A 71570-nucleotide genomic window follows, 5' to 3' on the forward strand; every position below is an offset into this window, starting at 1 on the left:
ATATATGTATAATTGAAGGAAGAAATATGTTTAAAAGCGTGCTAATGTTTATCTGTGTTGCTCATTGGGGTCCTGGGAGAAATAATGCAAAAATTGGGACACCCAAAATCAGACCACACTTGAAAACTTTGGCTTAAACAATTAGCCCAAGGGCTCAGCCTCTGTGGATGAGGCAGGAAAAGAGCTTAAATCTCAGTCTTGAGTCTAGTGCCTTAACTACAAGCAAGCCTATCTCTTTTGGCAGCCCCTTACCTCAGTCCATTCACATCATCTGGCTTCTGCAATGAATGAAGCAGGTGTGCTATGGGTTCCAGCCTCATCCACGGTTCATCCTGCACACCAAATGAAGCAGTGTGGTCCGCTGAAAAAAATAGGTTGTGATTCTGCCTGTCAGTAGACTGTATCATAATGCATACCCACTAACGGGCAGTATTAAGTATACAAGAGACCCATCTTCAGCACTGCAACTCTATTCTGTAAGTTGAAAGAGCAGCCCTGCTAGCTCTGCCATGTGGGGATATGTGCGCTGGTACAGGGAATGAACTGGCATTCCATTCTCTGAGTTTCTGGGTGCTGCTGTCTAGACCTACCACCACATTCTCTGTTAGCCTGAGGTCCTTGATGCTGTTGTCTAGAGGCCCAGTGCTGCATTATGCAGGCACACACATGTAAAAATAGCTTCTGAAAGCAAGCCTGTCATGTGAAACATCTGGTGCTCAGTGGAACCACTGGAGCGGGAGAAATACCTGGGCAAGGGCAGACATTCTGGCCTGTGAGCTATGTGTGCATTTGAGCTCTGCAGTGAATTATGGCTCACAATTTACAAGCTGTCCAGGCTTTCAATTCCACAGAAGATCAAGGGGCAGAATTTCCCTGCTTCTTGAGCTGCTCTTTGCACCTTTGTGGATGCTGCTAAACCAACCCTGCTGGGGCAGCTTTTAGTTCTGGTTCATAAAGCTTCTGCTGAAGAGCAATATGTTGCCTTTTGAATGCATCAGACTGCACCCAATGACTTGCATTTGTATTTTCAAAACATTGCAGCAGAAGGGAGGGGCTGGAGGTGGGAGGAGAGTAGAGTGATCAGCTGTCCTGATTTTATAGGGACAGTGCCAATATTTGGGGCTTTGTCCTATATAGGCATCTATTACCCCCCATCTTGCTGTCTGGTCACCCTAGAGGAGAGACTCCCTAGCTTCCTACTAGGACATCTCTGCCCCTCCTCTTTAATGTCTCAGTTCAGACACTGCAACCACAAGAGAGTCATGCTACATAACACACATTAGAAAAACTCCAGATTTCCACTGTAAGAGCCCCTGGTGATGCTGAGTGATGGGGATAGTCTGGAGGAAATCAGGGCAGGCATTACTGTGAGTGTGATGGTAACTTTGAGGTGGGGAGTGTCCCACCCCATAGAAAAAAGGAACTTCAAACTATCTCAATAGCGACATGTCCTGGAACCAAGACTAGCTTTAAAAAGAGGCTTTTAAATCTGTTCATTAATGTATTTATAGGATGGGAAGTGTCACTGGGCAAGCATGTCAAAGTGGCTTGTCTTTAGCATCATCTAGTGACAAGGGATGGAATTATGGTTCCATTTGGTGAAGAATGATAGGGTTGTAGCACCACCTGGTGGGAGTTGCAGGGCTAGCTCCCACAAAGTAATGGGATTACAAACAAATCCTTAATTCAAATACCTGAAGAACATCCTGTACCTTAGGGCTTATTTTCAAAGGGAATGAATGGGTGAGTGGTAGAAAGAATAAGCACTTGCATCAATTGCTGCTTATTCAAGAATTATAGCTACTTAAAATCTAACAACTTACAGGCAATACAGAGCTGCTGAATTTAAAACTAAAATTAGAACAGATATATTGGTGTAACCACTGTGCTCTTGACATTTCATTTGTTTCATTTTGCCAGTGTGGTACCTACTAAAGCCGTGGCATATTTTCTCTAAGAGGTGCATGGGTCTCTTTGCCGATTTAATGTTTGGTATTGCAAACCCATAAGGCTTTAGCCATGTACACTATATTTGTTTAAGTGTAGTGTACATAGGAGGACGCTTGGGTAAATTGGTGCTATATAAATAAAATGTTACGATTACTAATCATCTTTGTTAATGGGATCCATTATCCCTTCGGTTTGTGCAGTGTTTCTTAGCTGTTCATTATTCTTTAAGATAGGGGTACTTGCTATATAGCCAATTCTCAGTCTGACGGCTGTGTCTGATTTTTGCCATGTACATTTCAAAAATCTTTTAATGTTTTAGAAGGGAATAGCTGATGCCAAATCCTTTGAAACCTCACTATCATGATTCTTGAATATGTCACTATACAACCTTTATTCCTCTGTCAAAGATAGCCATCCTAGCTAATTAAAATAATACTCTGTGCAACCAACTTAAATTGCAATGAGACAGTGTGGATGAGATACTATCTTTTATTGGATCAACTTTTGTTGGTGAAAGAGACACACTTTTGAGCTTACACTGAGCTCTTCTTCAGGTGTGGCACAGCTAAATATATGGTGGAACAGACTGAACTGCAATGGGCAATCCTAAGTGAAATGAGTTTAGATACATGAGTAAGTCAAGTAAAGCGCCTACTTCTACAATAAGGGCCATACGTTGCCCTCACTTACACCCATGTAACTCCACTGATTGAAGGAAGAACAGAGCTATAGATGGTGGCACAACGTGGGAACAGCCTAAAGTGTGAGACAGTGAATGTCAGAGATAGATATGTCCATAAATCAGGAATAATCTCATTGAGAGGAAATAGAAAGATATGTCCATAAATCAGGAATAATCTCATTGAGAGGAAATAGAAAGAAACTCATTGTGATTGGCTAAAAGATCATGTAATGCCATCAAACGTCAATCACTTTCAATTTAATTCTTCAATGTAACGTCAACAAGCCAATCCATAGTTACTTAAGTCATTGATTTCTCTCATAGTAAAGTGAATTCTCCATATCCCTGTACAGATAACTGACATTTAATGCACCCTGGGTTTGGGGGCTCTATTGATCTGAAAAAAGAAATCCAGTAAATGTTTCTTTTATAGGAATGGGGGAAAGGAGAAGCAGATTAAAATTCTTGTTGCCTGGATTTGTGTCTTGTGCTAAAATATTACAGTGCACTCAAAATTCTTTTTCTTGGTGTGGATATGCCAGATAAGATCAGTCTTGGTCTAAGGCTAAGGCATCTCTGCTACAATAGACAGCCACCTCGTAACACCAACTGGGGTCCGCTGTTTGAAACAAACATTACTTTACTCCCTCTCAGTTCACCCCAAGGCAAGGCAGTGGTGCACGTGCACACACACACACAGGAATCAGACACACAAGAAGAGGCTGTGCTCTGTGTTTAGAGAAATATCCATAAATGTTGGTGTTAGGAAGAATATGCACCAGTGCTATCTACAATAGTCTGCTGTGCCTGTGTCTGTCAGTTCTCCCACGCTCCACCAATATCCAGTGCTAGATGAAAATCAGACCTGCTAACATGTTTGCAATCATGTCACCTACTAGTGGCTGGTAGTTCACAGAGGGTAAACTCAATACACCACACAAGCAACAGCATTTCAAAGATTATTGCTTGTCATCTAGTAACCAATGTTCATCCTCCATAAAAGATTCAGAGTGAAATTTACTCATGTGCACAGGTCCGATGCACCACTTAAGCCCTGAGATAGTGTTTCTAGAACACTGCATGAATGAGTGCTAACACTAAGAATTAAAACAGCAGGGGATTTTCCCCTGTGGTTAGAAATGGGAAAGACTTGATGACATAAAATGTGTCTGCATCTGGGAAATGGTTGTTTCAGTAATGGGAGATGGCTTGAAACACTCAGGGCTAAAAGGTTTCAGAGTAAAAGCCATGTTAGTCTGTATTTGCAAAAAGAAAAGGAGTACTTGTGGCACCTTAGAGACTAACCAATTTATTTGAGCATAAGCTTTCGTGAGCTACACAGCTCAGAGTAACATCCATGGGAGTTCTGTGCTTATCACTTTTGCCATTGTTCTTCCAAACAGAATAAATATGCATTATTAATTATCCCACATATATCTGCAAACAGCTCTGACATACATACATCTGCAAACAGCTCTGAGACCATTTGTTCAGCCATTATGGATACAACTTTGAGATATCATTTCTGAATTGCAAGCAGTGAGGAGAGAGGATTTGTGGGAGGAGTAAGAAATAAGCAAGCCAAGGTCCTAAAAGAGATGCCATGACGCAGATGAGATTCAGCAGTGAGGAAAGGGGTTACAGCAACTCTATGAAAAAGAGCTCCCTGCTCCACAAAAATGTTCCATCCTTGGTTCTCTCTTCTCCTCCCTTTCTCTCACACACCCAAAAAAGAAAAGAAAAACAACCAACTTTTTGGGGGGGTTAAGATTTGTAGATTTTATTTACTTGGGGGATTTCTACAGTAACACCAGGGGAAACCACTGCTTACATTGAGCGCTTTCTACACCAGCTGTGAGGTGCCCAGAGGTGTATTCTCAGTGCAGATTTAAACCACGACAGCAATGAGACAATGTTTAGACTTGCAGAATAAAAGATCTCAAATGGGTAACCCAAGTTCACAGCCTAGCCCCATCCAGCTGCTTGAAGTTCTGCAGTTTAATCTGTTTGGTGGCAAAGTCTCATTTTTCAGGTTCTCTCTCCCCTTGCCTCCAGTAGAAGCAGAGCCTAAATCCTGTGCTGCAGAAGATATCAATACTGTCCATTCACACTCTTGGTGTTGCTATTCACAAATTCAATATCGGTTTTGTTCAATATCTTCATAAATGATCTGGAGGATGGTGTGGATTGCACTCTCAGCAAATTTGCGGACGATACTAAACTGGGAGGAGTGGTAGATACGCTGGAGGGGAGGGATAGGATACAGAAGGACCTAGACAAATTGGAGGATTGGGCCAAAAGAAATCTGATGAGGTTCAATAAGGATAAGTGCAGGGTCCTGCACTTAGGATGGAAGAATCCAATGCACCGCTACAGACTAGGGACCGAATGGCTAGGCAGCAGTTCTGCGGAAAAGGACCTAGGGGTGACAGTGGACGAGAAGCTGGATATGAGTCAGCAGTGTGCCCTTGTTGCCAAGAAGGCCAATGGCATTTTGGGATGTATAAGTAGGGGCATAGCGAGCAGATCGAGGGACGTGATCGTTCCCCTCTATTCGACATTGGTGAGGCCTCATCTGGAGTACTGTGTCCAGTTTTGGGCCCCACACTACAAGAAGGATGTGGATAAATTGGAGAGAGTCCAGCAAAGGGCAACAAAAATGATTAGGGGTCTAGAACACATGACTTATGAGGAGAGGCTGAGGGAGCTGGGATTGTTTAGCCTGCAGAAGAGAAGAATGAGGGGGGATTTGATAGCTGCTTTCAACTACCTGAAAGGGGGTTCCAAAGAGGATGGCTCTAGACTGTTCTCAATGGTAGCAGATGACAGAACGAGGAGTAATGGTCTCAAGTTGCAGTGGGGGAGGTTTAGATTGGATATTAGGAAAAACTTTTTCACTAAGAGGGTGGTGAAACACTGGAATGCGTTACCTAGGGAGGTGGTAGAATCTCCTTCCTTAGAGGTTTTTAAGGTCAGGCTTGACAAAGCCCTGGCTGGGATGATTTAACTGCGAATTGGTCCTGCTTCGAGCAGGGGGTTGGACTAGATGACCTTCAGGGGTCCCTTCCAACCCTGATATTCTATGATTCTATGATTCTATGATAAGTCTTAATAAGCTATGTGCAAACACTCAGCTGCCAGCACACATGCCCACTTAAAGATGCATGGCCTACTCTTCTGAGATTAAGGGTGCTCAGTATTTTTATGAACTCAGTGGCAGTGGAGGTGCTCAGCACCTCTGAAAATCAGCTCACTGCAATTCAGCTCTCAAAAATCCATATCTGCTCTGATATATTTTTTCACCTTTGATTCTTTTTAAGTGGTAGTTACAGCACATAATGTAACAAGTACGACTTGGAAAGCTTTGTTTGTGGCCAGCATCTGAGATGGAAGAAAGGGACTGGTGCACCACAGAAAAGGGGGCAGAGTCCCCTTTTCATGAAATTATAAACATCTTAGCTGTGCCTAAAAACTGACTTTGTGTTTAATAAAGTAGAAAATTGTTCAGTGTTTTGAAAATGTAAGCTACAATCAATGTGGATTTGGGTAATTAACTTGCAAACCTTTAATTGCAATTGACAGGTGCTGACATCTTATAGCAATTGGCATAATTTGAGACACTAGCTGGACACACTAAGCTCAGTCCCAAATGCTGCAGCTTTTCAGCAATGTGGGAGGCTTGTGATGAAATTTTAAAAAGTCTTATTTTTGAACAGTTGATTCCTGGAAAGAACATTTCTGCCCAGACTGCAACAACGGAAAGTGGAGGGAGCTTTAACAGAACTGCCAAATCAGGGCTGTTCCAGCATTTCCAAAATGAGCTACTTTTTTGATTAATAAACACATTTTCATTTTGCGTTTAGGACAGATCCTCCCCTTTTCTGCCCTTTTGCATTTTTACAGAATGTGCCAATAAGTAGCGTGTGTACAGAACCCAGGTGATTATGCAAGTTGTTTGAGTATTCTCTTAATGTCCATAGAAATCATATTCTACTGAGAACCTCTCTTCAGGTGTGAGGCAGCTCTTCTGATTTGCTGTAATTATGGCCATCTGTGACATTCCCCTTGAGGACTGCTGCAATTCCATGCAAATTACACCGTAATGTTCATCATGCCAACTGCACCATACAGACTTTATTGCACATTGCTCAAACATATTTGGGGTTGGTGTTTGTTTTGTTTTTTTTTTTGCAAAACACCACAACACACTGTACAGAACAAACAATTTAACTCTGGTAATTTATTTTGTCACATCACAAAACATGAGCATTGTACATTTGATTTTTCTAATTGGAGTGATCCCCACATAATGGAATAAAACTCCTCTTACTGAACACCAGGAGCTCCAACCAAGATAGAGGAAAAGAACCTGCTCGCTACATAACTTTGTGCCCTGTACATTTTCCTCTCTAGTACCCTGTACAGAAAGCTGTTTTCCAACTCCAGTAGTACAGGAGCCTTAAAGTGTACATGAAAGGAGATAAGAATGGCTCGTTGACAAACCTGTACAATTGCTAATCCCACTGGATGGAAACAGAGAGCTGAGATATTCAACAGAAAGCCAGTGCAGGTTCTGTTTGTATAGATCAGTACCATTTAGCTAGATCTATCGGTATAGATCAGGATTTTTTTTTACAAGTTTGTGGGTGGTACTAACAGCTTCAAAGTTACATTTTAGACTTTCAATTCCAAATTCCCATAGAAAACACCGTAGGGCAGAAGCTGCCCATTTATGTTTAGGGTTGGGATATCACAGAACACGAGGTTTCCAATTTCCAATAATAAACGCATGGAAGTTACCACCTAGGTCTGTTCTATTTTCAGTTTTACACATTGGCAGAGCCCATGACATGGATGCATGAACAACATTATTTTACCGCAGTCAAACTAGTAATACTAATTTTAATGAAACTGGAGAAAGTAAAATTCCGGCTGTTTGTACTCACGCCTGCATCAGGGATTTTAACTGGCCCTGACCAAGAGAGAGTTCATTGTAAATATTTAAATGACTATAAAGCATTGCCACTCTCACACCTATTGTAATGATTCCTTCTTGTCAGAAGGAACATACATGTGACAGAAGATTTTCAAGTCAAAGAATGCATAATAATCAGCATTTATATAGTGCTTTTAATCTTCAAAGTACTTTCTAACCATTAATTAATCTTCAACATCCCTGCGAGGTAGGTAAGTATTGTTTCCATTTTATAGGAGAAAGGTGACCAGCCCAGTGTCATACGAGTCCAAATGGAATTGGAACACAGTAGTTACTGGCTACTAGTCCTCCATTCAGAGCCTACCTCTCAAATTCTGAACTAGTTTTGCAAAATGTTTGCCATTTACAGGAAACCACTTGTTCACCGTACACAGTTGCAACGGCACCCATTCATGAACTAATTTCTGGCTGTACTACGTGTTGCTGTAGTGTAACATGCAGAACTGTTGCAGTTCTGTTGTAAACAGCTGTGTCTTAGTTGCATGGCCCAAGGATGACGACAACAAAAAAGTACAAAAAGGTTTCTGACTAATGAAGTCCCACACCTCATACTCTTCTCTAAATTATAAACCCTTCCCCTGTAGTAGTGAAATGGCTAGGACATTTTTGGTTCAGTCTAAAGCATGAGAACAGTCTTTGCAAACAACGATAATATTTTAGAGGACTCAGTACTTATTGGAGTTGCTTTTTTAGTAAACAACCAAACAAACCCAAAACATTCCTGCAAAGCAAAAAGCAATTGCTTTTGTTCTTGTTATTTTGGATCTGGCATGGCAGATTTACTTGCTCTGTGACAGGTTTGTATCCTGAAGAGACATCCTCCCTTCTCCAAAGTTCTAACTCTATCTACTCTGACAAAAAGCAAAGTGCTGTTATTTAGAGATAAAACTTTTATCAACAAATCCAGAAGAGGCATTCTTAGTTACAGCTAAAAGAGTTTTATCACTGGTACTGCACCATGTTACTACTTACCTACTCTTCTGTGCTTAAAAATATCTTTCTCAATGGTCACGCCAGTAAGGAACACACAGCAGCAGCTGGCAGCTCCACTCCAGTTTCAGTAAAAAGGCACAGTATTTTTTTTGGTACTTTGTCAATTTCATCTTATGATGGAGGAAATCTCTATTTTTTCCCTTTTAATAAGATCTGGCACCTACAGTCAAAGAGATGCACTACGAAGCGTAACATGATTATGGAATTAAATTTAGAACTAAGAGCTCTTCTCAGACAGCTGCAATCTGCAGAATACTATGCAACATTAAAGGGCTTAAACTGGAAGAACAGATGAAAGACTGGAGGAGCACATGTGACATCACAAGTTATACTCTTAACTATACTTTTCAAGTGGCAAAGAGTCCTGCGGCACCTTATAGACTAATAGACGTATTGGAGACGTATTCACCCATGAAAGCTTATGCTCCAATACGTCTGTTAGTCTATAAGGTGCCACAGGACTCTTTGCCACTGTTACAGATCCAGACCAACACGGCTACCCTTTTTACACTTTTCAAGAGTATGAGCAGAACAAGAAACAAGGAATCAGTTTTATGTATGAATCAAAGTACTCAGTAACTCACTATAGGATATAATGTTTCAGAGCTTGCTTTTGGGTTAATTCATTTCCCACAGGCATCTGTCATTCATCCTCAACAGGTACCACATCTGCCAAGTTTGAACACTGAAGACCTGGTTCTGATCTCATTTACACTGGGGTAAATCAGATGTTATGCCACTGAAATTAGTGATATTACACCACTGCAAATGAACTCTGAAAAGGTCCTATAAAAGAAGAAAAATATGGAGATATTTTTCATATCTTTCTTGATTTCCAGTTCATTTTAGTCATATGCCAACAGCAAGCAGCAATCTCTCCACCTGCTTTTAGGTGGTTCATTAAGACAATACAGAGCTGTGCAAATCCTATCATCACCACAAAGCAGATGGACTCTACTATTCCAACAAAAAATACTGAGATCCTTCCTGGATGTTTCTGATCACACTCCCACTAACTAAACAGATCAATCCAGGAGCATCTGTGGAATAAAAAAAATCTAATACCTAATAATAATTTCTTTTTAGATCACTCACTGGGTTGGAGCCCTAGCTTCTAAATACCAAATCAAAGCCAAAGAGACAGAGAGAGAGTGTTTTCTATATTATTTGGATTCATATTTGCAATACACTGATGTAGGTAAAGAGATAAAAGCTCTATTCCATCAAGTAGAAAAACAGCTTTATCTGTAAACAAGATTGTAGTATACAAAATGGAGAATGAGTAATGTAGAAAAGATAAGGTAGGTGCTCCTATTCACCAGCTTTCATAATACCAGAAAAATGGGCAACCAAGGAAATTAAAAGGCAATACATTTAAAAATTTGATCAACAGGAAAGACTTTTACACAAACATAATTAACATGTGGAACTCACTACCACAATACATGGAAGTCAAGGTTTTTTAAAAAATCAGACATTTATATTGATAGTGAAAAGTATCCCCAAATGCATTAGATATGACAAAATTCTATAAAGGATGTAATTCAGGGCAAATGCCGAATCACTAAATGCACAGGATTCAGTAGATGGAATTCAGTACATACTTACCCTATGTGCTGATTGTTCCATAATCATCCATTATGAGGCCATTTTTCTGTGGAAGCATCTGGAACTAGCTGCTGACAGAGACACAGTATGGTGCTAGCTGGACTACTTGTTTGGCTATACCTATCCTATGCAAAGAAACTGAAGCAAGCCCTGTTTTTGACTAGAGAAGTCACATGTGGAGTTATAGGCCAAGAGACCCAACCCACAACTTTCTTGAAACCAAACAGTGTAAAAATATTAAAATAAAAATAGATCAGGAAATAACACACGGTTAAAAAAACTGAATACATAAAAAGAACAACCTAGTGCTGGGCACTCTGTGCATCAATAATACAAGAGGTTTTCTTGTTAATACATAAAAACACACAGAAAAACTGAACAAGTATGTGCAGGGTTCTGATAGCATTACCAACAACTCTGTGGGTGCACCGGTGCGGCCCTGAGTACATGTACAGCACTGTGCTAGTCTTTAAAGTTATGTTTGCACACTCAGCCAACATACACATGGTAAACGAAGCAGTTGCCTCTCCAGATACTGCAGTGACTCAATGAGGCAGTGTCTAAGAGAGGCCAAAGATATCAACCACTTGGAAGTAAACGTTTGCCATGCCCATGTGATGGACAACAGGGCTCATTTCTGTTTAAACACAAACAGTGCAATCCTACTTCAAGCCAGAATGTGCTATCCCTTACAATGGGCAACTTACAATAAGCAATCAGCATGTGTGCTTCTTGAAGGGAAAACATTTCAGTGAGGAGAAAGATTTCAGGTTCAAGCTTTCCAGGGGCAATATAAATAATAGTGAGGTTAAAAAAAAAAAAAAAAAAAAAAGAACCCGAAATTCACCTAAATCCCTCATGAGCAGCCAATTCATATTGTGTGTGTCTTCTGTTCAGGTTCTTATACCACACCAAGTATCAATATACCTAAGCACTCCCATTCTCTGCTCCTCACTTTCAATTCTGTCCTTTGATACTGGCTCTCTATATTTTACTTTTCCTTCTGAATTTTAAGATGAAAAAATACAGCATTTTTGTTTCTACTTAATAATAAACACAAATAACAGATATACAAACTCTATTTACAAGGGTACTTGTATTAACATCAGACTCTGGATGGCTTTACTGCCACACTCAAGCCCTGTATGTATACTGTATTGTATATATCCATACCACACACAAAGCTATACACACTAATAGGGGAGAGTGCAGACTTTAGGCACCTGTGAGTGTGTGAAATACACTTTTAAAAATACAGTACTTCAATTAAAAGCAAGTGAAGGGAGGTGCGTTTCTGCTCTTGGGCACCCATGTGGCTGAGCTGCATGGATGGGATTCAAGAACATGAAGCTTAAATAAATGACATCCAAAGTCAATGCGAAGCACATTATGTCATGGGACTTCCAGTGGGCTCTGAAACAAACACATGTGATGACAGCTGATACATTGTTGGAGTTATCCCTCTAAAGAGCTTTCTTTAGTGCAACAACTCCTAGGAGTGATGGAGCTTTGTGCTATTTTAAAGGACAGACCCAGACATGTGGGAGATACTTTCACTAGACAAGGAGAAGGGACTCTGCCTCCCTCACACCACATGACCTAGCCTAGCCGTTTGATTTTGGGTATCTAAAGCACCTAACGTGCACCCTTTGACAGTTTGGAGAGCCCTTCTGAGAAAATGCAGCTCCTCAGTTTAGGGCTTCAGTTTGCCCTCCTTCACTAATCTCTCATTGAGCTGGCAGAGCTGTTTCAGGAAGCCATCATTGGGCCCAATCTCCCGCTTCTGCCGGACAGCGCTCACAGCGGACTTGACCTCCATGTTCTGGCGAAGCATCAGATAAGCAATGACCAGTGTCGGGGAGCGGCTGTAGCCTTCACGGCAATGCACAAATACCCGGCCTGTACAGGGAGAACATACAGAAAACAACAAATTATAACTCGGAAGCACTACAGAAACACCTTTGATGGAAAGATGAATGAACAGAGTAACACTGGTCCTTCAGCAACCCAATGACTGAATTTTGAATGGTCTCAGCTAGAAGACAGGTACTGTGTCTCTGTTAGCAGCCACGTTACCATCCAGCAGACTGCAAAACAATTACACATTATAAACACCTGTACAAATTAAAGCAGAAAATACCATATTTGTTTCCAAAGAGAGAGGAATTGGACTCCTTCCATTTGCTAAGTTCCTGCAATCTTTCAGTCTAGAATAAGGGTAGCAGCCTGCAGGACTCCCTAACTTCATCTTCTGCAGAAGAACCAATGTGGTAGCGAAATTAAAAACACAGAATTAAAAGTATGCAAGGCTGCAGATGCATGGTATAAACAGAGACTCAGTTGTTGTTTGGATATAACATTTCACAAAACAAGATACACATCCTTTACGCTGCAATCCTAGCACTTCCTATGTCTCTACCTCAGTTACACCTTCCCCTGCTACTGCCACATCTCTGCTTCTGAAGTCACATTAGCATGTATCAGAGTAGCAGCCCTATTAGTCTGTATTCGCAAAAAGGAGGACTTGTGGCACCTTAGAGACTAACAAATTTATTTCATGCATCCAATGAAGTGAGCTGTAGCTCACGAAAGCTTATGCTCAAATAAATTGGTTAGTCTCTAAGGTGCCACAAGTCCTCCTTTTCTATGAGCATGAAAGCACTCTCATTTTAGAGAAGCTGCCTGTTCAGCATACAGGATACAAATGAAGGTGCTGACTATGCAGCACCAATAGCCAGCAGAACCCAGTTACAAAACATACCTGCACCAAGAGCACACAGAATGCAGCCAGCTGACTGATACAGGATTCTGAATGCTATTACTCCAGCTATTTGTGGGGAATGTGCTGTAGATAAATAACCAAAAAGAAATTAAATAAAATATCACCTCCCTTCTCCCTGTTTGAAATCTGGCCCAAGCTGGTTTGCTCTCAGGTGGCTTCTCACTGGCCCATGTTTCTAAAGACAGACCCTCTCCCTAAACACAGGGGAGATGGGAGATGCTGACCCAAACAAACCCATTGCAGAAGCAAGAGGACAGAGGAATCACACATTTCTCTCATAAAGAAAAGGAGGACTTGTGGCACTTTAGAGACCAAGAAATTTATTTGAGCATAAGCTTTTGTGAGCTACAGCTCACTTCATCGGATGCATGAAAGCCAGTTTACTTTGAACTGCAGCAGAGAAAAGACTCTTAGCATATTTGCCTTGGGCTATTGAGATCCTTGAGGGAATTTTTTAGGAACATCAGCATTGCAACCTTTGTGTTAATTTAAAGGCTGATCTCCTAACCACTCTCCTTTATGTCTATAATATTTATTATTGGAACTCGGTGCCACTTCCCTTTCCATCGTTGCTCATCATTGCAGTATTGGAGAAAAGTTATCACTATCCCTCCAGGAACCAAAGAGAGGATAGGTTTCAGAGTAGCAGCCGTGTTAGTCTGTATTCGCAAAAAGAAAAGGAGTACTTGTGGCACCTTAGAGACTACAATCCTGTCCTGATAGTGCCTATCACCTCCAGAGAAAGGGAAGTGCCTAGAAAATGTAAAAGGAAACTTAGTTTGATAGCATCCTGTCTGGCAAGAACTCACTTATCAATAGCTGGGATGTGAAATCCTCACTTCTGTATTGTTTTGTCATTATAGTTCCCACTTTGCTATTGCTTGTCTGTATAATCTCTGTCTGGTTCTGTGATTGTTTCTGTCTGCTGTATAATTAATTTTGCTGGGTGTAAACTAATTAAGGTAGTGGGATAGAATTGGTTAAATAATCATGTTACACTATGTTAGGATTGGTTAGTTAAATTTCAGGAAAATGATTGGTTAAGGTATAGCTAAGCAGAACTTAAGTTTTACTATATAGTCTGCAGTCAATCAGGAAGTGGGTGTGGGTGTGTGTGGGGAAAATGGGAACAGGGAATGGGGGTGGGGAAATTGGAATCATGTTTTGCCAAAGGGGGAAATGGGAACAGGGAATGGGGGTAAGGAAATTGGAATCATCTTTGGCTAAGGGCAGGACGGGAACAGGGACACAGGTGTAAGATCTGTGGTGTGGATAGTAACTTGTCTGAAAAAGGAAGGGGGGTGAAGCCAATTAACTCCCTGCCCTACCATACAATACAAATAATTTTAATAATGGATTCATTTAATAACTGGAATGGACCTTTAACCTAGTTAAAAATCTATTAGTTTTTGGATAATAACTAGACTGGTAGGTCAGAAGTTGCTTAACAGCACCTGAGACTTAAGGAGTCCCATCAGAATTAACAAAGGCACTGACAAATGACTGAACATTCAGAGTCATTTTGTCACTGGTATTCACATTTCTGTGAGCACTATCCAAATTGACCAGGTGCAGCAGGACTTCCGTGCCTCTATTACAGTTCACCCCAATTGCCTGAACCTGCTAAACTCTCCTTGCTGGTGCAGGCCTGTTTCTCTGGCTCACAAAGCTACTAGGAAGAGGTAAATTCTTGCTTTTGGAATTCATCAGATTGACCAAACTGTAAACTGTCAATCCCTTAACCCCCTACCAAAAAATAAAAATATGCCAAAGGCAGATCCCCCTGGACTCCCTAGAAAGAGTTCTCTCTCCCCCTCTGCAAAAGACTCTTCAGCTGTTCAGATGTGGGCTGAGAAAGTCATTGGGAGCATGTGAAGAAATATGAAGTAAGTAGAAATAATGAGTTGATGAGAAGCACAAGCTGACCTACTGCACTCTGTACTTCTAAGCTTTCAGTATAGAGGAGGCCCATGTTACAAGCTTTTGCTTTGCAGCATCGCTAAGCTTATCTCAAGTTTTCCTGGGACTCTGGGGAGCAGCAAGGTATCTAATATTATACCAGAACTTCCATTTGAAAATGTTTAAGATAATTTGGTGCAGCAGAAATTCCAGGGGGCACATACCATAACCAGATAATCCATCTGAAGTGAGAGTTCTCAGAGCTAAAAATCTCATGACTCAGGGATTGTTTCTTTTAACCAAGCAGCAGTCTGTTTATTCAAACCAGACATCTTTTATCTATGTTCTGATCCTCTGACCAGTGACAGTGTTTGGAACCAGCACGGAAAAGTGTCACCCTTTCCCTCTCTCTTTAATAAAGTCCCAAAGAAGTGTTTAATCTGAGAAGCTGCTACACCAATTCCCAGTTACCATTTCTTCTTGCTCAGAAACACTCTGGCGTTACTACAATACCTTCTGCAGACTCTTTTGGATTACTCAGCACTCAACTTGCTTTATACCTTCAAAGCACTGAACAAACATTAATTAATGCCCTTACAATTTCACTCATACTAAGGACTGTCACATTCAACTCTAGAGTAGATTAACCCTGCCCTCTGTACAAGCACTGGGGCCTTGGTAAAGTCTATAATCTTCTCCTGATGAGGAAATTGTACAGATGGCCCAAATTCATGTCTGTCTAGAGGCCATCTCAATTGGTGTAATTTATACCTTCTTCTGTACCACGCCCTCATGTGTATATTACAGAATCTTAGACTGTGTAATTTACACCCAATCCTACATGCCATCTCCAAATTTAGCCCACTAAGAATAAAAGAGTAAATTGATACATCTCACTTCACATCTGGCCCCATGATGAGTAAAGCAATGAGCAGGGCATTCTAAGGGCATGTACAGGAGACCCTAGAGGAGAAAGAAGCAGCACTGAGTCAGTTGTGTTAAAATATCTAAAAATGTCACCGATTCCCCTAATATGCATAAAACCTGCTGCCTTCGCGCTGGAGTTTTTGGTCCTTATCTTCTGTCCTACTTTCTGAGCATTCATGCTACATCTAAAGATGACCAAGTAAACAACAGAGGAACAATGAATCAAATCCTAAAAAGTCTGCCTGTTTTTGGTGACTGGGGTGCAGATAGTAAATGTAGAAAAGTGTTAATTAATCTGTGAGAAAGGAACCAATTGGGAAAATACTGGTATGACTCCTCATTTCCAGCTGCGGGAAACAGAACATAATTTGCAGGGGGGAAAGACATTAAATGAAAAGCACTGAAGACAGCAGAATTAACTTTTTTCAAAAAACAACAACTTTTATTGCACAGAAGTCAGCAAAATAAATGGAATACCTTCCTAATATCACTATTCAACGTAGGAAACTGCTGTTGCTGCCACATGGGATGTTATGTGACCACAAATGGGAGAGGAGATGCTTTGTATGATGTGAATGGGAGAGGAGCTGCCCCCAAAACACTCTTTCAAGAGGTTGTCCATACACTGACGGTGTTTATAAAGCTCTGTTTCAAAGCAACAATCATACAGTGCATGGTCAAAGAAAGGTTTGTGAAAACATATTTTAAACCCCTCAGTCCAGGACAGAAGAGTGAAAACATGGCATAACAAGTTCCTGAGGCTAAAGGGGTGGGGGCTGATACACTGGGCTTGGGATATTATCTTATTCCTAGAATTCCTTGCTTCTGGAAAGAACAGAGGGGTGAAAAACAAGGATATTCCCTCTGAGCCTTCTGCAAATAGAGCTGCTGACAGAGGAAACAGCTGCTCAGAATGGATTGGTGGATGAAATCTGTGGATCATAATTTAACTGACTTTAGCTGTATTTGTTTAAAGAGTGTGAAAACTTATGCCCACTGTCAGGATATTGGATAAGGAAAAGGCCATGTTCAGATGCATGGGAGCTTATGATGCAATAATAAAATACCCTTTTTAAAAAAGGGAGAATTCCTTCACAGCCATATAAAATATAATATGCCCACTACCCCTGCTACCAGGAAGAAGAAAAGATCTAGAAATAGGTAAGTGAGCTCCTAACCACGGAGAGAGTGGGTTTTTAACAATTCACAAACAATAGGGGGCAGGTATTTAAAGATATTTAGATTCCTAGTGGGATTTTCAAAAATACATAGGTGCCTAAGGCTTAAGACAGGGGTAATCAATTATTTTTTGTCAAGATCCAAATTTCTTGGTCAAGGTACACTCAATGTCCAGACTCCAGAGAAAAGAATATAAAAATAACAACAATAATGATAACAAGTAAATAAAAAGATTTTGCAGTCCGTTCCAAAACATCTTGTGGTCAAGATTTGGCCTGCAGTCTACATATTGACTACCTCTGCCCTATGCTAAGAAATTATCCACTCTTGCATGTGTTATTTGCATTTAATCTGCATCTCTAATATTAGCTTGTGACTTGAGTGTTGCATTTTGCAATGTTCATCCTGACTCTGATTTATGATTTTTACTGTCTTGAATTAGTGTTTGGGTCCTGCATTACTTTCCGGATTTTCCATTCTGATCCACTAATATGTTCAGGAAATATTAAAGCCTCTCTTCCTAGCACAGCATTTCCAATATTATTTTCCTTTACACTTTCATTGCTAAGATGCCCTAGCTGTTTTACTCTCCCCAAATCACCCACTGTTGTGGCAGTTTTCCATTGTTTCATACATTGCGGGGCTCTGTTCATAGAGAGCAAATTCTTCATTGTATATTCAAGTGCCCGAAACTCCTCACCAAGAGGTCTAAGTCCTAATCTGAATGCTTTGGTTTCTGTTCTACTGAAAAACTGAGGAAAGAAAAAAGGAATATTTTAAACAATGAAACAAATGGCCAGTAAATTCACATACTGAATAGAAAACAGGGCAGAGAGACTCTTGGAGATACCTTACCATCCTTCTGGGACAGCGCACTGTCAATAAAGTCAGCTGCCTCCTCAAAATAGCGACTGAGGTTAAATTCTTGGGTATCATTAGCTTTAATGCCATGGTAGGTGATGCCTGTGCCTTCGTAGAACTCTGCATTAGTGTTCACATGCATGAAGGATTTCCCCTCAGCTGCGTTCAGGATGTGGGTGATGCCCAGGCGCTGCAGTCTCATGATATTCTTGGCTATGAACCTGGAAAGTAAGAAGTATCAAGAAAACAATTGGGGCTCAGCAAATCACATAATCAGAGGCCAAACTCTCAGTATTTTCAAGTGCCCTCAGAATCTATAACAAAGCCCCCTGCTGTCCACAGAATCATAGAAACGTAGGACTGAATGGGTCATTTAGTTCAGTCCCCTGCACTGAAGCAGGGCTCAGTATTAACTAGACCATCCCCGACAGGTGTTTGTGGAATCTCCATCATTGGAAATTTTTAAGAACAGGTTAAACAACCTCCCTTTGTAATTTGTTCCAGTGCTTAACTACTCTTACAGTTAGGAAGTTTTTCCTAATGTCTAATCTAAACTTCCCTTGCTAAATTTAAGATTACTTCTTGTCCTGTCCTCAGTGGTTAAGGAGAATTAATTTATCACTCCCCTCTTTATAACACATGGACTCTTATCACCTTTTTATCTTCTAGGTGCTTACAAATTGATTGTTTGATTATTTGCTCCATTATCTTTCCAGATACCGAAGTTAAACTGACTGGTCTATAATTCCCTGGGTTGCCCGTATTCCCCTATTTTATAGATAGGTACCATATTGCCCCTTCCCATCCTCCACAAGTTCTCAGGGATATTGCTACTATCTGGTGATAGGTTTCAGAGTAACAGACGTGTTAGTCTGTATTCGCAAAAAGAAAAGGAGGACTTGTGGCACCTTAGAGACTAACCAATTTATTTGAGCATGAGCTTTCGTGAGCTACAGCATCCAAGGAAGTGAGCTGTAGCTCACGAAAGCTCATGCTCAAATAAATTGGTTAGTCTCTAAGGTGCCACAAGTACTCCTTTTCTTCTATCTGGTGATAGTTACTCAACACTCTGCACTCACCAGCGAGTCTCCTACAGATTTTCGTCTCAAAAGTTTATCATATTTTTAGCCCGTTCACACACAAAAGGTTCAATCCTTTGCTCCATATTATTCAATATATATGAAGCTACTGAGAGCTGGTGTGACAACACGTGCTGCAGTGCCAGGATTATACAGCCAGCTCCCTGCTCTCAGTCTCAGCTGAAATCAGCATCTGGCAAAAGATGAACCCAAGCAAAAGGGAGGCTATAATTTTAGGAAAATGGAAACATTTTGAAGTATTTGCCTCATTGTCCATACACTGTAAAAGTCGGTCCACAGCTTATAGGTCCCTTCAGATTCCTCAGTTCTATCAGATAACAAAAAACCCATGGTGGCCAAAAAAAAACCCCCAACAACCCCCAAAACAAAAAAATATTTCCATCTGCAACTGGCCAGAAGACTGCACCCCTCGTGTCGGGTACAGACCTGGGCATGATGATACATGTGTTCATGCCCTCCAAGCTTGATTATCACAATGCATTAAATGTAGGAATGAAGACATATGACCTAAAAAAACTCCAGCTGGTACAAATGGCAAAAGCCCATCTGCATAGCAACACGAGCGACCATGAATCTATCATGACAGTGCCCTACTCTCTGCATTAGAATTTATATTAGGGATAGGCAAAGTAGTTCAAAGGGAAACAGAAACCACCAACATCCTCCATCCCAAATCTTCACCTGCTTTTGGAAACAAAATCATACCAAACTTTCAGGGTTCTGAACCTTTCAGAGAACTCCCCTACTCACCAGCCCCATTTGTGTACATTCATTTTTCAGAAGTCTCATCCAGGACTGGAACCAGAAGAGCTGAACTATGGTGAAAAATCAGCTTTCACCATGTTTCTAGCTGGGTCTGGAAGCACAAATCTCATGGGAAAGCTGCTTCTCTCAAGAGCCCTGGCCCCATTTAGCAGACACAAGAGGTTTTAATAGTGGTTGAGCTTTAGATAAACATATGTGCAGTATATTTTTGGATGGATTTCTAAGTTCTGGCAAGGTGCCAACAGCTTTTAGGTGGACGCCTTTTTATTAGAAATCTAAATAGATAAATAAAATCTGAATTAGTAAACTGTACCCAAACTGAACCCACACTCTGGATTTTGAGGTTCCCCAGAAATTAGCTCACAGTTACCACATAATAAAATGTTAGATAATGAACATATAAACCTTATCCTTTTCCCCTGTGACTGTTCCCCTTTTTCAATGAGTGCACATTGCAGATGAATCCTCATGTGTGAGCAAATTTTCTACATGTTCTGCCATATGTACCCAATAATCATGGCAATGGGCCATATCATTTTAAAGACTTTCATCTATTAGCCAAACAAAAGTTGGCTAATTTTCTGTCTGGCAGGATAACAGCTGTGCCAGGGGATAAGCCTCAATGCCAGGGGAATTCTACTTGGAACAGAATAGTAAATGCTATAAAAACAAGGCCAAAAGAAAAAATGTTCATTCTGTAGTGTATGCCTTGTCCTTTCTTCTCATACCTGACATTTGTATTGATGGAAGTCCTTTGGGTTTTGAAGGAATAACAGAGCTTTAAGGACAGCAGGAACTCCTGTGTCTGAGAACCACAGACTAGGTTATCAATAACACTAGAGGCTGGTCTCTAATCCTTACACAGTAAATGAGTTTGAGAGTTATACCTAAGGTTCTTATCAGTACACTTAGTGGAAGCACAGAGCAAAGCTTGGCTTCTGCTTATTGTAGAACAAATAAATCCATTTTCAAACAGTCCCAGAAAATCCCACTTCTTACATTTCAGTTTCATTGTATTGCCCTCAAACATTGGCTCCTGAGAAACAGAGCAAGGAGATGGTCTCTGGGAAAGGAAAGCAGGATCAGCTTCTTTTCCCCTAAGAAGCTCATGGAATCTTAACTGCTCTGAATATAGAACTCTCCCCATTCTGGCCCTGTAATATTACAATAGCTGTTACCTGAGTGTGTCTTTCTTCCTACCATAGATCACTTTTACCTTCCACAAAATTCAAGTCCTAAAGGCACATATGGCAGCAGTTAATGGTAAATAGTCCTAAGTAAGACTGTAATGCAACATCACTCATGCAGCCAGCCAACCCAACAAATAAAGAGTTATAGTCCAAGCCTTGCTACAAGACAGAATTCACTAATAATTTCTCCATTCTGCCTACCAGTATCCCCAGTGACAGCACAACTCAATTCTTATTGGGATATTCATATACGTCAATTTTCTTTTCACCACCTCTACCAACAGCTTAATTATGTGAGCAACACACCAACAAAAGATTAACTCTGCCCTATAATTAGTGGGCAGCCATTAACAACTCATTTATCTTAGCCTGCCTATTGCCATGGGATGACAGGCCCAAATACATACACTTTCTACATACAATAAATGCAGGATAAACTGAAGTGTACTTCCAGTTGGAACAAGTACTTTCTAAAATTCCCCTACTCAGATGGGCACCATGAACCAGACTCAGACGTCCTTAGCAAGATCTTGTTACCAAATACATATTCTGGAGATGTGGCTTGAGGTGCTTATACGTTTTCAAAACACAGTTTGAAATACAACACTGTTTCTCTGCCAGCAGTGCAGAAGTGATGCTGTTACATATGCAAGATTTGCTTGCTTTTTGACAGAACAGCAATTTTCACAGGACACAGATTTCGGCAGTAAAAAAGGAAAAAAAAAAAAAAAAGATAAATGGTCCATGTCAGCACAGGGCCAGATGAGGGGGAAATGCAAACACACAAACCAATAGGCTGAAGAGCGTTCTGTACATTTACTTTTCTATGCCAGAACATCAGTGTCTGCTCCCAGCCTGACTCTGAGCATATTATTCTTTAAAATGCTTTGGACACATTTGAGAATTGTGTATTAAGATTATCGACTGCAGCTCACTGTAAGTTAAAAAAAACCCCCTCACATCTAGAGCCCTGAAAATCTGCGGATATCTGCTTTATATCCATCCGCAGACCATGTTTGCAGGTTTGGACAGATGCAGGGCTCTAATCACATCCACATTAATATCCTGTAGCCCTAAGATACAGGAGATCTGGCTCTCAGACATTAATACATGCATTGGGAAAGCCTTAAACATATCCTGTTCTTTTTTAATGCTATTCAGATAGGAATTTATGATTCATTGGTACTAGTCAGAAACAATTATTTTCTGTGAAGTACCTCCTGGAGATGCAATTCAAAACAGTGTTAACACGAGGAAAATGTTGAAATTTGTTCGGTAGACTGAGGATGATCTAGAAAAATTCTGTAATCACAGAAGCTGGTTTAGATTTCATGCTGTATTTTGAATTATTCTGCTGACTTATTATCTGAAAAATATATAATTGTACTGGTCAGAAACCTGTGCAATAGTGTTTACCCTTTGTTTTGAACCTCTGTTTTGAGGAACTGGTCCTCTCTGAATGGTTAGGACTGTCTGAATACGCTTTTCAGTTATTATCCTTCGCTGTTTTATCTTTGTGTTTTCATCAATTATTTCCTTCATCTATTATATGCGAGGTCTGTTCAGGCCTAATTTTAAAGCCTGACCTGAACTCAACTAGACCCACAGCCCATCCAAACATGACCCAAGCCCGAGAGCGTTAGTCATCTCATTTTCAGACCCAGCTCAAGCCCAGCTCGACACTTCCCCCCGAACCTGTATTACCACTGCCACTTGGTCTGGTAAAGGCTTTCTGCTCCCATGCCTGTGATCTGTCTCCGGCCACCTCACGCCCATGAAGTCAGTACAGCCGCAGATGTGTGACCCCTCCAGCTGGCCATCGCCGCTGCACTGGACTGTGTGTGCTGCAGAGGGAATGACACTGCTACTCGTCAGCCCACTCACACTCACACCACAGTGCAGCAAAGAGGTGGTGGCCCGCAGGAGTGGGGCAAGCAGCTGCCACCACATAGAGTCGACAGGCAGAAGGAGGTCATCAGAGATTACCTGACCCAAGCCAGTGAGTGGTGGGTTGTTTTCAGACCCAACCAGACCTGAACCCAAAATTTGCTGGGTTCAGGTCAGGTTACAAGACTCCATATTATATGGAAAATTTAGTGCTTTGGCACTAAGTCACACAACAGAGGGACTGTTCATATTGCATTGTCTATGTTCCAATTTAATCTCACCTTTCTGAATTTCTGAGCTAAGTGAGATCCCTGAATATTCTAACACCACTCCCATTTTTAGCTCTGGATGATTCATTCACAAGAAAAAACAGACATACCACGATGTGAAATAGTCCGGTAGGTTTCAATCAAAAGTTTATTCTGAATCCAGCTCAGATATTTTCATCCATCTGTTTGAATCCTGTTGCCTACATGCCACTCACTGGGCTTGCGATTTCCCTGTGTCTGAAACCCTGCAGGGACGTGTCTGCTCTAGGAAAAAAAATTTTTTTAAGTGCTTCCACTGGGCAGTGATAAATCAGGCGCTCTATCCCAAGAAGGAAGTGATCCATCCAGATCAGGGTTGATGCTTCAGTGTCAGAGCAAATAATCAAGTCACTTCATTCTCCTTGGGAGAACATTTGCCGTACTGCTGTCCAGCACTATCTTGCTGCAATGTTTGCAAAGTGCTTTTGACAACAACTCAGGAGGCATCAGAGACAAGGATTACATGAGGGCCAAAAGCAAGACGTGAACCATTCAACCCATCTCAATTCACACAGACTATCAGTGCACCATCACTTAGCTAGATTTTTTTTACATTTGTTACTTAGTAAGAAAGAAGACTCAACTGGTTCTATTGTAATGTAAGATATGACTCCAGATTTCTTCATATGGACTTGCTATACAACCTGAATTGTTAGAATTAGAACAATCATATAACAGAACATTTTTGCAGGACATAGTTTGTATGAGCTATTATGGTTGATTTAATAAGTTAAATAGACACAGAAAGTTACTTTGGGGAAAGATTTTATCAAATTAATTGGAGATCTGACCTTTCAGTTCCACAACCAGAATAAATAACTGTTTTCATTTGTCAACACATTCACACCGTTCTGACATTCTGTACTGCCACATAAGAGCAATACAAAACTTACACAGAAATCACGCTATACCATCGTCCTCCACAGTTACTTTGCTGAATGATTTAATGGATTTTGAACAGAGTCTTTAATGATAAGGCAGACATTAAAAAAAGAGAATGTCTGTACAAATGCAATGTCATTAACTTGTACTAACTCCTAGAATCCCCATTTCTACCGTGAAGATTCACGTGTTTGGATAAGGGCTTGTGCCATCCCCAACCTCGCATTACCTTTTGTTTGAACCTGCAGTGAAGTCATAATCCTAGCTTTGTGAAATCACAACATGTTGCTATGGAAATTATGAAATCCCCATTTAAAGGGAAAGTATCTTCAGTCCCTCCACCCCCTCACAAATTTCTGATCAGCACTATCCACCAGTCCAGGTGTACATACAGCACAGATTTTACATTTTAAGTCTCTTCCCAGAGAGACAAGGTGGGTGAGGTAGTATCTTTTACTGGACCAACTTCTGTTGGTAAGAGAGACAAGCTTTTGAGGTACACAGAGTCTGGCAAAGGGCTCTGGGTATCACAGCCAAATACAAGATCAAACAGCACATATTCTAACTACTTATGCTAAAGTACAGGACCATTCAAGGTGAAGTGGCCTGTTAGCACTCTGCAGTCAAAGGATAAAAAGAAAGGGGAGTTAGTGGGTTGCAGATTGTTGAAATAAGCCATATTTCATTTAATAAAGACACTGGATTTATTGCTTATTTCAACGATCTGTAACCCCTAACCCCCCTCCTTTTTGTTCTATGACTACAGGGGTGTTAACGGGTCACTTCCCCTAGAGTATGTGCTATGGGACCATTCATTCGGTCTGATCTTGTATTTAGCTGTGACACTCTGAAGGCTTGTCTTCATGTACAGTGCTACAGCGGCGCAGCTGCCAGCCCTTTAAGCCATGTCTACACTAGCGAGCTTACAGTGGCCCAGCTGTTCTGATGCAGCTGCACCACTGTAAGATCACTCATTTAGCCATTCTGTAAAACCACCACCACAAGCCATGGTAGCTATGTCAGCCCATCGACATAGTGCTGTCTATGTGGTGCATTGCTCAAGGCATGGATTTCACACCCATGAGCAACGTCGTTACACCAACATAGGTCTGTAGCGCAGACCTGGCCTGAGTACCTTTCCAGACCTGAAGAAGAGCTCTGTGTAGCTCAAAAGCTTGTCTCTCTCGCTAACAGACGTTGGTCCAAGATATTACCTCACTCATCTTGTCTCTGTAATATCCTGGAACTTACACGGCTACAACAACTAGGCTCTTACCAGCCTGCCAAAACATGATTCTCCTCTCCCACACACCAAAGGGAAGACGTATGTTCTTTTGCCACAGGCCCCAGAGGCCAGCAAAACACAGGAAATTAGAGTGTAGAGTGGATTTATACCAAACTGTTGCTCTATCCTGTGGAGTCCTTGCTACTGTTGTGGGAAACTGTTCATACACCTTCTACACACCTGATGATCTGATAAGATAAGATAACCAAGCGGAGTGCCCCAAGGGTTGGTCCTGTGGCCGGTTTTGTTCAATATCTTCTTTACCGATCTGGAGGATGGCGTGGATTGCACCCTTAGCAAGTTTGCAGATGACACTAAACTGGGAGGAGTGGTAGATACAGTGGAAGGTAGGGGCAGGATACAGAGGGACCTAGACAAATTAGAGGATTAGGCCTAAAGTAATCTGATGAGGTTCAACAAGGACAAGTGCAGAGTCCTGCACTTAGGACAGAAGAATCCCATGCACCGCTACAGACTAGGGACTGAGCAGCTAGGCAGCAGTTCCGCAGAAAAGGACCTAGGGGTTACAGTGGACGAGAAGCTGGATATGAGTCAACAGTGTGCCCTTGTTGCCAAGAAGGCTAATGGCATTTTGGGCTGTATAAGTAGGAGCATTGCCAGCAGATCGAGGGATGTGATAATTCCCCTCTATTTGGCATTGGGTAAGGCCTCATCTGGAATACTGTGTCCAGTTTTGGGCCCCACACTACAAGAAGGATGTGGAAAAATTGGAAAGAGTCCAGGAAAGGGCAACAAAAATGATTAGGGGCCTGGAGCACATGATTTATGAGAAGAGGCTGAAGGAACTGGGATTATTTAGTCTGCAGAAGAGAAGAATGAGGGGGGATTTGATAGCTGCTTTCAACTACCTGAAAGGGGGTTCCAAAGAGGATGGCTCTAGACTGTTCTCAGTGGTACCAGATGACAGAATGAGGAGTAATAGTCTCAAATTGCAGTGGGGGAGGTTTAGGTTGGATATTAGGAAGAACTTTTTCACTAGGAGGGTGGTGAAGCACTGGAATGGGTTACCTAGGGAGGTGGTGGAATCTCCTTCCTTGGAGGTTTTTAAGGTCAGGCTTCGCAAAGCCCTGGCTGCGATGATTTTGTTAGGGATTGGTCCTGCTTTGAGCAGGCTGTTGGACTAGATGACCTCCTGAGGTCCCTTCCAACCCTAAAATTCTATGATTCTATAATAAGACAGAAAATATCGTAGTATCACAATATAAAACTATGGTATGTCCACAGCTTGAATACTGCCCCATCTCAAAAAAGATATATTAATATTGGAAAAAGAACAGAGAAGGGCAAAAAAAATTACAGGTATGGAACAGCTTCCGTATTAGAAGAGATTAAAAAGACTTAGACTGTTCATCTTAGAAAAGAGACAACTAAGATGTGATGTTAAAGGTGTATAAAATTATGAATGGTGTGAAGAAAAAGTGTTATTTACTCCCTTCACATAACAAAAGAACCAGGGGGCACCCTATGAAATTAATAGGCAGCAGTTTTAAAAACCAGCATACGTAAGTATTTCACATACCGCACAGTCAAGCCATGGAACAAACTGCTATGGGATGATGTGAAGGCCAAAAATGTAAGTAGGTTAAAAAAAAGAATTAGATAAATTTGTGGAGGATAGGTCCATCAATGGCTATTAGCTAAGATGGGCAGGGACACAACCCCATTTTCTGGGTGTTCCAAAGCCTCCGATGGCTAGAAGCTAGGACTGGACAACAGCAGATGGGGCACTGGAAATTGCCCTGTTCTGTTCATTCCCTCTGGAGCATCTGCCACTGGCCACTGTCAGAACACAGGATAGTGGGCTAGATGGACCATTGGTCTGATACAGTATGGCCATTCTTATGTTCTTATGGACCAAGGCAGAGCTTATTGTGTGTTTAGGATAAAGGTGGAGGTCCTAGTTTTATTTTTATTTGTATTACATTAGCGCCTACAGATCCACCTTTTGCTATAAAGAGACAGTCCACTCCCCCAAAATCTTAAGTCTAAACAGACAAGACAAAGTTTGAGATGGGAAGCCAAGGCACAGAGCAACATAGTGACTTGCCCAAGGTCTCTCAGAAGGTCAGAAGCAGAGCAGAGAATAGAACCCACAGTTTGGATGGAGTGAATGTAAATACCTTACAATTGAGAACAGGAACAGCCCCAGGCATTTTGCCAGCCAGGGTGGAGAATGTTGTTGGCATCCTAACCCACCTCCAAACAGCTGAGAGAATTTAAAAAAAGAAAAAAAAAAGCAAAAAGCCATCTCCTGGGCAAACAACACATTTTCTTGAATATTTGCTCCCATTTCTGTGGAGTGTCTATTGTGGAGCATAAGACTATAGAACTTGGACTGCAACCCCCAGGACAGCTACACAGGGGGAAGGCTAGTGCGGACGCAGTCACATTCAGGTCAGAGCCTAGCCAGCAAGATTTCTCATCCATTTTTAGCCCACTCTTGAATTAGCTTTGACAGCTTTTATTTTAATATCCCTCAGTTCTGGGACTTCAGGGGACCACCAAAATCCTTTAGCAAACACCACAGGGCCCTACAGCTCGGAATACACACGCGCACACTCCCCTAACTGCAACCTAGGAACCATGGATGTCCAGGGCCACGTAATCCTAACCCACAAACCTTTACTACCCACAACCTCCTAGGCCCCAACCAAGTTCTCACAAATATTCGGATACTGAGTTAGGAGTCGGGAGCCAGACTCCCTGGGTCACCAGCAACCCAGCTTCCCCCATACCCTCGGCTCACCCAGCCCCCGCCCTCAAATCAGGCCGGTGGGAGCCGTTCACAGCTGTGCTGGCTCGGGAAGTCACTGCCTGGGCCTCCCCCCCGCCAAAGCCTCCCCCGCACTCACGCGTTCCCCACGTGGATGCGGGGTGCCACCTCGTTGCTGTGCGCGCTGGGGAGGCTGTAGCAGCCGCTCCCATTAGCCAGCAGGTCGTTCAGCTCCTCCACTGAGATCTGATAGTCGGACATGGCCAGATCGAGGCCACTCCTTGCAGCCCCCACTCTTACTCCGCAGCTCCAGGCAGGGCCTTGCTTCTCTCCCCCCACGAGCGCTGGGCTGAGCCTGATAGGAGGGGCTGGGATCAGCTGGTTCTGCCAGCAACACCCAGCAGCCGGGCACAGACGGGTCACTTTGAGCATGAAGGCTGCACGCCCCGCGGGGGTGATTTTTCCTTGCCCCGCTACTCCCCGAGTCCCGCTGTCCCCCATCCTGACGCCTCCTCCGGGGGAATCGCGCCCCACTGTCCGTCCCTCCCCTCAGCCCCCGGACAGGGCACCGCAGCCCCGGGAACCGGCAGCAGGTGTCGAGTTCGCCTCCAGCTCTGGGCCCCCGCCCGCCCCATGGAACTTTGTGTGTCGTTGTGTCCCCCGGCTGGGAGGCGCTGTGTGTCGTTGTGTGGCCGGGCTGGGAGGCGCTGTGTGTCGTTGTGTCCCCCGGCTGGGAGGCGCTGTGTGTCGTTGTGTGTCGGGGTTGGAAGGCGCTGTGTGTCGTTGTGTCCCCCGGCTGGGAGGCGCTGTGTGTCGTTGTGTGGCCGGGCTGGGAGGCGCTGTGTGTCGTTGTGTGGCCCGGCTGGGAGGCGCTGTGTGTCGTTGTGTCCCCCGGCTGGGAGGCGCTGTGTGTCGTTGTGTCCCCCGGCTGGGAGGCGCTGTGTCTCGTTGTGTGTCGGGGTTGGAAGGCGCTGTGTGTCGTTGTGTCCCCCGGCTGGGAGGCGCTGTGTGTCGTTGTGTGTCCGGGCTGGGAGGCGCTGTGTGTCGTTGTGTGTCGGGGTTGGAAGGCGCTGTGTGTCGTTGTGTCCCCCGGCTGGGAGGCGCTGTGTGTCCTGCACCCTGCGCCGGGATCGCTCCCGGGCCGCTCTGCGCCGGCCGGGCCGGGCCGGGGGCGGGCGGTAATTGGGCGTGTTTTGCTTTCTCCGGGACTTTCACAGCATGGCCCGGGGAGGAGGCGGTGGGACGGGACTCCAGGGCGGAGCTGGGGCACCGGGCGCCTCTCCCTGGCAGTGCGGGGCGCGGAGGCAGCTGCGCAAGGCCCGGCCTTGGCGCCGATCGAGGCGATGGCCACGCTGAAGCTGCTGATGGTTGGGGACAGCGCGGTGGGGAAGTCCAGGTGCGGAACGCGCTCCGGGAGCGGCGGGGCCGGTTTCGGGGGTGGGGGTCCTGGGAGGCCGCTGGGCCTGTGCGGCCCGCTCACCCGTCTCTGCTTTTCCCGCAGTCTCTTGCTGAGATTCACCGATGACACGTTTGAGCCGCACTTGAACCCCACGATAGGTGAGTGCTGCGAGCTTCCCTGGCCGGGCTCCGGGGGATCTCTTAGCTCTCGTGCGCGAGCTCCAGGCCGCCCCAGGGGAGTCCCCCAAACCTGCAGCGTTACAGGGGGTAGGAGGTTGAAATAGGGCAGGTGTAAGGAGCCAGGGCCAGCGATGACACCGGCTGTAGGGATCCGGATTTGGGAGAGGGAGGAGGAGGAGCGCGGCAGAGGCCTCCTAAAGGGGATCGCGAGGCTTTCATAACTGGCTGTTATGACCACACGCAGCCTGTGTTTGTTCATGCATTTTCTCCGTGTGAGAGGCTGTGTACAACCCTGTGCTGTGAAGGGACTGTACCTCTGCCGTGTCGCGAGGTACCAAATGTTGGCGAACTTCATAGCAACTAAACTAAACGCAGAGAAGCAGCCGCGTTAGTCTATTCGCGAAAAGAAAAGGAGTACTAGCTGCACCGTAGAGACTAACCAATTTAGTTAGTCTCTAGTAAGGTGCCACTAGCACTCCTTTTCTTTAAACGCAGAGAGTAGCAAAGCCTCTCGCTGTGTTTGTCCTGACATTGCTTCCCTCTCTTTTGCATACCAGGTGTTGATTTTAAAGTTAAGAAAATGATGGTTGATGGCAATCCAGTGCAACTTGCAATATGGGTAAGTTTTGCCCAGGACGGATAAAGACAAAAAGCCTGCCCTTTTATATTACTAAAGTTTGCTGTACTTTAAAACAGTGTTTAGTAGTGAATGGGTATGCGGCATACACAGTATCTTGAGTATTTAAGTACCATGGTTCTGCTACTGTAAAATTGTGTGAAGTGGGCTAGGCTCCTTTTTTGAAAAGCTTGTCACATTTCATCACTTTCATCCTGAGGTTTATTTCCACTGCAGCATAAATTCCAAGGGCTCACTCCTGCCATTACATATGCAGCTGGGATTCACTTCAGGTGAACAGATAGCAAGTGATAAGGGGTGTGTGTGTGTGTGTGTGTGTGTGGAGGGGGTAATAGGTGCCTAAATAAGACACAGCTTCAAATATCAGGACTGTCCCTAAAAATCGGGACATCTAGTCAGCTTAGCTTCACTAGTTCTTCTGGACTGCTCTGCTGTGCATTAATGGACTTGACAAGACACAGCCATGCATGAAAGGGGAGGGTTGAGCCCCAGATAGACAACCCTTGAACAGCCAAGACCTAATGGGGATGAAATGCCCAAAACAGCTACTGTATGGATTTGGCAGTATTATTTCTATTAGCTGTTTTGCATTGAACGCACGGAGCACCATGCTGAAAACAAACTCTAGACAGTTTTATTTCGACACTTGCCATGCATTGCCCCATTCCATCAATTAATGGGAAAGGGGAATTTAGTGTTGTAATCTCTGTTTAAGGCTAAAGACCTATTTTCAGAGGGTCTGAGCCTTCGCCCACAACTGTTGGCTTCAGTGGAGGAATTCAGAACCTCTGAAAATTAGGACACCAGACTACAACTGCATGGGAAGTATAATTATAATATTTTTAAAGCTTCCTCTCCACACCCACATCCACAGTACTTGGTGCTCAGTGCAACAGAATGATCATGTTCTAAAATACCCCAAATAAAAATCTATTTAAAAATGTCCCACTTAAAATTAAAAGAAAAACTTGAAACTTTCTCGCTCTCCCAAAAATATATTTATACATGATGCCTATTATTCTCCTCTCTGTTTGTTTTCCGCCCCTCTCCTCTCTCAGATCCTCAGCTTTTCTTGTTTAAGTGAGGTGAGGGAGACTGAAATTAAACTCAGGAGGAGAAGGCTCCATACACATGAGGGCACAATTGTCTGTCAGCCTCAGATCTAAAAGTTGGATTGTGGGGGGGTAGATGCTCATATGCATGAGACCTCGTATGCATTATCTTGGACCAATACTATTAAGGCTTTAAAATAAAAACAAAACAAAAAATGCTATCATAGGTAACCTGCCAGTTTGCATAATTTACACACTGATTGTATACAAAGCACGAGTAATACAATCATGGTTGTTCAAACCAGGGAGGAAATATGCTTCTTGCATTCTGAACAAGTCGCAAGCAAAGAAGCAGCTCTGCCAAGAGGGAATTCAAATAACCAAGCCTCAGTCACAAGGCTGTGTCTTGCTGTTCTGAGCTCAAAATCAAGGGCAGAGCCTGTGCAAATTGTGCTACTGAAAAAGATACCTTTGCAGCAGTATGTTAACAGCATCAGGAGAAATCACTCATTACTGACGTGAAGCTGTATTATATAAAAGAAAATCCATAAACAAGCCGCCAATCCCCAGAAAGATGTGCAGAGTCCATCTTTGTTTAAGGTTTATGCCAGTTTACTGTGTACTGTGCATAGGTACTCTGATGACTGGTGCTCTGTAAAAATTAAAAATCATAGATAAGGTTGAAAATAATAAATTTGTTTTTCCGGCTGTTCTGGAATTAGTATTTGGAAAACAAATAAGATTTCAAAAGCTTGGTGGGGAAATTGGTCATCTAGAATATCAAACAGACTTGGAACATAGCACTTGCCCTGCATTCTGTGTACTTTACAATTTCATAAAGGCTCAGCAGGGAATGTTCTGAAATTCCCTGTGGCTGTATGTGATCTGCCTTAGCATGCCAGATGTTAAAGCAGAGCTGCTTATTTCTAAGAACATCACTTTTGTGTAAAAAGAAAAGGAGTACTTGTGGCACCTTAGAGACTAACCAATTTATTTGAGCATGAGCTTTCGTGAGCTAAGCTCATGCTCAAATAAATTGGTTAGTCTCTAAGGTGCCACAAGTACTCCTTTTCTTTTTGCGAATACAGACTAACACGGCTGTTACTCTGAAACCTGTCACTTTTGTGTAGTGGCTTTAAAATCTTTCCTCTTCTTTTCCATTAGTCAGGTATCCAGGAGAAATTTTTTAAGTGTTTATTTTACTAAGATTGCATCAGACACTGCAGGATTTTCATTATTATTAAAACTGAGGATAACATTTAGAAGCCATTTCTTTTTTGTTCTTTCATATTGACAGTTGCATTGGTACAAAGGAGTGCTCTGCTGTTGTATCCTTTTGTACTTGGAGGTTTAAGGGTATAATAACAAACTGCTTAATAAAAACAGGTCAGCCCTTGTAAGTGAATACCATGCCAAACCTATGATTGAATATTTGCTTAACAAAGTAGAGAAATTACATGATGGTGTAGATGTCCAGCATGTCTAGGTATTGTAATCCTTACATATATTTAAATGGAAATTTCTGAGGCAGACTCATAGACTTTCAGGCCGGAAGGGACCATCGTGATCATCTAGAGTGACCTCATTGCAGGCCACAGAACGTCACCCACCCACTCCTATAAGGAACCCATAATCTCTGGCTGAGTTACTGAAGTCCTCAAAACATGATTTAAAGACTTCAGGTTACAGAGAAATCCACCATTTACACTAGTTCAAACCAGCAAGGACCTGTTCCTCATGCTGCAGAAGAAGGTGAACCCCTGCCCCCCCGCGAGTCTCTGCCAACCTGGCCCTGGGGGAAAATTCCTTCCTGACCCCAAATATGGTGATGAGTTAGACCCTGAGCATGTGGACAAAATCCACTAGCCAGACATCTGGGAAAGAATTCTCTGTCATAACTAAGAGAGCTTCCCAACTAGTGTCCCATCACGGGCCGTTGGAGACATTTGCTACTTGCCGTTGCAGATTGACTATATGCCATTGTAGGCAGTTGCATCACACCATCGCCTTCCTAAACTTTACAGGCTCAGTCTTGAAGCCAGTTAGATTTTTTTGCCCCCATTACTCCCCTTGGACGGCTGTTCCAGAACTTCACTTTCACTCCTCTGATGATTAGAAACCTTTGCCTAATTTCAAGCCTTAAATTTATTGATGGCCAGTTTATATCCATTTGTTCTTGTGTCAACACTGGCACTTAACTTAAATAAAAGAAATCGTGGGTAAAATTTCATATTCCTTTGCCCCTTTATAGTCCTTTCTGTGCGGGTTTGGATTTCATAATGCACTCTGGAAATGTTTGAAGTCTTTCTGGAGGGAAATATAGGGTATTGCACTAATAATTGAATTGACCTGTAAATAACTTTTAATCTAATTTCTCATCTGCTTGGGATCCTGCTAGCCTCAAAATGTTTTACACATACCGGGCCCTCTTCTTCTACTGCAGGATAAGCCAATAGAAGAATCAAACCCACTGTCTGCTCCTCCTGCCTGCAGTGTAGTGTCTTGCACTGGATGAATATTTATTCCCATTTCCTCACCTCTTCCACTTCCAACCCAGCTCATTGTATATATAGTATTATTTTGCTTGCAGTATTATTCCCTTATTTATTTTTAAATGGCCTTCCAGATCTGAGTCCCATTGGCTTTTCTCACCTCTTTACTCCGGTTCAGAGGCTGACATCCTCTTTAACTTTAAACTTCAATTATAACCTCTCTTTTTTCATGGTTTTTCTTTTCATCTCATCACTTTTCCAAATATTTGTTGCCTGTTTCCCTGACTCTACATCGCCTATGCTTTATGTATCCTAATCGCAGGATTCCAGGTCAAAGCAGTGTTAACTTTTTCTGTTTATGCCGCATATTGCAAATTACCCTTTAGTTCTAAATCTTTTTGGTTTTTCCTCTATAGGATACAGCGGGACAGGAACGGTTTAGAACACTGACACCCAGTTATTACCGAGGAGCTCAAGCTGTTATTTTAGGTAGGAGGAATATGATTAGCACAACTGTGAAATCATTATCACTAACTAAATTTTAATACCTCTTTACCAAAAGCAGTGGTATTCACTTAAAAGGCAAGAGGAGAAATTAACATGGTTTTAACAATATGCCTGCTCCACTAGGCTGAGTTTTGGCTCCTAACCTTTATCAGCAGGAAATGATGAGTCTTCAGAACATTTTATACTAAAAAGCTGTAGACTTTATATTACAGACAGCTCAACCATTGAGCAGATGCATTCTCAGCTTTATAGTAATTTCTGTTTGGAGTGTTTCTGGTTACAAAGCAAATTGTTTTCCAAGTCTGCTTTTCCTGAGACATTTTTATTTCCCTCTTCAGAAACAATATCAAATGTGCCTGGTGAAAAGCACAAATAACTTATGGCAGGTCCCATTCTTTGTGATCACATGAGTTGCAAAAATCTGATTCCTATTGTCAAGTGATTATGAAAGCTGAATAACCTGCTATACAGAATATACATTCCTTCTGTGGTATAGTCTGCCACTCTATTCAACTAATTAGTGATAAGTAAGCACAGTTGTGGAGTTACCAATAACCAGAAGTCTCTTTTTAAAAGAGTACTGAAAATTCCAAATGTCTGTTGCTAACCCACACATGAACACACTCCGCTGCCCCCTTAAATACATAACTTTCTATTTTAAAATGTCCTGCAGTTCCACTGTCAGCTCTTGAATTCAAGGCTAGTAACAGCATAAAGCCCCAGCTGTTAGGTTGGGTTTCCCAACCTTAAATATTACAGGAACAGGTGTTTGTTTCCTATCATCACTATACTTACTCTGAGTCATCAGGGATTAGGATTGCCATTCCTACTGTCCGAGAGATCACATCTACTACTCCTACAATTATCTGAAAGTAATCTCAAATGAATAAAGACATAAGAAATGAGGGCAGCACTAATGCAGTAAAAATAGCCCAGGAATCTGCAGTTGACCATGTCCCTTTCTTTTGTTGCTAGTGTATGATGTCACGAGAAAAGATACTTTCACAAAACTAATGACCTGGCTGAACGAGCTGGAGACGTATGCTACGCGGAGCAACATTGTAAAAATGTTAGTTGGCAATAAAATTGACAAGGTCAGTTTAGAGCTGTCATCTTATGCTCATACACTTGGTTCTCATTCGTGGTCAGTAGGTGTTTCCTATGCACCAGGAGGCTCACAGCCCTGCATGCAGCATACCTGGTCTGTGCCGCTTTGACTGAAAAACCTGAAATGGGGCAGGCTGGAGATCTCCTTTCCTTGCTGCCTCCTCTTAGAGGCAGAAGGTTGTTTGGGAATTTTGTGCAAAATTTTGTGACATGATCTAAATCAGGTGAGCTGTTGTAAAACAAGATTAAGAATGGAGAGAGCAAATCATATTTAATGAAAAGAAACTACACTGGAACTCTTTCTGAGCATCTCTAGTGAAGTGCCATCCGAGTTACAAGACCCCATCCTCTCTCCCCTGCTGTCCCTTCCTCCTGACCCTTTGGCCAAGCGGTATGTCTTAGACTCAGCCTCCGGGTCTCTCTGTAGGTGTTACCTCTGGGTTTCAGATCTGCTGTCATTCTCGCTCCTCGTCTGACTCATAGCACTGTTAAACTGTTTAGTTTTCTTCAATGGGCCTCATTTCCCATCTTAACTACTGCAGCCTCCTCGTCGCTCGCCTCCCTAACACACACCTCACCCCCTCCAATCGGTTCAGAAGGCAGTGACTAGAATCGTCTTTCTTGCTCATCGCTCTGACAGCATCACTCTCTCTGAATGCCTCCACTGACTCGCTCTGTATTATCACACTGAGTTCAAGCTTCTTGTGCTTGCCTTCAAGGCCCTTTACAGTTCTGCTCCTTCCTCCTTGTCCACTCTTGTCATGTTATCTCCTGAAGACGCTTCCAGCCTTGTCTACCCGTTTGTCAGCCTCACACACTAACATCTCCACTCTTTCTCCTACACTGGTCTTTATGAACAACTCCTCCTTTAGTCTAACGATCCAGTCAGTGATTTAACCGCTCTGCAGGTGAAAACTTGGTGTCTGAATCTGTGTTTCCTCTGTGAGTCAAATATTTCTTTAGTCACTTTTCAACTAACTAAAACTTTTGTGAATCTCACCCTGTTCTTCAGAATCAATCAGAGGTAACAGACAAAGGTCAGTTGACTCAAAATTCTGTATCTGTCCAGTTATTACCTTCCTGATTTTTACCATCTTTTAGACCCTTTAATTTTTTCTGTAGCTATTTTGAAATGCTGTAGTGGATCCAGGGATCTTTCCACGGTTATAGTGCTCTCAGTATCAGTACAACTATGATATTTTTAAACCAGTGTTACAGTGGTTGTAAAGCCTAATGGAACCATTCAGTCATTTATGATCACCATATAGACTTATGGATTTGCAGCAACAATTCGATGTGTCTGGAGGAGTTTTAGAAAATATACCCATAATGACACTTTTCCTTGGAGTTCCCAAGATCTGGCAAGTATAGCATATTTTACTTTTATTCTTTTCTCTGCAGCCAGATCGTGAGATAAACAAAACAGAGGGACTCCAGTTTGCTAGGAAACACTCAATGCTCTTTATAGGTATGCAGTTATTTGCCAATAAAGATATACAAATAGGATAGTTATTTTGTTGCAGCTGAGCATGAATGAACAGAATGCCGCTCTCCTCCAGGCCATTATTCTTTGTTACTCTTGGGCTATTGCAGCTACAGATGGCTGAAAGCAGTGAGTACCTTTCAGATTCACCTTTCGTTAAATTAACATGACTCCTTTACTGCCTTGGTGTCCTATGTGTGCACAGAGAACCTTATTTTCTGAGGTGCTGCATATTTACCTGATCTGGAGTTTTGGGTGCCTGAAAGTTAGGCCCATAATGTGTACCTAACAGACTGGCACCAGTCTAACCCTTATCTTGCAGACATTAATAATTTCAATTGAAAATAAGATTAGTGTCATTGACTGGGAGCCACATTTAAATCTGTGTCTTAAAAGTAAGATGTGTTGTATTGTGTTCCCAAACCCCAGAGCCTTACTCTGCTCAGACTGGAATCTTTATCCGGGGCTGGTACCCAGAATTTTGACCAGTTCCTATTTTCCAACTTTGAGTTTTTTGTACAGTTATGGAGGTGAATTTATAGCCAATTGTAGAATGCAGTCTGTCTTGGGGAGATGGTATCATGGTGAAGATGAGCAAAGATGCAATGAAATGAGAACCTACAAGTGGTGAAGCCTCTTGAAATGTAGGATTGGAAGGACCTAAAGGGGTCATCTAGTCCATTGCCCCACAGTAAGGCAGAATTAACTATGAAGCAGAACAAATGAGTATAGGGAGAACTTTACATTCTAGAGCCATCTTTTTCTAAAAATATATTTGCAGGATCGATCACAACCTGAGGAGAAGTTTCAATTTAAAAATGCAAAAAGGAAGGGGAAACAATGGAGTTCCCTTTAGAGGAAATTAGACTCTTCAAGCTGCTGTGGGATGATTTGTCAGTAAACTCGAGCTCTGAGGAGGAAAAAAGTACAGCTGCAAATAACAAAATAGCATCCCTTCCCCTCCAAAGATAATTGTTTTATAAAGCGGAAAATTCTGTGCAAAAAAAGGAATTATTGGTTTTACCCTCTTTTTAGAGACCAGTGCTAAAACACGGGATGGAGTACAATGTGCCTTTGAGGAAGTGGTCATAAAGATCTTACAGACTCCAGGACTTTGGGATACAGACAAACAAAAGTGCGGAGTCCAGTTGGAGACTGCAGCACACACAGAGGAAGACTTTTGTGGTGGATACTGTACACTTACTTAAATTCACAGATGCCTGTTCTATCCGACCAGCTGGACTTTCAGGCATGTTGCTAAGGGCTTCCAAAGACACAAACCAACTTCCATTCTGGACACATGTGATTTATGCTATGGGACCAACTCAGATGGGTTAGCTGCATACATTTATGAGTTCGTTTCAACACACCTGCCTGGTTTTAAAATAATAGATTTGATGGTTACTATATTGTCAAAAATGGAATGGATATTTATTTGCATGAATCATGGTGCCTCTTGCTCCGACATTCTTTGCTCAAAAACAGTTGTTACGCTTTTGTACTCTTCTTCCCTCTTATCTTCCCCTGTGTGTAACATACAATTTGATACTGAAATTTTGAACTTGCACTAAAATAAGACTATAGTGTCAGATAGCAGCAGAGTGTTAGTCGTCAGAGGGCTAATACTAGAGCCAAGCTGTCCAACCCACAGTCTTTATTGAAAAGCTTTCAATCGCTACAGTAAGCGTGCAAGGTCCTCAGGCAGCCACGTTCCCTTGAAGTGTTGAAAAGACACTTCCCATGCTACAATCTGGGATAATCACTGATTCTGCCTCCCTGGTTCAGGTACTTTTATGTGCTGGGACTTCCTCCGAGACCTTTTCCACTGGGCTTATCCAGAACATTTCATCCAGTTCTCTCGGATCCAAAAACTCAGTTCAACTCCAGCTCATCATTCAGGTTATTTCATTAGGCATGGAACAGTTCTATGCCCACACTAGCCAGGCCTAGACGCCGGTGGTTTAGATACAGGGTGACATCACAATTGCAAATCATATCACACACTACACATTTTTCTAGCTCCTGACAGCTATACTTTTTAAATGTAATTGGTTTGGACATCATACGGATCAAGTAAGGACCAGTTGCTTTGCTGATTGTGTAGGGCCCAATCACTTATGTCCTCACCTTAGCTACATTTTAAGCTTATCAGTTCAAAGTATTCCCACTTACCTCAGCTCGTCCCAAAACACTGTCTCCAGAAGTCAGCCTGTCATACCCTTGTTTTACAATTTAACCTTGCACTCAAATTGAGCTATATGTAAATTTACTCATGACCAGCAAGATCTAGGCCTACACTATATAGTATATGTTGCTGCTAACCATTTCCAAGTCGGATGTAATCTAGCTGCCTATCCAAAATACTCTGGGTGAGGACAGTCATCATTTCAGTGTCATACTCTTGAAGAGGTAGCCTTTTTCCATTAACTTCTCCTTTGCAAACCCAGGAGTTTACATGCAGCTCTGTGTAGATTTACGCCTCACTGTTTCTTACATAATTTCTACCACCAGCTAGGATCAGTGACTATTAAAACTGTATTGGTTTAGGCTCTAATTCCACAAGCCACTTCTACAGTGCAGATCCCCACTGCAATTAACAGGGCTGTGTGTGGGCCCAGTGGTCTGCCTGGGTGGAGCACCTTACAGGATCAGGAATGTAGTCAAGTCTCCCTTCAAACTGTAAATGTGATCAATACAAAATCTGGTTTAAAGCTATGTGACAGCAAGTGAGGTTCTACAGGATTTTCCACTGAAAATGAGATCCTTCTGTCCATTTTCTTACAATTTCCATAGTGGAGTTCTGGTAATTAGTTGCCACTTACCTTTATTATTTCCCATTACACTGAATCATTTCTCTTCATATAAGAGTTTGAGTTATGGACGCAGCTGTGGCTCTTCTAAAAACTTTGAAATTGCTGGGCCAGATTCTGACCCCAGGTATGTTGCCTTCTATAGAATTACTGCCAGGTTTCACTAGCAACTGAGACAAGAACCTGGCTGGTGGTTTTAACAGCCAAGCTCAGCCAGCAGAAGAGATCACTGTGACAGCAATAAATAAGTTAGATGCAGCAGGTTTTGCAAGAAGGTCCTCATGATTTGGGCTGATTTACAGAGGACCACGTGCACTGTGGGAACTCTCTTTTTATGGTTCTCTTTAGCTAAGTTACAAATGAATATCCAAAGGCTTCATGCTAGTTATGGTGTTTAAATTAGTCTCAAAAGTCTCTTATCCTGCTCTACCTAGCATGTGAGTGGAAGAGGGTGACCACTAGCGTGACACTTAGGAAAGTTAAGACAAATCAATTAAAGTAGTGACGTCAGCATGCCTGAATTAAAACACATTCCATCCCTGTGTGGATGCTCTCATTCAGAAGTAAAGTTGCTTTAGTTCATTGTAGCTTATTTCTCCTTGTCCCATGCAGACAAGCCCTAACATTCATCCCTTGAATAACATAAAGGTCCGAAGCTTCTGTTGAATGAATAAGAAGAGAACAAAAGTGAATTTAAGGGTGAGAGTAGGTGACGGGGGATTGGCTGGGATCAGGAGGAAATCTGAATTCATGGAATCAGAAATAGAAGAGATTGAGAAGGGCATCTTAGAGTTGCAGCTATAATACTTACCATAGAATCATATCAGGGTTGGAAGGGACCTTAGGGGGTCATCTAGTCTGACCCCCTGCTCAAAGCAGGACCATTCCCCAATTTTTGCCCCAGATCCCTAAATGGCCCCCTCAAGGATTGAGCTCACAACCCTGGGTTTAGCAGGCCAATGCTGAAACCACTGAGCTATCCCTCCCCCCAACATTATACTTAAGGTTGGCTTACCTTTCAGCCCTTAAAAATTACAGGCAGTGTTCCCTATGTGCATAGCTGTTTCTGAAGCTGTTTCTGAACTCCTAGCACAAGTTCCAGAACTGCAGTGTGACCATGGGTGTGAGAGCATGTGTATGCACGCAGCACGTGTACAGTCATTGCTGCGTGCAGCAGCCACTGCTGTGCAGCTGCTTCCATTCTGTGACTGTCCTGCTGCCATGCCTAGATACTATGCTAACTGGTGCTATGTGAATACCATAGAGTCAATAACTGGAGTCTACCACCCTCTCAGTAGGACTTTGCTACTCATCAGCTACTGGACTAAATGTAACAAACTGCCTCTCCTACCGTACAAACCAGTAATATGCCCCAGCCTCCTTGTCTGTAATACTGAACGTCATTTCACAGTATTTGTATCTTCTCTCTACATCTGTCAGCATGGGCTCCAAGCTCTGTAGTAGCTATATGGACGTAAACTATTTAATGATTCCTAAAATATGCTGTTGCTTTAAAATAATGGCTGTTTAATAGCTCCCTCCTGTTGTAGTCTACTTTTGCACTTCAATTAATTGCACTGGCAAGATCCTGCTACTCCACCCCCCACATATGGGTAAGTAGTATCCATAACTAAGCAGTGTGTAGGTCTCTAGCTACGCACTCTCATTATTACTAATTAGAATTAGACCACCCACATGCAGACATTTAAGAATGTACCCTGCCATGAAAAATGCACACCTTTATGTGCATGGAATATTACTGTAATAGAAAATAGTTTAATTGGTCTTTTTAATACAGTATTTTTAGAGTTTCAAATGGACACTCATATCAAACATGACCCCATCTTAGGTTTGATAAAATTAAACTTTTAAAAAACTGAAACATCATAGAAATGTCTCCATGAATGTTATGCATTCCAGTGGAAACGGCTTAGTTAAAAAAAAAAAAGTTGTTTGCTTTTCAACTATTTTATCTTTGAACTAGTGCAAGAAAACCTAAAAATGAAATTGTCTAGAAGCCAACTATAAAGAAAAACAAAAGTCTTCAAGATGAGAGTTGCAAAGAGTGCCCAAACAGCATAAACAGGAAACATCAGATAATTAAAACTGGAAGAATTTTAAAATTCAAACTGTTGTATGTAACATCTGAAGAAAATAATAATAAAAATCCCCTACTGAGTCTCACTATTAAAGACCACTGTCAAGTTAGAAATAATTATTGAATTTTAACTTTTAGTGTATAATAAAGCATTTGATGGTAATACCTATCAAGTCCATAAAAATAAATGGCACGTTTTCTTTCCTAACGTTTTCTAATATGTTGCGTGTCATGTGTATTAGTGTAATACAACAAATGTAATATAAAATTATTTATTTATAAATATAAACATTCTGCTACTTGCCAGATTTGTCCTACCTTATTTTGAAGCAGTTATGGGCCTGATTCTGTACTGTCTTGTTCCTTGTAGAGTCATTTTCATTTGTGTAAAATGGGTGTATAAAACTGCCACTGGTGTAAGTGAGTGGATAGTTCGGATATGCCTAAGTAAATGATGGTGTCAGGTGCAAAGCAGTTGGAGAATCAGCCCTTGCATGTTTTCCTGTACTGAAATCTGAGTCTGAAGAACATGCTACAAAGTCAGGGGGCACTTGATGAGCTCAATCAAACACAGACCAATGAGAAAATGTTTAAATCCTAAAGCAGCTTTTAAATATTCTTAGCAACAGCTGTAGAACCATGGCCTCTTAGAAAACCAGCCTAAAGAATAACATCTCACTTCACCTTACTGACTGCAATGTATAAAATGTGACTATTGGAAAGATGGTGATTCAGGTCAATTCATCACAAAGTAAAAGAGAATGGTGGTTTGCTGGTGTGCCCCACCACAAATTCACATGCACAGTGTGTTACATCTCACAAAAGGGACAGCTGTTTCAGCCCTCAACAGTCGGTTTGCAGAATGTAAATGTTACATAATTCAGTCCTGTTCATATCTACTGTATATCACCACAAACAGGGAGTCCAGACAGAGGCAGGGAAACTGAGACGGAGCCCTGTATGTGAGCTAGTGAAGCAAGGAGGTTGAGTGGGTAAGCTCAGATGGGTATTTTGGGGGACTCTGGAGGAAGAAATGAGATATCAGAAGACTGGGATGCATCTGAAAATTGTCTGGAACATGGATATGGTGTTATGATGCAGCAGGCAGGAGAGCCCTTAATGTGGGATGGGTGAGTGAGCAGAAGCTGAGAAGTAGGATGGGTCCAGATCTAATGCATCCAAGGATGCTGAGGGAGTTGGCTGATGTGACTGCAGAGTCATTGGCCATTATCTTTGAAAATGTATGGCGATCGGCGGAGGTCCCGGACAATTGGAAAAAGGCAAATATAGCGTCCATGTTTTTAAAAGGAAAGAAAGAGAACCTGGAGAACTACAGACCTTTCAGCCTCATTTCAGTCCCTGGCAAAATCATGGAGCAGGTCCTCAAGGAATCCATTTTGAAGCACTTGGAGGAGAGGAAGGTGATCAGGAACAGTCAACATGGATTCACCAAGGGCAAGTCATGCTTCACCAACCTGATTGCCTTCTATGATGAGATAACTGACTCTGTGGATATGGGAAAAGTGGTGGATGTGATATATCTTGACTTTAGCAAAGCTTTTGATATGGTTTCCCACAGTATTCTTGCCAGCAAGTTAAAGAAGTATGTATTGGATGACTGGACTATAAGGTGGACAGAAAGCTGGCTCGATCGTCGGGCTCAACAGGTAGTGATCAATGGCTCAATGTCTAGTTGGCAGCCAGTATCAAGCAGAGTGCCCCAGGGGTTGGTCCTGGGGCTGGTTTTGTTCAACATCTCTATTAATGATCTGAATGATGGGATGAATGGCACCCTCAGCAAATTCACAGATGACACTAAGCTAGGGAGGAGAGGTAGAAATGCTGGAGGGTAGGGATAGGGTCCAGAATGACCTAGACAAATTGGAGGATTGGGCCAAAAGAAATCTGATGAGGTTGAACAAGGACAAGTGCAGAGTTCTACATTTAGAAGGAAGAATCCCATGCACTGCTACAGGCTGGGGACCAACTAGCTAAGCAGCAGTTCTGCAGAAACAGACCTGGGGATTACAGTGGATGATAAGATGGATATGAGTCAGCAGTGTGCCCTTGTTGCCAAGAAGGCCAAAGGCATATTGGGCTGCATTAGTAGGAGCGTTGGAGCAGACTGAGGGAAGTGAGGCCACATCTAGAGTATTGCATCCAGATTTGGGCCCCCCACTACAGAAAGGATGTGGACAAATTGGAGGGAGTCCAGCAGAGGGCAATGAAAATGATTAGGGGGCTGGGGCACATGACTTATGAGGAGAGGCTGAGGGAACTGGGGTTATTTAGTCTGCAGAAGAGAAGAGTGAGGGAGGGATTTGATAGCAGCCTTCAACTACCTGAAGGGGGGTTCCAAAGAAGATGGAGCTAGGCTGTTCTCAGTGGTGGCGGATGACAGAACAAGGAGCAATGGTCTCAAATTGCAGTGCGGGAGGTCTAGGTTGGATATTAGGAAACACTATTTCACTAGGAGGGTGGTGAAGCCCTGGAATGGGTTAACTAGGGAGGGGGTGGAATCTCCATCCTTAGAGGTTTTTAAGGCCCGGCTTGACAGAGCCCTGGCTGCGATGATTTGTTGGTGTTGGTCCTGCTTTGAGCAGAGGATTGGACTAGATGACTTCCTGAGGTCTCTTCCAACCTGAATATTCTATGATTCTATGTGGGTGCTACCTCAAGGGATGGTGTGGAGAAGTGAGAGGACCTGCTGACAATGCACTGTTCTAGCTGAAGTGCTTATAGCACAGCGTAACTCCTGCTTCTCAAGGGGTTAGTGTTGGTCTTATCTCCCATATTAAGAAGCAGGGGAGCTCACCTCCAACAGCCCTGGGTATCATTCCAATATGTCATGCCATTTGTATGCACTCAGTTCTGAGGACAGACATGACTCCTGTGCAGTGCCATGATTCCATTTTTCCTCCATAAGAAAGATGGCTTTATGGGTAAAGCATAGGGCTGAAAAGAGATGTGGTGCTCTGCTGCTTCCCAACTATGGGCAAGTCACCTATCTGGTCAGTGCCACAGTTCTTATCTGTCAGGTTGGAATGGCATTTGCTTCCCTCCTAAGTGTGCAGTGAAGCCTGATTCATTAATGTCAGAAACTGATTTGTCCTTCTCTGTTACCTCCTAGCCACAGATCTTTCCAAATGCGGCTTCCTTTGTTTTAATTCCACAAGGCTCCCTTGTCTCCTGTCTGGAGGGGGGGAACCTGCTTCTCCCTGTGTTTGGACACAAACTTGAAAGCATAATATCGGTGAATATCCATAATGCCTCAGCTAGTGTTAATACAGATATTTCACAATGATATTAATCATCAATGTGGCACTAGCTTTCATAAAAGACCTTAACTGCACTTTTATAATATAGTAATATTGTATACAATCAGTTGATTCAATTACTTATCATTTGAGGTTCAGACCCGTGGAAGAGCCTATCTCCCTCACTCACTAAGTTGATGGCTTTGTTTGCCTTTTATGTACATGTACCTTTGTTGTATCTGCCTGGTTGGTCAGACAAACAAATACACATTCTGTTGTTTAGGGCACAATGAGCTGATGCATTGCTTGCCAAACACATTTTAATAACGTAATTCTAGCACATATCCATAACTCATTGTACACATCCCGTACATACAACATGCAATAATTTTAAGTATCAGTGTGATATTAGTTTTCCAATGATAGTTTACATGAGACCTTTTACATCCAGATTATGACAACAGTTTGTTAGCTGTAGTGAGTATGTCAGGCCTGACGGGAGCTGCTAACAGAGCACTGAACCACAGATGCGCATCTGTGTCATACCGTCCCGTAGTACCAAGCACTAAAGGGAGCATTTCCAATGCAGTGTTTCTCTTTTCTCCTCCTTTTTCCTCTCTGTTGTTGGGCTATTTAAATTTTGAAAGAAAGGTTTATTTAGATTTAACTTTATTTCACACCTAAATTGTCAGATCATCAGTGTATTATACTGTTGCTTGCCCTAATTATCAAAAGGAAAATCTACTGAATTAGTGCTCTTGAGGCAAGGGACAGAAGAAGGCCCTGCAAGACTCTCACTTATTCAGAGGAGTGAGCCACTGCAATGGACTACTGTTTTATCAATGCCCTGCAGATGCTGTACCCTAAGGCCACCTCCACTTTTGGGAAATAGCCCAGTGTCTTATAAGATGTTTTCTGAGATATTCGTATCCATTAAACATGTTTGTTCTACCAACCTCCTGCTGAGCTGCCATGGGGCAGAGACAGGTACAGCGTTACTGTCTGTGCAAAAGAATTATAAACTTTCCGCTTGTAATGCCCATGTTCAGTTTGGGGCTTTCCCAGTATGTGTTGTCTAATGGAATCCTCTGATCACTGTTTTTGGCTGTATTTTTTGTTTATTTGTTAGGTCACTATAGCCAATTAATCACATGACAATACTCCACAGCTTAGTTTGATTGTCCAATGAATACTCGTGGGGTTGCTTAGCACATACAACATCGCACTTTAAACTATCCTTATTGCACTGTGTTCAAAATAATTAAAAAAGAAAGAAGTATCAGAAAGGCAAATTAGAGAGTTCCAATGAAAAGTCTCTTATTCTAAGAATGTGGAAGATTCACTTAAAATGAGATGCACGGTTTCCTGAGCCAGACAGATTAGCTCTCTAGGTGCTTATATGGTCCCATCACTATATTATTTCAGCACCTTCCAAGTTTTTAAATGTAGAAATAATTGATCTTCCTTCCTACCCTGGAGGAAGAATAACTTGATTCGTTTATAGAGAGATGGGGGGGGGGAGGGATGCTGCATGTGCACGCTTGCATGTGTGTAGAATTTATTGAGGGAAAGGCAAATCAAAGAAATGAGTCTTGCATTTAGTTCCAAACAGAGGGAGGGGGTGGGGTAACAAACATACAAATGTACAATATTACTAGGAATTATAAGAAGCATGTAAAAAGCTACAGATTTAGAATCCTTTTTGAGCATTTGGCTGTGTGAGTAAGCTATTTTTATTAAGAAATATTTATCTGCAGTGAGAAGTTGCTTGCTGGTTGGATAATTTCACCAAAATGATTTGTTATGCTTACAGTGCTTTCTCCTATAGCAAATGCTGACCTCTGATGTCATAAGTGGAGTATCTATGGCAACTTTGAGTGGTACAACTCATTTTACACTAGGGCTTTACCTCCTTACTTGGTACCTGGGATTAGAACAGCAAAGATGAGCAGTTTAGAGTACTTAGCATATCCGGTGATTATTGCTAATCACAGGCAGAGTACTAACATGAAGAAAAAACTGGACATTGGTGACTACCTCTCTCACAAGAACAAACTAGAACTCGGTATGTTTTCTTAAATATTTCTCCTCCACATTTTTGAAGTAACAGTTAAAGAGGTTTTAAAACCAGATGAGATATTTTCCTGAAGGATAGCTAGCCACAGAACTCAGAAAGTGTAAATTATATACACCAGAAAAATGGGAACTTCAGTCAGGACTCTGTATAAGTAAAGAAGGCTTGAGGAAATCCTGCTGGGAAATACGGGTACTTTCTCTTTTTAAGATAAGACCAGACCCATGTTTTAAGATGACACTCCTGTTAGTTTGTAGTTTCCATGATGAGAGCCAGTGGATTCACAGAATGACACAGGGTTTCTTGAGGATTTGAAACTTTCTCAGAACTTCATAATTTTACAGATTTACAGATTTATACCCAAACATATTAAGAGTTTCTTTTTATGTTGGAGGATAGGTGGCATCAGAGGATTTACACAATTTATTTGAGAAGAGTTTATCAAATTGGCATTGCTAGTAATCAGATAGATTTATTGATAAGAATATTATATATATATATATATATATATATATATATTTGCATGTATATTGAAAAATCTTGTATCTGACCTGCAAGTGCTGATGGAAAAATTATTAGGACAGTTGGATTTTTTATTAATTTGAAGTTAAGATTCTTTAATTTCTGTTTATTCTGATTCAGAGATCAAATGAATAGATTAAAAATATGAGGTGCTCTCTAATAATTAACTAATGATGGAACAGTTTCCGTATGAGAGGTTTCAGAGTAGCAGCCATGTTAGTCTGTATTCGCAAAAAAGAAAAGGCACCTTAGAGACTAACCAATTTATTTGAGCATAAGCTTTCGTGAGCTACAGCATCTGATGAAGAGAGCTGTAGCTCACAAAAGCTTATGCTCAAATAAATTGGTTAGTCTCTAAGGTGCCACTAGTACTCCTTTCCTTCTGTATGAGGAGAGATTAAAAATATGGGGATGTTTCAGTTTGGAAGAGTGGATGTGATAAAGGTCTACAAAATCATGAATGGTGAGGAGAAAGTGAATAAGGAAGTTTTTATCCCTTCACATAACACAAGAATGAGGTGTTACCCAATTAAATTAATAGGCAGCAGGTTTAAAACAAACAAAAAGAAGTATTTCTTCACACAATGCACAGTCAACCTGTGGAACTCGTTGCCAGGGGATATTATGAAAGCCAAACTATAATGGGGGGGGGGGTCAAAAAGAATGTGGTTCTCAACCTTTCCAGAGTACTGTACCCCTTGCAGGAATCTGATTTGTCTTGCGTACCCCAAGTTTCACCTCACTTAAAAACTACTTGCTTACAAAATCAGATACAAAAATACAGCAGTGTCACAGCACACTATTACTGATAAATTGCTTATGTTCTCATTTTTACCATATAATTATAAAATAAATCAATTGGAATATAAATATTGTACTTACATTTCAGTGTATTGTACATACAGCAGTATAAACAAATCATTCTGTATGAAATTTTAGTTTGTACTGACTTTACTAGTGCTTTTTATGTAACCTGTTGTAAAACAAGGTAAATAGCTAGATGAGTTGATGTAGCCCCTGGAAGACCGTGACATACCCCTAAGTTCATGAAGGAGAGGGCCATCAATGGCTATTAGCCAATATGGTTAGAGATGCAACCCCATACTCTGGGTGTTCCGAGTTTCTCATTGCCAGAAGTTGAGAGTGGATGACAGGACAGCTCGATTGATGATTACCTGTTGTGTTCATTCCCTCAAAAGACAGGATGCTGGGCTAGATGGACCCAGTATGACCGGTTTTGTGTTCTTATGATGCTGTGCTAAGTAACAAAAGACTGGGGAAAGGGAGTGGGGTGTCAGCAGCTCTTAAAGACTCATCATAGCAAAATATTCATTTTGATTTTGTCTTTTTCCTCAAGCAAGACCTCGTGTTGATAATAAACCCCCACGTGCACAAACTCACCATCACTTTAAAATGAGCAAGATTCAGGTACTCTTCTTTCCATGTGTGTTCAGTTAGCTCCTGTACTAATCGAGGTTTATTCATCATGCTTTGCACAGTGCCATAAAGATCAGGCAGCGCTTCAGATAAGTAAAGAGCAGGGTATACAGTCGACTTTGGGTGTGGCACAGCAGGGGTTCACACCTAGGAAAGCGGGTGGGGAGAGTGAGAGGATGCAGAAACCATAGTCAAAGGATCAAAGATGCGCCTGGCCTCTGCATGTCTTGTTAGTTTCTTTAAAATACATATATTTATTTTGATGAAATATAGTGGGGAGGACAGTAGTGCTGGACAAGCAGAGAGCATGGCAGTTATGGATATGATGGATGACAGGAGTGGGCAGGGGGGCTGGCTGGCAGGCGTGGCAGGCAGTGGATTATGGGAGTGGACGTTAATGGGAGGCTAACCCAATAAAGTGCTTGAGGAAGGATTTGAAGCAGGAGAGTGATGTCACAAAACTGGGTCTCTTGCACAGGAGGACCAGAAGAGAATTGGTAGAATCGAAAGAGAAAACAAGCAGCTGGCAGAGAGGTTAGCTACCATTCAGCGTGGGACAGGGATGGTGGATTGCTGGAATGAATACTTTCAGAGGAGGTAGATAGTATTATTTTGTTGCGGTTCAAATACAAGACAGAACAAAGCTTTAGGCAAGCAAGCAGGCTGGTCTGCCGACGGGCTTCTGCCTGTTAGCTTTCCATCCTCCCTTTTATTTCTCTCCCCCCTGCGCATTACATACTCCGACCGCAAAAGGCATCAACAAAGGAAATAATATGACTTTAATTAATATTCTTATTTACCAGCCTCTATCTACTACAGTCCTTGTTCTCAGGCCTTGAGCCCAGTCCAAGGAAGCTTCCCACGGTTCATGTCCTCTGGGCGACTTCCCATGGTCCATGTCCTTGGACGGAGCAGTGTGTGCACTGCTCCTACACAACACTCAGGGTGTGCCCTGTTTCCAGGTGCATGAACTCTACGTGAACCCTTCATTATTTGGATTACAGGAGCAGCCCAAAGCCTATTGTGCTGGGCATAGCACAAACGTACAGCAGACAGTGCAGCTGCAAAGACCTCATACTCCACAAAAGGCAGAGCTATCTCAGTTATCACCCTTTCATGTTCACTCCTTTGTTCTCAGAAGTTGAACTGGTGCATTTGGGGAACGCGGTACCGTCAGAGCCCAGACGATGCCCTCAGGCTTAAAAGGGCCATTTTTGGCAGAAGCAGCTGGAGTTGCACCAATAAGGCAGCATTCACCCACCTCACCCCTCCATGGAAGTCACTTTTATGCGTTTCTGGGAGGGAATGGGACAAGGCAGTAATTGCTCTCTGCTCCAATCCATGGGCCTCAACTGTATCCTCATGCTCCTTGACCCCTCCATGGCTTTTGATGCTGCCATTCATTTCCTCTGCGCACACACACACACACTCTCTCTCTCTCTCTCTGTCCTCCTGCCTCTCTGACTGTCTTTCTTTTGGGGTAGGGATGTCTCCTCACCTTACCCATTCTCTGTCGGGACTATACAAGGTTCTGTCCTTGGCCTGCTCTACCTTTTTCTGTGCACTCTCCACCTCAACTGTACCTGGCCTCCCAGACAACCACCCAGCGAAAGCTCGCACCCAGGTCCTGATTATCAGCTGTCTGGCTGATGCAACTTTCTCCTCTCTGGCCACCCTGTCACCGACATCACCCCCTCCAGTCCACGCAAAATGTGTCCAGTAAGATAATCTTCCTGGCCTATCTCTCACCCCCTATCAGCCTCTCCCCCACCCACATCGTTCGACTGTCTGCTCTCATTCCACAACAAGTTTTTGCTTCCCATCCTTCCTCGCCTTCAGAGCCCTGCATAGCTCTTCCCCCCCCGTCCCCCACACTTATCAAACCTTGTCTTTCATGAGCCCTCACCCATTCTGCACTTCCAGCCCTGATACTGTCGGGGGGAGCCAGTATGTTCCAACCCACCATCCAGTGACCTTGTAACAGTCACTAGAGCGGGAAGCTCACCTCTGACAGAAGCCTCCAGTCCTTGGATCTGATTAGTGGAACTCGGGGGTAGGGGGGACCCTGACTAGTTCCCTAATTCAATTTAAACCAAGCAGAGGAACAGGAAGTTGTTTATGCAACTGTTTCCCTTGCTTAGGACTGCCTCTCCTGCACTATCTGACACTGATCTCCCGACCCTGCCTCTGGTTCTGCTCTTTGGCACTATCCTCAGGCTCTGATTTGCTGGTAACCTGACCCCCCTGCCTCTGATGCCTGAGGCTCAGTCTGCCCTTCAGCACTCTCTCCACCTCTGATCACCTGCTAGCCTGACCTGGCCTGCCACTTGGCTTCTAACTCGTCCTAACCCCTAGGCATGACTGCCCACAGTCCAGTCACGACAGAGATGCAGTACACCCATTCTCCCTCAAGAATCCAGCCTTTTCCCGTGCTGCCCTCCCCAGTCATGGAATGCCCTTCCAAACTGGTTTATCAATATATCACCACCCGTGCCACGTTCATGCCCCTCCTTATAATCCATTCCTACTAGGACTCCCATCTGAAGCGAGCCAACCGAGAGATGTATTTTCTTTCTGTACATTTAAAACTATAGACAAGATTCCATGTATGTGGTGCACATGTCTTTGCTAGCAGCAGCATGACTTTATTACTGTCTTCCTTTCTACACCCTTCATTTCTGTTCTGTTGCTTCTTTCCTGCAGCACGTGTGATACAGTGTAAGCTGTTTGGGGCTACATATGCACCGGGAGACACCTGCTACAGTTTGGGATGCTGCAAAGTCACCAACAATCATAAATTTAGAAATCAGCATGGAGGGAACAGGGGACACTTATGCCAAAAAATATGATTTCACAACTCTGGGTTTCAGGCAACATCTGCTATTGAGCCTTTATAGGAGAGCTGTGAACTGGAGTCAATCATCAGTGAGCAGACTCAGTGAAATACATCAGTTATGCCCCTTAGCCGAGGACAGATAAAAATTATTTTCACTGAGCATATGCCACCTGTTACTGTCAGCACATGCCTCACTAGTGTCAGCCATTCAGCACAAAGATTCTGAGTATTCGATGGGTTTACAAATAAGGTTTTCATTCACATTTGTTTTTTGCAGCTCAAATAGGGAGAAGCAGAACAGAGATATGGTGAGAATCACTGTTGAAAACCAGGGGATTCTGAAGCGACTTGGTGATCCTAAACCTACATATGATCGTAGGAAGTCTGAGATTGATTGGCAGGTATGTATAATCATTTTATTCTTGGAAACACTATTTGCAGTTATAGTCAGACTAAACAAGGCGCAGAAGATGAATTGGCTGATCTGAAAGTTTTCCAAACCAAAATATGCATGAACAGCTGTTGGCTGGTTTCTCTGGATCCTGTAGTTCTGGGCATATACATCCTTTATTAAAGCAAACCACAACAGTCTTATGTTGGGTATAGATGTATCTAGAACATAAGAATGGCCCTACTGGGTCAGACCAAGGGTCCATCTAGCGCACTATCCTGTCTTCTGACAGTGGCCAGTGCCAGGTGCCCCCGAGGGAATGAACAGAACAGGTAATCATCCAGTGATCCATCCCCTGTCGCTCATTCCCAGCTTCTGGCAAACAGGGGCTAGGGACACCATTCCTGCCCATCCTGGCTAATAGCCATTGATGGACCTATCCTCCATGAATGTATCTAGTTCTTTTTTGAACCCTGTTATGGTCTTGGCCTTCACAACATCCTCTGGCAAGGAGTTCCACAGGTTGACTGTGCATTGTGTGAAGAAATACTTCCTTTTATTGTTTTAAACCTGCTGCCTATTCATTTAATTTGGTGACCCCTAATTCTTGAGTTATGAGAAGTAGTAAACAACACTTCCTTATCTACTTTTTCTGTACCAGTCATGATTTTATAGACCCCAAGCATATCTTCCCATAGCCGTTTCTTTTCCAAGCTGAAAAGTCCTAGTCTTGTTAATCTCTCCTCATACGGAAGCTGTTCCATACTCCTAAGCATTTTTGTTGCCCTTTTCTGAACCTTTTCCAATGCCAATCTATCTTTTTTGAGATGGGGCAACTACATCTGCACACAGTATTCAAGATGTGGGCATACCATGGATTTATATAGAGGCAACATGATATTTTCTGTCTTATTATCTATCCCTTTCTTAATGATTCCCAACATTCTGTTTGCTTTTTTGACTGCTGCTGCATGTTGAGTGGATGTTTTCAGAGAACTATCCACAATGATTCCAAGATCTCTTTCTTGAGTGGTAACGGCTAATTTAGACCCCATCATTTTATATGTATAGCTGGAATTATGCTTTCCAATGTGCATTACTTTGCATTTATCAACATTAAATTTCATCTGCCATTTTGTTGCCCAGTCACCCAGTTTTGAGAGATCCTTTTGTAGCTCTTCGCAGTCTGCCTGGGTCTTAACTATCTTTAGTAATTTTGTATCATCTGCAAATTTTGCCACCTCCTTGTTTACCACTTTTTCCAGATAATTTATTAATATGTTGAATAGGACTGGTCGCAGAACAGACCCCTGGGGGACACCAGTATTTACCTCTCTCCCATTCTGAAAACTGACCATTTATACCTACCCTTTGTTTCCTATCTTTTAACCAGTTACCAATCCATGAGAGCACCTTCCCTCTTATGCCATGTCAGCTTACTTTGCGTAAGAGCCTTTGGTGAGAGACCTTGTCAAAGGCTTTCTGAAAATCTAAGTACACTGTATTCACTGGATCCCCTTGGTCCACATGCTTGTTGACCCCCTCAAAGAATTCTAGTAGATTGGCAAGGCATGATTTCCCTTTAGTAAAACCATGCTGACTCTTCCTCAACAAATTATGTTCATCTATATGTCTGACAATATTGTTGTTTACTCTAGTTTCAACCAGTTTGCCCGGTACTGAAGTCAGGCTTAGAGGCCTGTAATTGCCGGGATCACCTCTGGAGCCCTTCTTAAAAATTGGCGTCACATTAGCTATCCTCCAGTCATCTGGTACAGAAGCTGACTTAAATGATAGGTTACAGCCTACTTCTGCAATGTCACATTTGAGTTCCTTCAGAACTCTTGGATGAATACCATCTGGTCCTGGTGACTTATTGCTGTTTAATTTATCAATTTGTTCCAAAACCTCCTCTAAGGATACCTCAATCTGGGACAGTTCCTCAGATCTGTCACCTAAAAAGAATGGCTCAGGTTTGGGAATCTCCCTCACATCCTCAGCCATGAAGACCGATGCAAAGAATTCATTTAGTTTCTCCGCAATGACCTTATTGTCCTTGAGTGGCCCTTTAGCACCTCGATCATCCACTGATTGTTTAGCAGGCTTCCTGCTTCTGATGTACTTAAAAAAGTTTGCTATTACTTTTTGAGTCTTTGGCTAACTGTTCCTCAGATTCTTTTTTTACCTTCCTAATTGTATTTTTATACTTCATTTGCCAGTATTTATGCTCCTTTCTATTTTCCTCACTAGGATTTAACCTCCACTTTTTAAAGGATGCCTTTTTGCCTCTCACTGCTTCTTTTACTTTGTTGCATAGGTGTATCTGTATATGTCTATCTAGGTATAGGCAAGCCCAATACCATTGCACAGTAATATGGAGGGGATCTTGTTAAATCAAATACTACTTAGTTAATCATATAGTGGGCTAGATATAATTGCTCCCTAAAGCTACCTATTGTGGTAATCAGCAAGACTTGGGTAATGGAAAAGGGGAGAATTCATTAGAATTAGATTAATGCCTTGTCAAGTATTTATTAAATGAAAAACATCTCCCTGTTCATCAGGCTGAAGGGCTGGCTCCCTTAAGGGATGGAGTCTAAGTGTAATAAGGGTTCTCTCATTGGGGTGTGAGCTTCGTTGACCTTTTATTCTGACATTCTCAATTAATATGACCTTTTAGTACAAAAAAAGAAAACTACACCTGTTATGCTGTGTTTATAACTTAAATGTGAGCATCACCCTCTAGTCACATGCGTGATTTCAGATGTAAAATCCGTTTGTGCCTGAACAAGATTTTAGGCTCTGGCTTTTTCTTGTTAGCTACAAACTGCAATAAGTGACAAATCCACTGAAAGAAGAGTCTGAGCCCTAATTTCTGGCCAGGGTCCCTAATTTGACTGACAGCAGTGACTGATTTCTCACTGACACTTTGTGAAGTCACTGGAGTCTAAACTGGAAACATTGCATTTCTCTAACTTTATGGCTAGAAGAGCCACCTCATGTTGCAGTCTTAGCAACACCTGAAACATGATTTACCTGTGTGAGCTTCTCAGCCCAGACAGCGGGTAATAGGCATTATTCCCTTCTTTGTGGCATAATCTATGTGCCACTCGCCATTCAGGAACTAAGACTTCACATTTTTTAGTCAAAGCACTGACTTTCAGTTAATTTATTTTTTGCAGCATTGACAGATTTTGAGAGTCTGGGGTAAATTCTTAAGCAGAGTGCGGGAGCAGAGTGTACAGACCCTGTTATTAGTGAACTGGGGTTGTATATGCATTTTCTCCCACACACTGCTTCAAAAGCATAGTTCTCTCTCGTAATTGTGAAAAGATGCCAACCCCAATTTCTCTGTCACAGAATTAAATGTCTCCCTTAAGTCACTTCTTACGCATGCAATAAAATTCACAAAGCCACAAAACTCCCTCCAAAGAAGGAAACAAAGCTATGGAACAGCTGCAGCTTATTGTTGAAGGAAGGCTATTGAGTTTACTCAATAATTGTCATGTCTCTGTCTCTCATTTTAAAACAAATTTGCTGAACCCATTTTGGATTCCTCAGTTACTGAAGATGATTTAGAGGCCCATTACAGCCTCCTCTATGCTGCATTACTATCAAAAGGGTTAAGCAGGATCTGGGTCTCCAGATAACCTTAGTGTCCTGGTATTTCAGCTCTCGGAAATTCAAGAGACTAATAGAATTCTGTATCAAGGTTATAGACAGGAATTAATTAAAACACATGATTTAGAATGTGGGCTTTCTGTGGCAGGGTCTATGTCTTTGCTTGTTTTGTGAGAGGTGTGGCACATTTTTGGTAGCTCAAAAATACATCTTTTAATTTCTTGATTGCAATCAGGATAAAAATGTTACATTTTCAAAAGTGGCTTCTGCTATTTGATGCCCAACTCAAGCACCTTCAGCTCCCCATGGCTTTAACTAGAATTCTGGGAGACAGCACATGTGAAAATCAGACCCAAAACACCTCATTCTGAGATGCCCAAATCAGAAGAATCCAAAATCAGGGTCTACTTTTGGCCTCAGGCTTTTACACTAACTACTAATAAAACAGAAAACATGGATGAGCAATCCACAAAAGACCAGACTAAGCCCATTAATGACTAATCGCTGCAATGAAGAAATGCAAGTACTGAAGGAACAGGATGCATAAGTGTAAGGAAAACAAAAAAGCATCATGACCAAACAGTGTACTTGTTTTAATTACAATCCTAATAGTCACTTTAATAGATAATTAGTGTCACTGACAAATCTACTCTTTCCTTCTCGTTGGCAGAATTCACGGCACTATATCCGGAATACCACGCGGTATCTCATTGCTTCTCAGGATAGCTAGGTATACAGTTCTGCCTTGGCTTTATTCATTTTCTAAAACTGTATGTGGCTGTCACAAAGCATTGTTAGTGATGCAGCCTGATTTGTGTGTGTATATTTTACCCCTGCTGCAGTCAGTGCATGTGCATAATACCTAGGAGAGACTGCTCCAGATCCTGCCTGCTCACCCATGAAATGCAGGACTGCTGAGTGACCTGGTAGCTTGCATTTAAACATGGCATCTTCTGAAATAACGCGGGGGGGAGGGGGAAGATTGTGTGTGTGTGTGTGTGTATCACAATCCTTTCCTCTCTCAACTTACCTGATGCCCCACAGGGCCTGCAAATCAGCACTGCCCTGAATTTGTTCCAGCAAAGTGTATGAAGTATGGATATTGCCACCTTCTTCCATCTGCTCCTATTCCAGCCAGCTGAGATCTTTGCCCCACAAGCCTCTTCAGCTGGTGCCAGTCCAAACACCTCCCAACTCCCCTCTGTACCCATTCAGTTGGGGCCCTGCCTATCATCATTCAGTTCCCCGTAACCCCTCTCCAGAGGCCCTGGCTGTTGCAGAAATGCTTGAGCTCTAAATAATAAATGAAACTTTAAATTAGGTTAGTTGCTTAATAGTTGGTTTATTAGGAGTTAGAGTTTTGCCTTTATATGATGATTGACAACATGGGGCTGGTGAGTAAACAAGAGGTCTTGGCAAGATGAGGCAAAAGTTATTTTCATTTCATAACCTCAAAATGCAAAAAGGAGGAAATTGGTGTTTGCCAAAGGACAAAATTGGCAAAAAGATTAAAGAAATGCCCTAAAAGATTTGTAAAGTGTGAGACATTAAAAGAATAAAGAAATTATTTGTGAATGTCCCAGGATGCCCAATCTGTAGACCTCACACTTGGGCCATGATTCAGCAAAATATTTAAGCATGTGTTTAAGGTTTTGCTGAAGTCAATGTGCTAATGTACTTTGCTGAATTGGAGACTCAGGCATAACTCCTCATGGAGTCAACACTTCATTATCAACTGATTTTTTTCAGTTCCCCTCCCTCTCTTTTCTTTCCAAATTGCAGGAGAATACACCAGGCATGGATAATACAGCAGAGACTGAGCACATCCTGAAAGTCTGATGGCTTGTTAGGGATACATATCACAACTGGCTGATGTTTTCTTAGGATTGTAAAATAAAATGGAGCATTGAATGAATGCAGTTTTCCTATAAAAGTGCAACTCCCCACTCCAGCCCCAAAATCTTCACCACATATATGTCTACTTTTGCCATAATTTATTTTGAATTTACAAACAAAACTGCACCTAAAAAACTCACATCACAATTCTCCCAAATTAATAAAAAAGCGATCGTGTTTAACTACAGGGTTTGATGCCTGCACAGGATAGAAATGGAGGCAAATATCATTTATTAGATGAATCAGATTGTAAATGACATTTTAGCGCTGTGTTTGATACCAATTTAGACCATAAGACATTTTCAGTTATTGTAATTTTAAATATTTTACAAAATCTGCACATTTCCGTTTGTCTTGGTTCTTTTAGCAACTATTTCCTCTATTGGGATCTACTGGACTATAAAGCAAACTGAACCTATGTTGTACTTTTACTGCTACTATTTTGCAAGTGGTTTGATAGTAATTCCTGCATTGAGTAGATTTCTGTTGATATTATTTTACAGAACAGAGAATGATGTTTCATCTAACCTACATCCTTGTTCATGGTGACACATGGTATATATTTTATCATGTCTAGCTGGATGTATTAAAGCTGTTAGTAATCTGCAATAAATCTACAGACGCATTGATTATTTTACACAAAGGCACCCTCTTTCCATCTGGTATTGTCACAAAGTCACTTAGTGTGAAATTTTACTCTTTAGTTTAAAATTGCTTTCAAAGAGTTATGTCCAGCGATTATAAAATGGAAATGGTGCCTCAACTACCAGCTACGCTTGTCCAGCATCACTGTCTGTGAGTTACCCCCTCTCGGATGTGGTGGGCGAGGCAGAGTGTGAAAAGACTTGCAGGCAAAGCAGCTGGACACTCAGGCTTTGTGGTTCTGGCATGGAGGAGGCGCTGTTTCTCTCTGGCAAATACCTGTGGCTTTTCAGAGAGGAACCCAATCTGGCAGTCCAGAGCTGCTCGCTGGCAGGCCACTACAGGTCCAGCAGCCTGAGAAAGTGTCTTCCTCAAAGAGGTGACAAGGTGGAGTTTTCCCTCAACACCTAAGGCCAGGTCTCCATTATACACTTTTGCCAGTATAATGTCAGTTAGAACTGTCACTTTTTGCCAAGAACCTAAGGTAAACGTAAAAAGAACAGGAGTACTTGTGGCACCTTAGATACTAACAAATTTATTTGAGCATAAGCTCTCGTGAGCTACAGCTCACTTCATTGGATCCATTGATGCATCCGATGAAGTGAGCTGAAGCTCGCGAAAGCTTATGCTCAAATAAATTGGTTAATCTCTCGGGTGCCACAAGTCCTCCTTTTCTTTTTGCGAATACAGACTAACCCGGCTGCTCCTCTGAACCCTTAGGTAAATGTGACTATACTGGCATGGGACTGGGGAGAGGAGGGGGAAGCACCTTTTCCCTAGTATAAGCTGTGTCTATACAAGTAGAGTTTGCCATTCTAGCTATACCAGCAAACCTCTTCTAGCATAGCTCTGGCCTAAGTTATTCAGGCACACAGCTCCCACTGACTTTCCAGGGGACTTGTACTCCATAGTCACGTTTGAAAATTCAACCAACAATCTTGGTATCCTGGGGAAATTTTTGTTGTAAGATTTCCATTATCCCTCCCTCTGTTGAAGCTAATGAGGTAAGGAGGACAGCGAGAGGAGCAGACTTCAACCAAAACTTGCTTTGGCAGTGAAGACTGTATGTCAGCTAGAGGAGAGATTCATCAGCTGGTCCTGTAAACCTCACTTCTGAGCCCCGGCTCCCACCCAGATCCTTGTCTGAATTTTATGCATATCTACATAGGCCCCAGCTACCCTTCCATGCTCACCCACTCCCAGGTCCCCTTGCCTCTGCTAAGTATTTATATAAAGCATAATACATCCCCTATAGATGTAAAAATTATCATTTTTTTCCATTCAGAGGTGGGGTGGGGAAGGGGAACATAGGACTGGGGCAAATCTATGTGGAAAGCCAAGCCTGCCTCCAAAATCATACACAACCATAATTTCAGCCTCACAGTTTTATTACTAAGTAAAATTATCAGTAAGGAGATTATTGTTGCTAATGTTGGGTAGTGTCTTTTTAGAGACTTTTTAACATTTTCAGGAACTGGGTGCGTGCAATCTGGGTCACTGACTATTGGAAGCGAAAGGGAGTGGTAAAGTACATGAACTGAGATGGGTCTGGATATAAATGTAGTTGTGAGTTTCAGTAGTTGGGGGTGAAAGGAAATGGATTTGAGCAACAATAATTCTCACATAGTGTCTACCAACATTCTTTGTGTGGTATGCACAGTGGGGCTGGGGGGGATTTTCATTTCTGTTTCTTTACTGGTCTCAGACATTGTAGTTCTACATTTCTGTTGGTAGTTTGTGTCTTGGTCTACCTGCAGACTATAAGGTCCTTTGGCCAGGTCATTTTACTTTTGCCTATAAAACATAATGTACTAAATCAATAATATGGAAAACAGCAGAATTTCTTCATGGAGCATAGTTTCTGCTATTTTACAACAGAAACAAGATGCAAAAGATGTTTATGCATTTAGTGAGCTGGTATAAAAACCAGGTAAAATGTTAATATGCCAAATTCAGGCCTAGGCTCCACTGAATGGGCTGAGCCTTTAACATGCAGGGATGGTGGAAAGCTCTGCTTTTGGCCATATAACGCATACCTGGCTCCATCCAGGTGATATGACTCTTTTCAAATATAATGACGACCCATCTCCTCAGATTCACAGCACTAGAAATTCTCCTCCACTCTATAATTCATTGAAGACTCTATCATGTTACTGGGGTTCATTTGTTTTACCATAGGTTGTTGACTTATGTGAGAGACTTGATACTTGCAATAACATACGGTTGTAGTGATGAGAGTTGATTAATTGACCCATCTCTTTTATGCCAAGACTTATTTGATCACAGTGCTCTACCCTTTACCATACGGGTAAGTTGACCATATTTTCAAAATCAAAACCCAAATGTTTTTTGTGGTAACCTTCTTAAGGTCAGGAAAAAACTGAATTTCTTGGCATTGACTCGCTTTTCATAGATTTATGCTGCCTGGGTCAGAAAATCACAGAAGAGCTGAGCACCACCATTTCCTTCCAATGACAATAGCAAGGAGGGAGCAGAAGGACCACCAGCACTTCCTCCTGGGGCCAGAGCAGGGGTTTTGCACTGACCAGTCTGAGTCAGTCTTAGACTTGTATTGCAATGTGGTCTAAAGACAAGCACTGACCCTGCCCAATGATTGTCACAAAGCACATGCTCACTTCTTGATCAGAATGAAACAGTGTGCAAAACACTTTAAGAGTGGAACTGATCTTGGACAAACATTTTGTAGTTATTAAAAACCTGAACATTTTGATAGATGAAATGAAAAACTGGAACATTTCATGTGTCCCATAAGAAGTTCCAAGAACTTCATAAAAAACCTGGGATGCATGGTCTTTTTACATAATGGCAAGATCACATGAACAGGGCAGGGTCTAGTAACCACACAGAGCCACTCCAGATTTGAGTAGATTAGGGCCCATATTAGACCCTGAATGAATAATGTGATTGAATACTGTTTTGAATATAGACAAGAAAACATTTTACTTATTGTTCTTTGGAGGGGGAATGTAACAGGGTGGCTTGCTCTGTGGGCTGGAGAGCCTGGGGCTGATCCAGCCCTGACTACAGAATGGGCTTCACCTGAGTGAAATGAGGTGATTCCTGTATAAAAGGACCAAGGTTTAAGTGCTGAAAGGGTCCAACTGGGGAAAGAGATGGCAGGGAGCAAGATGGTTCCTGCAGAGCCCTGAGTGAGGAAAGTTATCTAGGCAGAAAGCAGCCTGGGAGGGACCCTGGGTAACAGGAAGAAACTGGTTGAAGAAGAGCATCAGAGAGGGTGGAAAGTTTAATTCTGTTAAAAACAGTTTTGAAGCCTAGTTTGGACAACTATGACCCAGGAAGGGTGGAATAAAAGATTGTCACCCAGCCAGAGGGCCAAGTTACCTGACAGAGTAACTGTCACAGCACTCAGTGAAGGAGATGGTATGAGAGCTGCAACACGATGCTTGGCATGAGGAGCACATAATGGTGGGTGCCTCAATGGTGAGTGGATTCCATTACAGAAAATCCATTACAGTGATTTTGCTTAACAATAACTTCATATTGTTAAGACAAAAATAAGTATGGGTTTACATTTGAAGCCATTGCTAAAGGATTTGATATATAGGAAAGATCAAAAGTGGCAGGCAAATGGAAAGCAGGAACTCCTAAGTAGATAATGTACTATTTATCAATAGCAGATTCAGCAAATTATGAACTGTCATTGGTTTCCAAAGTCCTACTGCATCTGCATTTTCATCTATACACTAAAAAATTCTGTATATCCAAACTTCCTGAAGTATTTGGAAAAAAGTCTTGCAGCCATGTAGATTTAATCTCCAAGGCTCGCTTTGTTCCTTACACTCTCTGGGACCATTTGTCTGAGTTAAGATACTTGTTTCCATAGCCATTGGCAGGATGGAAACTTAGACAGTAGGTGAAGTTTCACTCTGTATCACAAAGTATTTATAAAGCTTAAAAATCACTAAATTTTTATCAATCAATTTACATCGAGCACTCAAAATTTTAAATGACGCTACTGAAAATTGTGGTTCAGGAACCCCATGTCAGCTTCTGATTGATAGGACATTTTTATATTCCTTTCTAGACAAGCTGGCAGTTTTGGAGTGCAGCTGACATGTTCCCTCTTATAATCCTTACATTTACAGCACATTTTATATAGGCTTTCCTTTTGACACGTGAGAGCAGGCTATGATCTAACCCAACTCACTGGCACCCAAAATGAGTCCTCATTCAGCTTCTCTAGCAGAGTTTTCAACTGATTATAGGCACTCTGGAGGTCTTCTTTCAGCAGCACAGTGTCAATTAAATGGCCATACTGCTCTTCGATAAATGCTGCCGAATTAATAATGTCCTGCTGTTCTTCATCCTGCAGGCCAATATGTGAGAAGACATTAAACTTGCAATAGTCATTCTATCCTTCTCATGACTTGTTTAGCTTCCTTGTATCCTCCCCAAGCTTCTAACAACTTTGGCAATAGCTTTTTTGTTTTATTTCCTTTCAATGTGAAAGGATAAAATGAATTCCTGCTATCAAGTTTGAGCAAGGTGCTAGTGCTGGGAGTGATATGACCTCAGGGATGGAAAGGGTGAGTGAGGGATTTTGAAATGGTTACAAGAGTAAAATGAAAATGTGGCATTGCACTCAAAGTAACAAAAGTGCTGCCTAACCAAACTCCGGTGCCAACCAGACTCCCTTCAAAAGTAAAAGAATGACAGTGGAACAGATGTGCCCAAGTTCAACAACACTGAGCATTTCACTGGAAACTTTGGAGGATCCCACAGGCAGTGTGCATGTGAACTCACACACTTTATTACCAAAATAAATGAACAATAGTGTGTTGGTACTTCTCTAAAGAGATAATACCAACCAGCTTCGTTTCCTCTTCCTTGCAAGATTACACTTCTTGTAATGCAAGGACCACCAATAAGTAACAGCCTAATCAGCTTGGTCTTCACTCTCCAGTCACAAGGCAAAATGGGCACTTACGTAGGCTGCTCAGTGGCAGAACAACAAGGTTACTAACTAATCCTACTACACTAGTAGTTTCCACGGGCGTGAACCTGAATATTTTGTACTATTACAGACAGTAGATTCTTACTCCTCCTGCATTCCTGACATGGTTTATATTTTAGGGGGCAGAATCTCCCTCTGAAGTTCTAACTCTGTTCAAGTCATGGTGGGTGTTGTTAAACTGAAAACAAGCCTGTTTCTCAACTCCATCCCCCCCCCACCTCCAAGAGGATTTGCGTGGTAAGAGCCAAACACAAAGTAGTCTTCCTAAGAAGAAACCATACCTCTGGCCCAAAACAAACAAACAGGATTATCCAGCAGATTTACCCCTCACCCAGATACAAATTGTCTTTGCAAATTGTATGTTTTATGCCTCCCATACTATCCCAAACCTTCTCTAGAAAAAAGTGCAAGAACATGAGAACATTGAATAATTTGCCTACTCTTCTTGGATTACCTGCCTGCCCTTTCTCCATACTGCAGAAACAAATTCTAAATGAATTCAAGAAACATTCAACTTTCTCCTACAACTGCCTCCCTGGGTAGCTTATTTCATATCTCTAATAGTCAGTGAAACAACTATGTCAGCAACTGTGTTTATTGTTTTACTTGTGTTTGAAGAAAAGTCATGCAGCACGAAGACACTTGTAAAATTAAAAGGCAAAACACACTAGGAAAATTAAGTAAATTAATATAGGAGATGAAGGTGTGGCAGCTGAAATAATGGTAGTTGTATTCACCTTAGCACGGGGGCTCTGAAAACTGTGTAGCAGCTTATAAAATCTGAATCTCAAATCAGAGTTTTGTTGGATATCATTATCTTGCAGAACATCTCAGGCATGTCCTGTAGGAGGATGCTTTGCTGTCCATACTGACCCATCAGCAAGGAGACATAATAGAGGAAGGCAAAAAGAGTTCCCAGGTAATTGCCACATGAATGTAGCTACTTAGAACTCTCAACCTGACTTCCCATCATAAGACTAGAGCCAGTTATGTTATCTCACTCAACTGGAGGGACAGGTATTTCTCTTATGAATATTCCAAATAGGGCTTCTTCAGTGTCTTAAGAACTGAGGTTAAAATACTTACAAGTGGAGCTGAGATTTCTTCTGAAGTTGGAGATGTTGGTGCATTTTTTTTCTTTTCTGGAACCAGAGCCTTCACAAATATAACATACGGTTTAAACTCTGGTGTTCTCAGGTGCTTTACTGCCTGTGAGTAGAAATATACATGAGCTTTTTATGTATGTTAAGGAAAACTTTTACATGATAATTGAAGTTTCATACATTAACTTATCCCTGTTCCAACTGTTCTTAGTAATGTCAACTGTATAAATTTTTCATTTGAAACTCTGTGTAAAATACTGTAAGTCTGAGCATTATATCTGTAATTCTCCAAAAAGGAGACGAATATAATGTCAGTGTCATTGCACACAGATCTTGCTGTGCATTAAATTTACAGAAAGGGGAAGGTAATACAAGAGAAAAGGGTATAACTTGCCTATTAGGCCAAATTATCCTTACTTTCCTTTCATAAAAAGTGGACAAAATCCAAGAAATTGAACTCTACTTGCTTTCACAGGAGTATTTAAAGTTATTTCCTAATCCCAGATACATGACCTGGTCCAGCCACTGGCATAAGAGAGGAGTCAGTACCCAGTGACTTCAGTTACAGCTAGAATCACACTTTTTTTGTGTGGCCAGAAGGACTGAGAATGCAGAGCCTGTTTATGGTAGGAAAAGTTCCATGTGGGCTTACACAGGAAAGGAGGACGTGTGCGCATCTCTCATAATGCAAGGGCAAGCTCCTTAATAAGAAAACTAACTATGTAATACATTGTGGTTTTTAGGGCACACTTTGCTTTTTGTTCAGCAAGGCTCAGCACTGTGAACAGTCCAGTTCTGCTGAGCCAGCACTCAGACCAGCTGTTAGATTCACAAGACAGACAAGCATCATTGCTTTCTGTAGAACAATTAACCAGGGACTGTAAATAGCATTATTCACCCGAGGAGAAGTCAGATATTTACTTTGCTTAAGAACAATCCAGAAGAAACTCTTTCCCATTAAGAGGACAAAATGTGAAGAAAAGACACAGCACAATTCTTCATTTACACCTTTCTATGACCTCCACAGTATATTCATCCCAGGATACTCTCTTACAGCTGTCATCAGTATTTAAGTTTGCTTTTCTATTAACTTTAATATTTTTTATAAGCCATCATACAGGGACAAGTTGTAAAATTGAGGAGGCTGGTGTTTTGAGCATAAAGGTATATGGTCTTTACAAAGGGCATGAACTAGATACATAGAATGACAAAAAATGTCTGTTCCAGCCATCTGCTATCTCAGACCCCCGATATCAGAATCCTTGTGGATTAATTAAAGCAGAGAAATGTGAGGGTAACCTGCTGGCATCTGATGCTGCAGCAGCTATACTATGTAACAGGAAATTGGTGCTTTCATGGCACTGGTGAGATGAGAAGGTTTTATTGTAATAATGCCCTAATACACAGCACGTCCATATGAAGATCCCAAAGCCCTTTAATGAGGTAATATCTCAGTTTCTCCATCTTTGAAATAAGGGTAATAAAAATCTTTCTTACACCACCCACATGAGAAAGATGATTAAGAGCACCAATGATTTGCCTAAGGGTACACTGGAAGTTAGTGCACAGCCAGGAATAAAACCTAGATCTTTCAAATCCTATTCTTGTGCTTTTGCAACTAGACAGTTCTTCCTCTCCAAAAATCTTAAGTGAGGAATCCTACAAGTTCCAAGTTCTTAAAACAGGAACAGCAGCAATATCCTCTCAGATATGGATAAGGTCCAAGGTAGCATCTAATTAATGTGCAATGGATCTCAGAGAGGAATGGGTGCAAATTTCTCTTTTCTTAGTTTAAAAAAAAAAAGTCTGGTACCTGATTATGTCCTTAGCAGGTATGTTGGGAAGGGAACGCCTCAAATTTAGAGCCTGTCTACACGGTGCCTTAGTCCACATTAGATGGGGTGTAAAATCTAATTCATGCCAGCATGTTGCCCACTAACTGGCCCATGTGGACACTGCTCACACACCCTAGAAGTTTTCTAGTGCACTTTAATGTAGGACTGTTTGAAACAGAAGCTTCACACAGGCCAAGCCAAGTCTAAGGTTTGAAAACAAAGCCATGTTGGAATAACACAAGTGTTAAAAGCAAAGCTTTACAATTGTTCTTACCTGAGGGAAAATGTTTTGCCTCTGCTTAGCTAACCGAAAGGCAGCCCAAATGTGTGTGTGTGGGGGGGTATTTTTGTTTTAGTTTTTTTGTGACTACACACATGCCCCATCTTTACCTCCTCCCTCCCACCAGACAAAATTCTTGGTCTGGCACTCAGTATGAGAACACTAATCATAAACAGTGGTTTGCTTCAGTTAAAAAGTTGAGAGATTGAACATGGTGTAAAACATAAGATACCATAAAGCCATATCGTGTTTTCCATACTCCCCGTATGGCTTGTAAATTAATAATGCAATGCAGAAAGCTGAAATCTGCACAGAGGAAATAAATAGTTCTCTAGTAAAGATTTAAAAACAGAATGATACATTCATCTATAAAGCTTTGGGAAATGTTTTTTTATTTGCTCCCTCTAGTAATTTTTTTTACAATGTTCCTGTTTGTTTGAACACAGTATATTTGACTTTAGTGTTACAAATCAAATTTAACATAACAAATCAAACAAGTTTCAAAGCAGATCAGATTATGCTGTTTTTTCTCCGTTCTATATAACCCCAACAAGAAAAGACTCATCTTCTTCTATTACTTCTCCCCATGGGAAACAACACTGTTTTCCATGTTTAAAGCTGGTTGAATACTGCAAAGCCATATCCCTGAACATTCATTCACATTCTGAACGGCTATTCAGCAACATTTTTCTTCACATGAACGTTTAGGGAATGCCGATTCTTCATAGAGAAACCCATAATTTGCCTACAAACAAGGGTACTTGCTATCATCCTTTAATCACTATTCTCATTGTTAGATTTTTATTCTGTTTTAAAAGTTTGTCATCCAATTAGGGAGCAGGAATAATATCGGATTCTGGTGGCCAGTCACAGACTGCAAATAGCACTTGATCCTGCTATCTGAAGTCAACAAATTTCAAAAGGAGTTGGATAAGGCCCTTGATAATGAAAAGTCAAAGTGAAAAATTTGCAAAACAGCTCAGTGGCTGAGTTTCTTCAACTAAAGTGTTTGATGAATACCAAAAAAAAAAAAAAAAAAAAAAAAAAAAAAAAAGAGATGGAAAAATCTAGATTGGGTCACAAATGATTCACAGACAGAGGAAGGGGCTAAACTAGTTATTTGCAACAATTTCCTTGATATTGTGCCACAAACATTTTAACGTACTGAGATGGCTGGCTACAGCAGCATGCTTATTTTATTTCTGACCGCTGCTACCAGGCCCCCGAAATCAGAAGACTTTATAAAAGCAGCTGTACTTACTTCGGGTACCACATCCACCAAACAAACTTTATTTTTGGCCATAACAGATTGGATTGCCTCAAGGCTTGTTCCATACAGATTCTCTTTGTATTCTCCATGTTCAACAAATCTAAAAAGTTAAGGTATTTATACTCCATGAATATATGCCATAAAGAAAAGGAAATTAAAGAACTTTGACCGCCGTTGTCCCCCAAACCGGTTACATTTGTTAATTCCAGGGAGTCATGAGAAACAGTTGTCTTCAGGGATGCTGAAAAAATTCGTACAGTGCGGGTGCTGAGAGCCATTGAACCAAACTGTAAACCCTGTATATGATGGAAACTACTTCACGCCGGGGGTGCCGCAGTACCCCTAGTTCCAGCACCTATGGGTGTCTCCCTTTACAAAACTAGTGTCTGGGGTTCAGAAAATTGAGACCATGCAATCAGAAGTCTCCTTCCATTTGAGGCTCTCAATATGCTTTAGGATTTTGAAGGAATTAATTTGTACATCCCCTCTCAATGGGGGGGGAGGGATAGCTCAGTGGTTTGAGCATTAGCCTGCTAAACCCAGGGTTGCGAGCTCAATACTTGAGGGGGCCATTTAGGGATCTGGGGCAAAAATTGGGGATTGGTCCTGCTTTGAGCAGGGGGTTGGACTAGATGACCTCCTGAGGTCCCTTCCAACCCTGATATTCTATGATTCTCTTCATGGAGAAAGCTGAGGCAAAGGGAAGTTCAGTGACTTGCCAAGGGCCACAAGAGTCTTAACTGAACCCAGCTTCCCTGACTTAATTACAAGTCAACCCCTTTCTCTCACAGAAAAAAAATCACAAACAAATACAAAAGTACCACTGAATAAGCATGGGCCCTGTGGAGTATATTGAGCAAATGGAATGTCCTAAAAGAAAAGTCTCTCTTGGAATATGTATCCTTATTTGGATGTTCTCAAAGGAATGTGGAAATGTTATAAATATTGCAGAAAACATCCAAGCAGTTTAGGACCAAAATCTGACCTACCTTGAAACTATTAGTTTATGATGGGGAAAGCAAACTGAGCTCTATGCATTGGTTTGGTTTCTATCTGTTACCATTACAATTTCAACAAAAACTCTACTCTTTTAGGGCATCTACAAGACTCGGGACATGTTGTTCCTTGACTTTAGCAAAGCTTTTGACACTGTCTCCCACAGTATTCTTGCCAGCAAGTTAAAGTAGTATGGACTATAAGGTGGATAGAAAGTTGGCTAGATTGTCGGGCTCAACGAGTAGTGATCAATGGCTCCATGTCTAGTTGGCAGCCAGTATCAAGTGGAGTGCCCCAAGGGTCGGTCCTGGGGCCGATTTTGTTCAATATCTTCATAAATGATCTGGAGGATGGTGTGGATTGCACCCTCAGCAAGTTTGCAGATGACACTAAACTGGGAGGAGTGGTAGATATGCTGGAGGGTAGGGATAGGATACAGAGGGCCCTAGACAAATTAGAGGATTGGGCCAAAAGAAACCTGATGAGGTTCAACAAGGACAAGTGCAGAGTCCTGCACTTAGGACGGAAGAATCCCATGCACCGCTACAGACTAGGGACCAAATGGCTAGGCAGCAGTTCTGCAGAAAAGGACCTAGGGGTTACAGTGGACGAGAAGCTGGATATGAGTCAGCAGTGTGCCCTTGTTGCCAAGAAGGCCAACAGCATTTTGGGATGTATATGTAGGGGCATTGCCAGCAGATAGAGGGACGTGATTGTTCCCCTCTATTCAACACTGGTGAGGCTTCATCTGGAGTACTGTGTCCAGTTTTGGGCCCTACACTACAAGAAGGATGTGGAAAAATTGGAAAGAGTCCAGTGGAGGGCACGAAAAATGATAAGGGGCCTGGAACACATGACTTATGAGGAGAGGCTGAGGGAACTGGGATTGTTTAGTCTGCGGAAGAGAAGAATGAGGGGGGATTTGATAGCTGCTTTCAACTACCTGAAGCGGGGGTTCCAAAGAGGATGGCTCTAGACTGTTCTCAGTGGTAGCTGATCACAGAACAAGGAGTAATGGTCTCAAGTTGCAGTGTGGGAGGTTTAGGTTGGATATTAGGAAAAAATTTTTCACTAGGAGGGTGGTGAAACACTGGAATGCGTTACCTAGGGAGGTGGTGGAATCCCCTTCCTTAGATATTTTTAAGGTCAGGCTTGACAAAGCCCTGGCTGGGATGATTTAGTTGGGGATTGGTCCTGCTTTGAGCAGGGGGTTGGACTAGATGACCTCCGGAGGTTCCTTCCAACCCTGATATTCTATGGTTCTATGTTTTTGTGATCCTTCTGGGGGCTTAACAGTTTTCCCAGGGCATCAGTGATAATCAGTGAGGCTGACAAATAAGGAACTTAAAGAAAACTGCCATGGTATTTTCAGATGAATTCTAAAAATAGAGAAAGGGGAAACCTCATGTTTTCCACAGAGAACAGTACAAAGCTAGCCAGGAAAGAAATTTTACTTTTCAGGCTTCTACGGGAATTTAAATTCTATAGGAAAACCTTGCACTAGCAGGAAATGAACTGGATAATCCAATAGGTCATTTACATTCCCAAATTCAGAATAAAAGTAATTAGAACTTGCCAGCATACATGTACCAGAAAATAGCAGTGAAGGTAGTTAATGGGACTGCCAGTAATTAGGCAGCAGGGTTGGATTCTGCGTCCTGCGCCTCTTTCCAACCCTTTACTGTTCCTGACTTGCCTTTCAGTCAGGCTTTGAGTGAGTTTATACTCAAACTGAAAACAAGAGTTTACTGGAAAAATTGCCCCATCCCATTATTACACTGAACTAGGTATGTATATACTATACATCTTGACAAGCAATATGTTGAAAATGTAGCCACACTATTTCTGTATGTTAAAACAAACCTACTTGTTATGCTGTACATCTATCTCAAATGATTGCTTAGAGACAAAATTGTATTCCACTCCCTCTTTTTCATGACTTTTCTTTGACCTGGTTGTATCTGGAAGAGTGGAAACAGTACAGTGAACATCAAACATGGGGTAGCAGTTAGCAGAAGTTGGATGCTGACTTTCCTTTGTTTAGTCTTAGGTTTTCATGCTTCCAAAACTAAATGGACACACACCATCAAGTGAAAAACAGAACTGAAAACAAAAACCCCTTTACCTGCATAAAAACAAAACCGTAGATTAAAATTGAAATAGTTAATTTACTTTATCTTTTAGATGATAGCACCCAAAAGGCCACCAATCGAGGTCAGGGTCCTGCTGTGCTGGACACTGTACAAATATATAGGCTGACATGGCCCTTCTCTCAAAAGATTTGAAGTCTGGGGCCCTGATCCCGGTGGAACCCTGCATCCTTGTAGAATCAGTGGAATTGCTTATCTGGAGCAGCTGGTGGAATTATAGCTCAATTTAAGACAAGATGGAACAAGTAAGTGAAACAGGCAAACAAGAGTAGGGAAGGAGGAAAAGCATGTAACCTGCTGTGAAACATTGCATGTCTGCACACAGCTTGGTGAGTCTTAAAGTAAATACTTTATTTAGCTTTTTAATTCATCTCTGCTTGGGCAATGAAAACAGACTCAATTTCAGATATGGTCTGGGTCAACCACAAGACATGGGATTGATGCAGGAATTATGGGGAAAAGTCCTTTGAGG

The 71570-nt window shown here is 42.0% G+C and overlaps 4 protein-coding genes across 4 annotated transcripts in view; 2 read left to right on the plus strand and 2 right to left on the minus strand.

Moving 5' to 3' along the window:
• Positions 1 to 6852: 6852 nt before the first annotated feature.
• Positions 6853 to 28615, minus strand: DUSP3 (dual specificity phosphatase 3). The gene is made up of 3 exons (XM_077806365.1): positions 28168 to 28615; positions 17872 to 18098; positions 6853 to 12128 (listed from the first exon to the last, which is right to left on the minus strand). Exons 1-3 carry the CDS (start codon positions 28527 to 28529, stop codon positions 11923 to 11925), a joined length of 795 nt encoding a protein of 264 aa, XP_077662491.1. The 5' UTR covers positions 28530 to 28615; the 3' UTR covers positions 6853 to 11922.
• A 657-nt stretch (positions 28616 to 29272) lies between these two features.
• LOC144258049 (ras-related protein Rab-18-B-like) lies at positions 29273 to 42091 on the plus strand. Its single transcript, XM_077806367.1, has 7 exons — positions 29273 to 29424; positions 29530 to 29585; positions 30164 to 30225; positions 34204 to 34276; positions 35270 to 35388; positions 36803 to 36869; positions 37920 to 42091. The coding sequence occupies exons 1-7, from the start codon at positions 29372 to 29374 to the stop codon at positions 38090 to 38092; spliced, it is 603 nt and encodes a 200-aa protein (XP_077662493.1). The 5' UTR covers positions 29273 to 29371; the 3' UTR covers positions 38093 to 42091.
• Positions 42092 to 46771: 4680 nt separating this feature from the next.
• CFAP97D1 (CFAP97 domain containing 1) lies at positions 46772 to 58386 on the plus strand. The gene is made up of 6 exons (XM_077806369.1): positions 46772 to 47114; positions 49003 to 49073; positions 49561 to 49679; positions 52196 to 52319; positions 56601 to 56660; positions 57713 to 58386. Exons 1-5 carry the CDS (start codon positions 46994 to 46996, stop codon positions 56658 to 56660), a joined length of 495 nt encoding a protein of 164 aa, XP_077662495.1. The 5' UTR covers positions 46772 to 46993; the 3' UTR covers positions 57713 to 58386.
• Positions 58387 to 59123: 737 nt separating this feature from the next.
• Positions 59124 to 71570, minus strand: part of MPP3 (MAGUK p55 scaffold protein 3) — a 101591-nt gene continuing 89144 nt past the window's right edge. The window contains exons 16-19 of the mRNA XM_077806368.1: positions 70816 to 70909; positions 67944 to 68052; positions 64551 to 64673; positions 59124 to 62816 (exon numbers count right to left, since the gene is read on the minus strand). Coding sequence (XP_077662494.1) covers positions 62637 to 62816; positions 64551 to 64673; positions 67944 to 68052; positions 70816 to 70909 — 506 coding nt within the window. The 3' untranslated portion in view covers positions 59124 to 62636. The remainder of the gene's footprint in view (positions 62817 to 64550; positions 64674 to 67943; positions 68053 to 70815; positions 70910 to 71570) is intronic.

This window comes from Eretmochelys imbricata, chromosome 27 (assembly GCF_965152235.1).
Source record: "Eretmochelys imbricata isolate rEreImb1 chromosome 27, rEreImb1.hap1, whole genome shotgun sequence".
NCBI classification, from domain to species: domain Eukaryota; kingdom Metazoa; phylum Chordata; order Testudines; family Cheloniidae; genus Eretmochelys; species Eretmochelys imbricata.

What these genes read in the sequence shown, in the direction of transcription:
- LOC144258049 (XM_077806367.1), top strand. Translation starts at nt 29,372, where the DNA reads ATGGCCACGCTGAAGCTGCTGATGGTTGGGGACAGCGCGGTGGGGAAG. An exon ending in AGCGCGGTGGGGAAGTCCAG is followed by an intron (nt 29,425 to 29,529) that starts GTGCGGAACGCG and finishes CTTTTCCCGCAG; the next exon opens with TCTCTTGCTGAGATTCACCG. An exon ending in ACACTCAATGCTCTTTATAG is followed by an intron (nt 36,870 to 37,919) that starts GTATGCAGTTAT and finishes CCCTCTTTTTAG; the next exon opens with AGACCAGTGCTAAAACACGG.
- DUSP3 (XM_077806365.1), bottom strand. Translation starts at nt 28,529, where the DNA reads ATGGGGGACAGCGGGACTCGGGGAGTAGCGGGGCAAGGAAAAATCACC. An exon ending in CGCATCCACGTGGGGAACGC is followed by an intron (nt 18,099 to 28,167) that starts GTGAGTGCGGGG and finishes CTTACTTTCCAG; the next exon opens with GTTCATAGCCAAGAATATCA. An exon ending in TGCGCTGTCCCAGAAGGATG is followed by an intron (nt 12,129 to 17,871) that starts GTAAGGTATCTC and finishes CTCCCTGTACAG; the next exon opens with GCCGGGTATTTGTGCATTGC.
- CFAP97D1 (XM_077806369.1), top strand. Translation starts at nt 46,994, where the DNA reads ATGAGCAGTTTAGAGTACTTAGCATATCCGGTGATTATTGCTAATCAC. An exon ending in CAAGAACAAACTAGAACTCG is followed by an intron (nt 47,115 to 49,002) that starts GTATGTTTTCTT and finishes TTTTTCCTCAAG; the next exon opens with CAAGACCTCGTGTTGATAAT. An exon ending in AGTCTGAGATTGATTGGCAG is followed by an intron (nt 52,320 to 56,600) that starts GTATGTATAATC and finishes TCTCGTTGGCAG; the next exon opens with AATTCACGGCACTATATCCG.